This window comes from Trichosurus vulpecula, chromosome 5, assembly GCF_011100635.1.
Source record: "Trichosurus vulpecula isolate mTriVul1 chromosome 5, mTriVul1.pri, whole genome shotgun sequence".
Classification (NCBI taxonomy): Eukaryota; Metazoa; Chordata; class Mammalia; order Diprotodontia; family Phalangeridae; genus Trichosurus; species Trichosurus vulpecula.
The window spans coordinates 95,541,007-95,613,095 of NC_050577.1; the positions used below are offsets into that span (position 1 = coordinate 95,541,007).

General features: G+C 42.4%; 1 protein-coding gene across 1 annotated transcript; it reads left to right on the forward strand.

The window, feature by feature from the left end:
- Positions 1-21,792: 21,792 nt before the first annotated feature.
- LOC118849809 lies at positions 21,793-46,787 on the forward strand. The gene is made up of 4 exons (XM_036758820.1): positions 21,793-21,839; positions 35,698-35,822; positions 37,787-39,826; positions 45,577-46,787. The coding sequence occupies exons 2-4, from the start codon at positions 35,702-35,704 to the stop codon at positions 46,578-46,580; spliced, it is 3,165 nt and encodes a 1,054-aa protein (XP_036614715.1). The 5' UTR covers positions 21,793-21,839; positions 35,698-35,701; the 3' UTR covers positions 46,581-46,787.
- The last annotated feature ends 25,302 nt before the right edge of the window (positions 46,788-72,089 follow it).

Sequence of the window (72,089 nt, forward strand, 5' to 3'; positions counted from 1 at the left end):
GAGAATATGTATAATAAATAGCAGGAGAGAGACAGAAAATGAAAGTTGTCTGACCTAGGGACTGAGCTGAAAATGGGGAGATTCAGAGAAAAAATGTTGTGAGAGATGGGTAAAAGTTATGGGAAGTTAGGTTTCCACAGAAGAGTTAATTGAGTTCCACAGAATGGTTAATGAACTGTCAGCTTGAACAAAGAAGGGAATAAAAATGAACTAGGATGGGGGTCCCCAGCCACAAAAACTTTGTGGTTTTGAAGAAACCACAGATTCAGGATGTTAGGAAAATTTGTCTACACCCCCCTCCCCACAAGATGGTCAGGGTTGAAGAGAAAACTGGGTCAGATGGCTACCATGCATGCTTAATTGGCTAATTGAATATTACCTAACACACCCACAAGGAGGAGTTTTCCTCCATTTAAAAAATGGGATATATGACATTTTTGAACATGGTACATATGGGGGGAACATACCAAGGAGTTGCATGTTGGGGGCATATAGGGAAGATTGTAAACCAGAAGGGAGTGGACCAATCCATTCTCTAAAGAGAGGTACTAAGTTGAGTTGTGATGAAAAAGAAAATAAAGCAATTTTTGTGTAAAAGAGAAGACTTAAATATGGTATTAATACTTAAACCAGAAAGAGTCAAAACAGAGAAAGAAAATTATAGACCAATATCCCTTATGAATATTGATGCAAAAATTTTAAATAAAATATTAGCGAAAAGATTGCAACAACTTATCATAAGAATAATACCCTATGACCAGGTAGGATTTATTCCAGGAATGCCGGGCTTGTTCAATGTTAGGAAAACTATCAGCATAATTGATCATATCCACAACAAAACTAGCAGAAACAATATGATTATCTCAATAGATGAAGAAAAAGCTTTTGACAAAATAAAACTCCCATTCCTACTAAAAAATAGAAAGCATAGGAATAAATGGAATCTTCCTTAAATTTAGAAGTAGCATTTACCTAAAACTATCAGCAAGCATTATATGTAATGAGGATAAGCTAAATGCATTGCCTATAAGATCAGGGGTGAAAAAAGGATGTCCATTATCACCCCTATTATTCAACTCAATACCATAAATGTTAGCTTTAGCAATAAGAGAAGAAAAAGAAATTAAAGGAATTAGAATAGGCAAAGAAGAAACTAAGTTATCACTTTTTGCCGATGATATCATGATTTACTTAGAGCTTCCTAGACATTCAAGTAAAAAACTACTTGAAATAATAAATAACTTTGGCTAAGTCGCAGGACATAAAATAAACCCACATAAATCCTCAGCATTCCTATACATTACTAACAAAGCCCAACAGCAAGAGATAGAAAGAGAAATTCCATTCAAAGTTATTGTAGACACTATAAAATATTTGAGAGTCTACCTGCCAAGACAAACCTAGGGCCTATATGAACACAATTACAAAACACTTCTCACACAAATAAAGTCAGATTTAAATAAATTAAAAACATAAGTTGCTTGTGGTTAGGCTGTGCTAATATAATAAAAATGACAATTTTATCAAAATTAATTTACTTATTCAGTGCCATACCAATCAAATTACCAAAAAATTATTTTACAGAGCTGGAAAAAATAATTACAAAATTCATCTGGAAGAACGCAAGGTCCAGAATATCAAGGGAATAATGAAAAGTAATGTTAGTGAAGGTGGCCTTGCCATACCAGTTATTGAACTGTATTAGAAAGCAGCAGCCATCAAAACTACTTGGTAGTGGCTAAGAAACTGAGTGGTGGATCAGTGGAATAGGTTAGGTACACAAGACACAGTAGTCAAAAACTATAGTAATCTACTCTTTGATAAACCCAAAGAGTCCAGGTTCTGGGATAAGAATTCACTATTTCACAAAAACTGTTGGGAAAACTGGAAAATAGTATGGCAGAAACTAGGCATAGACCAATATCTTATACCATATACCAAAATAAAGTCAAAATGCATTCATGATTTAGGAATAAAGGCTAATACTATAAGCAATTTGGGAGAACAAGGAATAATTTACCTATCAGAGATTTTTGAATCTTAAAGGGACAACTGCATTATTGTTTTCTTTTGGGTCTCTGTATTTGTATTTATAAAGGGGACTGTCCCTTTCAATTTCTCAATGTGTAGATCAACCTTTTCCCCTTCCCATATTTACTTAAAGGAGTGATGATTAAGGTGAAGAATTCATATGAGAAAGAGAGTAAGGAAGTATTAAAGATGTGGAAACAAAAATTTGAATAAAAGAAAAGAGAGGGAAATTGTGAGAAATGGTGGGAGGAGTTTGTTTCCACAGGATTAAAAGCACTCACCCTCCCTCCTAGTTTAAGCAGAATGTAAGTCAGGTGGCTGGTTCTAATCTGTGATCTTGCCTAAACCAGGCTTCTGATTGGGTGAAGGGTTAGAGCCTTGTACACTTGCTTAACAAGCTGTTTGAGGAGAGCATGACATAGGAAGTCAGGGGCTTGCATCTGGCCAATGAAGAACCAGGCAGGAGATTCGAACTGGGAGTCAGTAAAAGAACTGGCATTCGTCTGCATCCTGGTACTATCCTGTACTCCATTCAGGGGGACATACCCACTTCTTCAGAATGAATAAATGTAAAATATAATCAAAAGCTTCCTGGCTTTCCAATGAGTATTGTTTATTGCTAGACTAAGTCTGTTTCTAACACTTGGTAACTTGAAAAAGGATTTAGAGAGTTTATAGGTTAACATTTTCTTTAAATCTTCTTTTAATCTCATGTGCTTTTCCTCTTTTTAAAAAAACACCTGTATTTTTCACAAGTTCTTTTTTTTTTAAAGAAATGCTATTACAAACATTGTATTTTTAAGAAAATGTACTTGAAAAAAAAGAAAAAAGAAAATGTACTTGAATGTGATTGGCTTTAGGCCTTTAATAATGGATTGGCTCTACTTTATAAACCAAAATAGAAAAGAGAATTTAGAAGAGATCTTAGCCATCCCTAAATCACTGTTGTTAATTTGCTTTAAAGGGAACTTCATTGTTTAGTGCCTTAAAGATCTAAATGTTCAGGAGTAGACATTCAAAGAATGTTAAAAGAAAAAGAAAAGTTAAGGCTCATAAACAATGATATCCCTTGAGGAAAACTACTATTTTTTCAAAAATGCAAAAACTAATGGAGAATGAGTGGATGACTCACTTAAATAAAGTGTTTCAGATTACTTTGTGAAGGACTTGTTTTGACAAAACAAATGAGTTCATGGCATTATTGCTTTTATTTTCCCTGTTTTAATAGTTAAGTGACATTTAATCACAAACCCAATAATTTATTGTCTTGTAATAAAATGTTAGTGATTTTACAAAGTAAAGATTTAAAGCAAGTGATTATAAAGTACAACATGCACCCATGCTTATTGTCAGAATAGCTTTAAAATAGCCTTCTATTTGAATCACTTATCTTACTGTTATAACATTTGTGAAATCTGGAAGCTTTTTTGTATTTTACTTGTGATTAGCAATTTGTTAGGTGTCAGTCACTACTTTTTGATTGGATATTTATTATTTTTGATGTTTGGACTTAAATAGTGATTAGTTATAAATGTTGACTAATATAGTATGAGAAATGTTACTTGTCGGGGAGTGGTTTAATGAAAATTAAACATTAATGTTTTAAGAAATTAAAAGAAACCTTGATTCAGTGTTGGTAAAAAAAAAAAAAGAATATTTAAATTTATCTTTACAGATAATTGGAAAAAAAATACTATTTAAAACTAAATAAATATATGCACTTCTCAAGGCAAGGAAGTGCTGGGGAGGGTAGGGAACATGTTATTGAATGCCAAAGGAGAAATGGACAAGAGTCCATGTCCCATCTTGATACCAAGTGGAATGGAATGCAGTTCAGGAATTAGAAGGGTAGGATGTATTCCTGACTCCAGAGCTAATGGTGAGGGGTAGAGTTGGGGGAAGAAGTATCATAAGGGGACAAAATATAGGAACCAATGCAAGGGAGTGGCTTTAGAATAGAGGTATCCAGGTGTGGTGCTATGTTTGAACTTTACATAGGAAAAAGCAGTGTCTCATGCAACAAGGAAACTCTAAAATATGTCTCTCTGTGGCAGAGAGACACCCCAGAAGAGGTGAGAGGGGGGAAATGAACACCTTTATTACCTGCTGGATACTGCAAAGAAACAAAGGCAGAGCAAGGAGGCCAGAGAATTGCAGGAAGCAATGCTGCTGCTGCTGCTGCTGCTGCTGCTGGAAGCTGGGAAGATCTGCAGAAGTGACCCACTAGGGGAAGCACAAAGACCTCTACCTAAATCAATTTAGGAACAGCTGAAGCTTCTAGACTTGGGAAACCCACAGAACAGTAAGTGATTAAGGCTGTTCAGGGCTCTAGGGAAGGACCCACTGTCAGGGGGCAACCTCTTTGATGAGCTCTGATACAAGTTCTGTTTGCTCTCTTTTTTTATACATATAATTTTTATTTTTTTTAACTTTTAGTTTACAACACTCGGTTCTATATAATTTTGAATTCCAGATTTTCTTCCCTCCGTCCCCGCCTCCCTCCCCAAGATGGCAAGGAATCCCATATATCTTCCAAGTATAACTTCGCATTGAATTAATTTACACACTAGTCAAGCTATGGAGAAGAATTATGACCAATGGAATGAATCATGAGAAAGAAGAAACAGAACCAAAAAAAAAATCAAAGAACAAAAAGAGAGAAAAAAGGGGGGGAGGGGAGGTGAGCATAAAGCGTGCCTCAATCTGCCTTCATACTTCATAGTTCTTTCTCTGGATATAGATAGTATTCTCCATCATGAGTCCTTTGGAGTTGTCTTTGCACCTTGTGTTGCTGAGAAGAGCAAAGTCTGTCAGGCTTAGTCCTCACAGAGTGCATATATCTGTGGTTGTGTATAATGTTCTCCTGCCTCTGCTGTGCTCACTCAGCATTATGTCATGTAGATTTTTCCAGGTTGTTATGAAATCCATATCATCCCCATTTTTTATTGCACAATAGTATTCCATTACTTTCATATACCACAGCTTGTTCAGCCATTCCCCAATTGATGGGCATCCCTTTGATTTCCAATTCTTTGCTACCACAAAAAGAGCCGCTATAAATATTTTTGTACATGTGGGTCCTTTTCCCACTTGTGTGATCTCTTTGGATTACAACCCTAGAAGTGGTATTACTGGGTCAAAAGGTATGAACATTTTATCGCCCTTTGGGCATAGTTACAAATTGCTCTCCAGAATGGCTGGATCAGTTCACAACTCCACCAGCAATATAACAATGTTCCAATTTTCCCACATCCTCTCCAGCATTTATCATTTTCCTATTTTGTTATTTTAGCCAATCTAACAGGAGAGATGTGGTACCTAAGAGTTGTTTTGATTTGCATTTCTCTAATCAGTAGTGATTTTGAGCATTTTTTCATATGCCTGTAGATATCTTTAGTTTCTTCCTCTGAAAACTGTCTGTTCATATCCTTTGACCATTTCTCAATTGGGGAATGACTTGTTTTCCTATATATTTGGCTCTGTTCACTGTATATTTTAGAAATGAGGCCTTTATCAGAGATACTAGTAGTAAAAATTTTCTCCCAATTTTCTGCTTCCCTCCTAATCTTTGTTGCATTGGCTTTTTTTGTACAAAAGCATTTCAATTTAACATAATCAAAATTATCCATTTTGCATTTTGTAATGTTCTCTATCTCTTGTTGGCTCATGAATTCTTTACTTTTCCATAAAACTGATAGATAAACTATACCTTGCTCTCCCAAATTCCTTGTAGCTTCGGCCTTTATTCCTAAATCATGAACCCATTTTGACTTTATTTTGGTATATGGTGTAAGATATTGGCCTATGCCCAGTTTCTGCCCTACCATTTTCCAATTTTCCCAGCAGTTTTTGTGAAATAGTGAATTCTTAGCCCAGAAGCTGGCCTCTTTGGGTTTATCAAAGAGTAGATTGCTATAGTCATTGACTTCTCCATCTTGTGTACCTATCCTATTCCACTGATCCGCAACTCTGTTTCTTAGCCAGTACCAGGTAATTTTGATGACTGCTGCTCTACAGTACAGTTTAATATCTGGTATGACTAGGCCACCTTCTGTAGCATTTCTTTTCATTAATACCCTAGATATTCTAGACCTCTTGTTCTTCCAGATAAATTTTGTTATTATTTTATCCAGCTCTATAAAACAATTTTTTGGTAGTTCAATTGGTATGCCACAGAATAGATAGATTAATTAAGGTAAAATTGTCATTTTTATTATATTAGCACAGGCTAACCATGAGCAACTGATATTTTTCCATTTCCTTAGATCTGACTTTGCGTGAAAAGTGTTTCATAATTATGTTCATATAGACCCTGGGTTTGTCTTGGCAGATAAACTCCCAAATATTTTGTAGTGTCTACAGTAACTTGAATGGAATTTCTCTTTCTATCTCTTGCTGTTGGGCTTTGTTAGTAGTGTATAGGAATGCTGAGGATTTGTGTGGGTTTATTTTATATCCTGCAACTTTGCTAAAGTTGTTTATTATTTCAAGTAGTTTTTACTTGATTCTCTAGGATTCTCTAAGTAAATCATCATATCATCTGCAAAAAGTGATAATTTAGCTGGCTTCCAAAAAGGCACTCAGAGTCCTTAAGAGTCTACCCTATGGGACTTGGGGGGGGGGGGGCGGGGCCAAGATGGTGGCTGGAAAGCAGGGACCAGCATGAGCTCCCCACTGAGTCCCTCCAAAAACCTATAAAAATGGCTCTGAACCAATTCTAGAACTGCAGAACCCACAAAACAGCAGAGGGAAGCAGGGGTCCAGCCCAGGACAGCCTGGATGGTCTCTGGGTGAGGTCTATCCCACATGGAGCTGGGAACTGGGAGCTGGGAGCTGGGAGCAGAGCAGAGCAGAACCCAGTGCAAGAGGCTCAGACCAACCAGACCAGGGGCCGGGCAGAGCAGGCCCTAGCACCCTGAATCAGTGAGCTGTGGCAGTTACCAGACTTCTCAACCCACAAACACCAAAGACAACAGAGAAGGTTAGTGGGAAAAGCTTTGGGGGTGGAAGGAGTTTGAGGTTCCAACACTGCCCCCAAGGCATCGGGGTGGGGCAGCTACAGCTGCAGCTCCAGCCCCAGGCTGACCTGGTGGGAGGAATTAAGTGGCGGATCAGAGCAGGAGTGCACAGTCTGCTGAAGATCTAAGCCCAGTCCGGGCTGGGGGTTCTTGGGGAAGGAGGAGTGCTGGTGTGGCAGAGCTGGTGCATCCCCCCCAAACATGGAACATAGAACTCTTTAGTCTACAAGCAGTCATACCCTGCTGAAAAACTCAAGGGTCAAGTTAGTTGGTTGGGAATATGGCCAGGCAGTGAAAACGTGCCCAGATTCAGTCTCAGACTTTGGATTCTTTCTTTGGTGACAAAGAAGATCAAACATACAGCCTAAAGAAGTCAACAAAGTGCAAGAGCCTACACCAAAAGCCTCCAAGAAAAACATGAACTGGTTCCAGGCCATGGAAGAGCTCAAAAAGGATTTGGAAAAGCAAGTTAGAGAAGTAGAGGAAAAATTGGGAAGAGAAATGAGAAGGATGCGAGAAAACCATGAAAAACAAGTCAATGACTTGCTAAAGGAGACACAAAAAATGCTGAAAAATACACTGAAGAAAACAACACCTTAAAAAACAGACTAACTCAAATGGCAAAAGATCTCCAAAAAGCCAATGAGGAGAAGAATGCCTTGAAAGGCAGAATTAGCCAAATGGAAAAGGAGGTCCAACGGATCACTGAAGAAAATACTACTTTAAAAATTAGATTGGAGCAAGTGGAAGCTAGTGACTTGATGAGAAATCAAGATATTATAAAACAGAACCAAAGGAATGATAAAATGGAAGACAATGTGAAATATCTCATTCCAAACCACTGACCTGGAAAATAGATCCAGGAGAGATAATTTAAAAATTATTGGACTACCTGAAAGCCATGATCAAAAAAAGAGCCTAGATATCATCTTTCAAGAAATTATCAAGAAGAACTGCCCTGATATTCTAGAGCCAGAGGGCAAAATAGAAATTGAAAGAATCCACTGATCACCTCCTCAAATAGATCCCAAAAAGAAATCTCCTAGGAATATTGTCACCAAATTCCAGAGCTCCCAGATCAAGGAGAAAATACTGCAAGCAGCCAGAAAGAAACAATTTGAGTATTGTGGAAACACAATCAGAATAACTCAAGATCTGGCAGCTGCTACATTAAGAGATTGAAGGGCTTGGAATACGATATTCCGGAGGTCAATGGAGCTAGGAATGAAACCTAGAATCACCTACCCAGCAAAACTGAGTATCATGCTCCAAGGCAAAATACGGATTTTCAATAAAACAGAGGACTTTCAAGCTTTCTCAGTGAAAAGACCAGAGCTGAATAGAAAATTTGACTTTCAAACACAAGAATCAAGAGAAGCATGAAAAGGTAATCAAGAAAAAGAACAAGAAAAAGAAATTGCAAGGGACTTACTAAAGTTGAACTGTTTTGTTTACATTCCTACATATAAAGATGATGTGTATGATTCATGAGACCTCAATATCATAGTAACTGAAAGGAATATGCATATATATATATGTTTATGTGTATATATATATATAAGTGAATGTGCATGCATGTATATATGTATGTATGTATATATATATATATATTTAGAGAGAGAGAGACAGACAGAGAGAGAGAGAGAGAAAGAGAGAGAGAGAGAGTGGACATAGGGTGAGTTGAAGATGAAGGGAAGATATATAAAAGAAATAAAATCAAATTAAGGGATGAGAGAGGAATATATTGAGAGAGGGAGATAGGGAGAGATAGAATGGGGTGGATTATCTCTCATAAAGGTGGCAAGAGGAAGCAGTTCTGTGGGAGGAGGGGAGAGGGCAGGTGAGGGGGGAATGAGTGAACCTTGCTCTCATCAAATTTGGCCTAAGGAGGGAATACCATACATACTCAATTGGGTATCTTACCCCACAGGAAAGAAGAGGGAAGAAGATAAAAAAGGGGGGGATGATGGAGGGGAGGGCAGATGGGGGTGGAGGTAATGAAAAACAAACACTTTGGAAAGGGGACAGGGTCAAGGGAGAAAATTCAATAAAGGGGGATGGGTTGGGAAGGAGCAAAATATAGTTAGTCTTTTACAACATGAGTATTGTGGAAGGATTATACATAATGATACACATGTGGTCTATGTTGAATTGCTTGACTTCTTAGGGAGGGTGGGTGGGAAGTGAAGAGGGGAGAGAATTTGGAACTCAAAGTTTTAAAAACAGATGTTCAAAAACAAAAAAAAAAATTTTTATGCAACTAGAAAATAAGATACACAGGCAATAGGGCATAGAAATTTATCTTGCCCTACAAGAAAGGAAGGGAAAAGGGGATGGGAGGGGAGTGGGGTGACAGAAGGGAAGGCTGAATGGGGAACAGGGCAACCAGAATATACATCATCTTGGAGTGGGGGGGAGGGTAGAAATGGGGAGAAAATTTGTAATTCAAACTCCTGTGAAAATCAATGCTGAAAACTAAATATGTTAAATAAATAAATTTAAAAAAAAAAGAGTCTAGCCTATGGTGTGGCTTCTTGAGGATCTGGCCAATATAGCTAATCCCTAATAAACTTTGTCTTTTTCCTTCTTTGCCTATTCTAATTCCTTCAATTTCTTTTTCTTCTCTTATTGCTACAGCTAACGTCTCTAGTACCAAATTGAATAGTAGGGGTGAAAACGGACATCCTTGTTTCACCCCTGATCTTATTGGGAATGCATCTAGCTTATCCCCATTACATATAATGCTTGTTACTTATAATAATAAGTAGTTGCTATTTATAACTTTAAGGAAGGCTCCATTTATTCGTATGCTTTCTAGTGTTTTTAATAGGAATGGGTGTTGTATTTTGTCAAAAGCTTTTTCTGCATCTATTGAGATGATCTTATGGTTTCTGCTAGTTTTGTGGTTGATATGGTCAATTATGCTAATACTTTTCCTAATATTGAACCAGCCTTGCATTCCTAGAATAAATCCTACCTGGTCATAGTGTATTATTCTCGTGATAAGTTGCTGAAATCTTTTTGCTAATATTTTATTTAAAATTGTTGCATCAATATTCATTAGGGACATTGGTCTATAACTTTCTTTCCCTGTTATGACTCTACCTGGTTTGGGTATTAGTAACACATTTGTGTCATAAAACGAATTTGGTAGAACTCCTTCTTCACCTATTTTCCCAAATAATATACAAAGTATAGGAATTAATTGTTCTTTAAATGTTTGATAGAATTCACATGTAAAACCATCTGGCCCTGGAGATTTTTTCCTAGGTAGTTCATTGATGGCTTGCTCAATTTCTTTTTCTGAGATTGGGTTATTTAGAAATTTTACTTCCTCTTCTGTTAACCTGAGCAATTTATGTTTTTGTAGATATTCATCGATATCTCTAAGGTTGTCAAATTTATGGGCATACAATTGGGCAAAATAATTCTGAATTATTGTTTTGATTTCCTCTTCATTAGAGGTGAATTCACCCTTTTCATTTTTGATACCGGTTTTTTGATTTTCTTCTTTCTTTTTTTAAATCAAATTGAGCAAAGATTTATCAATTTTATTGGTTTTTTCATAAAACCAGCTCTTTGTTTTATTTATTAATTCAATACTTTTCCTGGTTTCAATTTTATTAACCTCTCCTTTTATTTTCAGTATTTCTAATTTGGTATTTATTTGGGGATTTTCAATTTGTTCTTTTTCTAGCTTTTTCAGTTGTATGCCCAAATCATTGATCTCCTTTTTCCCTATTTTATTCATGTAAGCATTTAGAGATATAAAACTTCCCCTAAGAACTGCTTTTGCTGCATCCCATAAGTTTTGGTATGTTGTCTCGTCATTGTCATTCTCTTGAATGAAGTTATTAATTGTTTCTCTGGTTTGTTCTTTGGCCCACTCATTCTTTACAATTAGATTATTTAGTCTCCATTTAATTTTTAGCTTATTTTTCCATGGTTCTTTGTTACAAATAATTCTTATTGCATCATGATCTGAAAAGGATGCTTTGACTACTTCTGCCTTTCTGCCCTGGATTGTGAGGTTTTTATGCCCTAATACATGGTCAGTTTTTGAGTATGTGCCATGTACTTTTGAGAAGAAAGTATATTCCTTTTTATCTCCATTCAGTTTTCTCCAGAGGTCTATCATATGTGCCTTTTCTAAAATTCTGTTCACCTCCTTAACTTCTTTCTTATTTATTTTGAGGTTAGATTTATCAAGTTCAGAAAGGGGGAGGTTGAGGTCTCCCAATATTATAGTTTTGCTGTCTATTTCTTCCTGTAACTCCCTTAACCTCTCCTCTAAGAATCTGTGTGCCGTACCACTTGGTGCATGTATGTTGAACAATGATATTGCTTCATTGTTTATGGTGCCTTTTAGCAGGATGTAGTGTCCTTCCTTATCTCTTTTAATTAAATCTATCTTTACTTTTGCTTTGTCTGAGATTAGGATTGCTACACCTGCATTTTTTACTTTAGCTGAGGCACAATATATTTTACTCCAGCCTTTTACCTTTACCCTGTGTGTATCCCCCTGTTTCAAATGTGTTTCTTGTAAATAGCATATTGTAGGATTATGGTTTTTAATCCATTCTGCTATCTGCTTCTGTTTTGTGGGGGAATTCATCCCATTCACATTCACAGTTATGATTTCTATCTGTGTCTTTTTCTCCATCCTATTTCCCTCTGTTTATGCTTTTATTTCTCCCTTTCCCCTTCCACTCCTCAACAAAATTTTGCTTTTTACTGCCGCCTTCCTCAGTTTACCCTCCCTCTTTATTCCCCTCCCTTATCTTACCATTTCCTTTTTCCCCCTTTCCCCTCCTACTTCCTGTAGGACAAGTTAGATTTCTGTACTTATCAGTGTATGTTATTCCCTTCTTGAACCAGATCAGATTACAGTAAAAATCAAATACTGCTCTTCTCTCTCCCTTCTTTCCCTCTACTAAAATGTGTTTTTGTGCCTCTTCATTTGGTGTAATTTACCCTTTTCTACTACCACCTTACCTCTTCTCTCATAGCCCTCCCTTTACGTCTCTTAATTATGTTTTTTATCCTTTATCAGTTATTTTGTACAGACATTCACAGTCTATGTGTATCCCTTTCAATTGTCATAATAGCTGTACTATTCTCAAGACTGACATATATATGAAACATACACAAGATGATATAATCCTATATAAAGATGTAAATAATTTACCCTTATTGATTAATAAGATTTGTCGGGTTTTTCCCCCTGTTTACCTTTTTATGTCTCTCTTGAGTTTTGTATTTGGAGATCCAATTTTCCATTGAGCTCTGGCCTTTTCATCAGGAAGGTCTGGAATTCCCTTATTTCATTGAATGTCCATCTCTTTGCCTGAAAAAGTACGCTAAGTTTTGCTGGGTAGTTGATCCTTGGCTGTAGTCCCAGCTCCTTTGCCCTTTGGAATATCATATTCCAATTTCTCCTGTCTTTTAAAGTGGAACCTGAGAGATCCTGCATGATCCTGACTGTAGTTCCATGATATTTGAATTGTTTCTTTTTGGCTGCTTGCAGTATTTTCTCCTTGACGTTGTAAATCTGAAATTTGGCTATAATATTTCTTGGTGTTTTCAGGTTGGGATCTCTTTCAGGGGGTGATCAGTGAATTCTTTCAATGACTATTTTTCCCTCTGGTTCTAGGACTTCTGGGCAGTTATCTTGGATAATTTCTTCGAAGATACTGTCAAAGCTTTTTTTCATTGTGAATTTCCGGTAGACCAATAACTCTTAAATTGTCTCTCCTGGATCTATTTTCCAGGTCAGTTGTTTTCCCAATCAGATATTTCACATTTTTTTCTATTTTTTCATTTTTCACATTTTGTTTTATTACTTCTTGATGCCTCATAGGTTCATTAGCTTCCACTTACTCAACTTTAATTTTTAATGAGTTACTGTCTTCATTTTGCTTTTGAGTCTCCTTTTCCAGTTGGTTGATTTTACCTCTCATGGCGTCTTTTTCTCTATTTAGATTCTGAATCTCCGTAGCCATTTCGCCAATCTTATTCTTTAGGGACTTGATTTCGTCAGTGGATTTTTTTTTCCATTTTTTCCATTTTTTCTTTTACCTCCCTAATTTGGTTTATCCTCCTTTAGGTCTTCCAGTAATGCTTTTAGGGCCTGACAGCAGTTCACATTACCTTTTGAGGTATCAGATGTGGGTATAGTGTCATTGCTATCCTCTTCCAAATTGGTATTTTGATCATGCCTCTCTCCATAAAAAGAATTAATGGTCCTCAGGTTTTTTGTGTTCTTTTTCATGTTGGTTAGCCTTTTCCTGGCTTTACAATAAATTTCTTCTTTTGGGGCTCAGGGCTCTCTGTCCCAGCTTTCTTATTCTGGGGATTGTGAGTCTAGTTATTGGCTGTCTGAAGTCTCTTCCCCTAGGGTTGCTCTCCAGCACTGTTGCTCCTCAGCAACGGTCTCAGCTCTTTGTTGTTCAAGCTGGTGTCTGGCACTTCCCCTGGGGGAGCAAGAGTATGTCTGGGTTCTCGGTGTTGACCCCTGCTTTCTCTGCCCCCTGGGACTCAGGAAATCCTACTGCTCAGCCACTGAAGCTCCATTTCTGTCTCCTCTATTCCAGCATCTTTTTCCGAGGAATTCTCCGGGTGGGGAGGGGAGAGATTAGACTCGTTTACTTGGCCATTATGTCTCCTGGAAGTTCAAGAAAACGGGTTTCATATGTTTGGGCTGCAAGCCTCAGGAGTTGATATCTCATAGCCAGTGCCATTGTGCTGCCTCTTGTCGCTTCCACAGACTGTCATCCTGTGTTGGGAGGCCTGGGGAGCTCTGCTGGTTTCGGGTGCCCAGCTTTCTTCCAGCCTGTCTCCCATGTGGGTTTCCTGGCCGGCCACTTCCGCTTTGGTGCTGTCTGGAGCAGCTCCTTATGCCAAGTGCTCTCTAAGCCTACAGATGAATTCCTTCAGCCTTTCAGACTCTTCTGGCTTGGAAATTTGCCCCACTCAGACGGTTCGCAGTTTCTAACTCTCTCAAATCTGCTCAAGTTCACTTTTTAATAGGAATCTGACAGAACTTGTGAGAGAGCTCCAGTAAGACGCTGTTTTCATGTGGCCATCTTGGCTCCTGTTTGTTCTCTTTTGACTTGTAAATGTTTCCTTCTTTGAGTTTTACATGTGTTTGCGGAAAGGTATCTGATGGTACAGTGTCCAGGTTTTCTGAGACACAGGAGAAATCCCCCAAAGTGAACCCAGACCCTGCTATGGCTGCAGCTGCTCACAAGTTTTATCCAGTCAGAAGTCTGGAATAATAATACTTGCCTGACACAAGGTTAACACAGGTCAGAATAGTGGAGAAGTACAACCTCATCTGACTTCCACTATAGGTTTTAAGGGACTTAGGACCACTGAGCCCAAGTGACTCCATATTGGAATTCTAGCATTATAACCATAACATCAAACAATATACAAATTACAATTTTCACACTCCTCATTGTCTCTAGGGGAAAATTCAAATTCTTTACCCCAGAGATTAAAGTCCTTCATAATCTAGCTCTATTCTACCTTTACATGTGTATTTCATGTTCCTCCCCTCCATTTACGCCACATTGCATCCCAATGGCCTTCTTAGTGTCCTCTGAAGTTGGCATTCCATTTCCTCACCAAAGCTCTTCTTTGCACAGGTCATCCCCTAGGCCTGGATTACACTTCTTCCTCACCTCTGCCTAGTAGAATCCTCACCTTCCTTCAGTGCTCAGCTCAGGTGACACTTTCTCCGTGTGGCCTTCCTTGTTCCCCCAAAGTTGTCAGTGTTTTCTCCTTCCCCAAGGACAGCAAAATGGACTGAATCTGTGATTTCACAGTACAGAGATCTCTGAGCAATAAACTCTCTCTACCAAGACAGGCTGGCAACTTTTCTGCAACTTATATGCCTCAAGAATTGGAAAATGTGGAATGGCTGAATAAGTTGTGATATATGGTGGTGATGGAATAATATTGTGCAGTTAGAAATGAGGAAGGGTGTTACAAATGAAAATCAAGAAAAGCTAGACTGAGGCACTATCTCTCTGAGAAATATAACAGTTCATTATCAGGGGTGCTACCTCTTAATAAAGTAGTGCAGTGTTGATGTGATTAAAGATAGTTCCCATCCATTTAATAGGCCTCGCATGGAGCTAGTTAAGGGAAGCTTGATTAGGGGAGACTTGTTTGTAGGAAGGCCCACACTCTTTTGCTGATTAGGTGTGACACCCCAGGTCCATACCCTTTTGCTGATTAGGTATAAAGCCCTTGGGCACTAAGAATGGTGTGTGTGTGTGTGTGTGTGTGTGTGTGTGTGTGTGTGTGTATATATATACATATACATATATTATATATGTATGTGTATGTGTATATGTATGTATATATATATATATATATGTTCTTAGGATAGCCATTAAGGTGACAATTGAAAATTCACAGAATCGAGAAATCAGAATTCAGAAGGAAAATTCAGCCCAAGGAGAAGGAGAGAGAGATGGAGAAATGAAAAGAGAGAGAGAGACAGAGAGAACTGCAATGGCTTTCAGAACCACAAGCTTTCAGAACTGTGGGAAGAGAGGAAGAGGCAAGCAGAGAGTTAAGATTTGTGAGTGAGTATTTAGGGGAAGGCCCTAGCAGAGGGGAAGGTTGCAGGATGACTTGGTTCTTTGTTGCAATATTGTGTTTTAATTTCCTTGCTGTTACATTGAAGTGGACTTACTGGTTTGGGGATACAGTTGTTGCTATGTCAAATTGGAATTATTGGTTGGGGGATCTGATCCTCTAGTGTCTGAATAAATGTTTTACTTCTTTGGCCTTCTACATAGAGAGTCTCTTATATTTTGAGATTCTGAACCATTTAGGCATATTCATGATCACCTTTGATATTGTGAATCTTGCCTTACTGATACAAACAGGTCTAATGTCTTGCCTCAGTTTCTAGCTAAAGGCAAAGAATTGAAGATTCAACTCCTTTTTATGGGCAAAGAACAATGAACAGAACAGATTAGGTAAGGACATCATACAGTTGGTTATGGGGTTGGCAACACCACCAGGGTGAGGAATCCTGATTGGTTACACTGAGGGAAGGCATTTAAACACACACACACACACACACACACACACACACACACACGAGAATAGGGCCAACATTCTCTATTTTAAAAGAATAGGTTAGCTGCATCCCAAGACCACTGATGGTGGACCAGGGTTACCAGATTCAGTGGCACCTGGAGATGGGGTATAATCATTTTTATCTTTGCAATGATAAGACTAAGAAGGGACAAGGTCAGGTTATCCACTCTCAAGGACAGCACACAGATGTTATGGAATTTCTCAGAAGCTGAAATTATCAGAGATAACAAGCTTCCTTAACACAAAACAATTTGCAGGTGGTGCTAGGAAAACTATTCCCTTAGAGAGAAAGTGTTTTATGAGAGTACTGAATTTAGCTCAGACTTTTTCTTTAATTAAAAATAATTAATGGGGAGAATAGACTTTGACACCTAACTGTGAGAGAAGATGACTGAACTCTTGAAGTCATGTTTCTTCACTTCAGGACAAAGAACAGGCAGAGGTTTGTTATAAAGAATGCAGAATATGATTGCAGAATGGAATCAATCACAAAGTGGAAATAAAATATAAAATATTGGATTAAGAATTATCACAACGGGATGGTTTAAGAAAAACCTGAGAAGAAGTCTATGAACTGATGCAAAGTGAAGTGAGCAGAACCAGGAGAATCTTGTACACAGCCTCAGCAATATTATAACACAAATCAAGTGTAAAAGACTTAGCTACTCGGATCAATACAATAATCCATGACAATCACAAAGGACTCATGATGAAAAATGCCGTCAAAGCACAGAGAGAGACCTGATGAACTCTGAGTTAAGATTGAAGCTTTTTGTTTTCACTCTATTTTTCTTGCCCTTTTGAAATTCACCAGCAGCTTCAGGTGCTCCGTGGAGAAATGACAGGAGTTGGGCACAGTCTGAATCAGAACTCAACTCTATTCAAGCAAGCAACAGACTTTTATACTGTTTCTTAACCATTACCTAATGCATTGCTTTGTTACTTTACTGAGACATCCTGCCACGGGTCTCACATAGCCCATGTAGCATAGATACACCATGCTCACTATATTGCAACACTCCTGATCATTCCCCTGCAGATACCCATACTGAAACATTTCTGTTCTTTCTCATGAGGATCACAGCAGCGAGGGTGGTTCCAGACCCACGCCCTCTTACCTTACATAGTCTTGCCTTGCACAGGCCTAGGAGGTTTACCAAAATATAGCTGGATCTCCACATGCTGCTCTGCACATCCTCAAGGGTAGCTAAAGCAGGCTCAGGCTGAAAGGAAAACGTCATTTACCTCTCTCACCAAGGACCATCTCAGAGCTAGCCCCCTACACCTTTTTTTTTCTACAGGGCTAATATGGGGATGTTTTACATGGCTTTGCACGTACAATGGGTATTCTATTGCTTGCCCTCTCAATGGGTGGGGTATGGAATGGAGGAAAGAAGAGAATTTATAATTCAAAATTTTAAAAGTTAGTGTTAAACATTTTTTAAATATGTAAAAAAAAAAAGAATGGAAAAAAGAGCATCCTAGGGCAGTCACTGAGAGGGTAACTTCCCCAAAGTCAGCCAGTATCAGAAGTAGGACTGGAATCCAGGTGTCCCTGGCTGAGCCTTGATCTCTATTATACCACACCCCATCTCTTCCTCCAATTACCTTTTATTTAATTATTTATGCCCATAGTATAGACTCAAGTAGAGAGTGAGCCTTTTGAGGACTGGGCATGGTTTGGCCTCTCTTTGTGACCTCAGGGCTTAGTGCAGTAGCTGGCACATAGTAGACACTTAGCAAGTGCTTGTGGCCTTGTTGATTTGGCCAGAAGGAAACAGTTCTGAGTAATTGCAAAACATAGTAATGGTCCCCAGGGAACAGATACATTCCCCACCCTTGCCAGAGAGACACCAAGGGCAAAAAGATGCACTGGTTAGACAAGGTCACTGTTTCAAATTATTTCCTTTCACTCTTTGTTGCAAGGGAGTGCTCCCTGGTGGGGGAGGGGATAAGATCCAGAAACCATGGTGATGGAAAAAAACAAAAGGTATCAGTAAAATTATTTGTGTCCAGATTTATTGAACATTCATAGCATCCATTGAAGTACAAATCACTGATCTCTACTGAGCACGAGACAGCTGGGATGGGGCACAGGTGATCAAAGCTCTGTCTGAACACACTCTTCCAACTCTCTCTGCTCCTGACCTCTGCCTAGAGTTGCTGAGGAGGAGAAGGGAGGATAGGGCCTGCACCTGGGACAGGGACAAGAAAGAGGCAGGTTCGTCCCTTTGGGGCCAGATGTGTAGCAGTGGGAACCTGCTGCCACACCAGCCACTGCTACTGCTGTTCCCACCACTAGCTGCAGTGTTAAGCCTCAGTTCCAGCTCCCAGGATGTTTCCCTTCTCCTCAGCCCACACCAGAAAATTGGGGAGGAAGGAGGGGCTAGGAGAGCAAAGTTAAATAGGGGTTAGGAAACTACCAGCAAACACTTGGATTTTTTCACCAATCTTAGATCACTAAACAAAAGGGGAGGTGAATGCAGGTAATTCATCCTCAAAACAAACCTAGACCCAGGAGCCAAGGGCAGGGAGTCTGAGAGGGAGGGATGCTCATACTGAGAATCCAATAGTCAGCTCTCCTGAGCATGCTTGAGCTGCCTCTAGCACACCAGGGTTAGGGGGGTCAGGTTGTGCGGTCCAACCCCCTCAATTCATAGGTCAGGCAACTAAGACCCAGAGAAATAAAGTGATTTGGGGATTTTACGCCAGACATGAGGAGAAGATGAGGCCACTGCAGGCCAGTGGGGAAGACATTTGGAGGCCACATCACACCTTGTCATAATAATAGCAGCTGGTATTTACAAAGGCTTTACAAGTTTACAAGTCACTTTCATAGACATTATGTTATTTGGTGTGAAACTCAGAGAGAAGAATTGTGGAGGAAACAGAAAACCCATGTGAGATTGACTAACTGTGTGAGTGTGGGCAAGTAATCTAACTTGTCTGGGTCTCAGTTTCCTTAAAAGTTACATAAAGTTGGACCATGTGACCTCCAAGATCCCTCTGGATATATGAGCCTCTGACTCTATCTGACTGTCTGTCTCTTTCTCTTTATGTTTACATACCCCAAAAGCTTAAAAGTTTGGTTAAACAATGAGGAAATAAGCATTTTCTTATGGAGATAATGTCTTCCAGCCTCCTGGAAGTTTCTGGAAATCTCAAGGGAGATGTAATTTGAGGAGGGAACAGACAGTTTCAGAGAGGGCAGTTTGGGAACTCAGTGAGTGACCACTGACCCCCCACAGGAAACACAGGTCCATACTGGATTCTGGGTAAGAGAGAAGAGTTAGCCTTACACATGACACATGAAGTCTAAGTATTCCTGAACATTTTTATTGCAGAAAACAAGTACTCACCAGGAACGACACACTGAGGAAAGAAGGTCTATGCCTGAGGACCAGCAGGATAGACCTGAACCCAGTCCCTCAGAGACCAAGCTTGCCAGAACCATTGCCTAGAATGCAAATTATATCCAACAAATGTATGTATCTCTCAGATTCCCTGAACTGAAGGCTGTCCACTCCTCATGAGGTTTCCCTCCTCTGACTATTCCAATCCTGGCCTATTTTCTTGTGAGGAGGAGGGTGGTGGTTACCCATCCCCTCAAAATCCCAGCTGCCCCACTCCCTCTCTGCCATCCCAGAAAATACTGAACTAAGAGTTTTCAGTATCTGAGAAGACTTCCAGTGACTATGGGCCAGTTGGGAGTTCCTGTTGTATTTTACCAACTCATCCATCTGAGGAGGGCCTTTGGCAGGACTGTAGCTAAAATCATGTCAATACCCACAATCATCTGTAGTGGAGAAGTGACATTTGGTGGGAGTTGTATCATTCATATGAGTTGGGTTGACAGGACCTTCCAAGTGTGGGGTGCTCCTGACCTCATCCCATATCCTAGAGTGGATTTAGCTGTCTAGGAAGGCCAGGTATAAACTCAGTCTGGGATGACCTTACACTGGAAGCATTTTGGACATGGGTGTCCTCTGAATGGGCTGCTTGATTCAGGGTTACAGAATCAGGCCAGGAGGATCACTAAGAAGCTCTTTTCTTGCCTGAAGAAAATGTTCAGCTTTGGGGGGAAGGAGGAGATGGTATCAGGGAGTTCCCTATTTCTCTCCTGAAGAATACCATCAGAGAGAAAGGAAAGAGCCCAGATTGTCTGAGTCTGGGAAAAGGGTGAAGAGCCAGCTCTGTGCAGGCTATTCCAACTGGGGATGATGGATGACTGCTGTCAAGGTCCCCTCATTCAAGTCAATACCCACATTGAGTATGAGGCTTAGAGGGTCCTTCAGATCCTATCAGGGTGACTAATGGTAGACTTCACATCTAACTTGCAGTATTCAAAAAAGGATAATGATGATATGTGATGAGATCTCAAAAGCTCTGATCTGCTTGCAGGGAGAAAATACCCTGACCAGAGGCTGGGCCTTAGCAGTCCATTTTCAGAAACTGGTTTGAATTATTTCAGCTGGGTGTAATCCAAGTTTCATGGCCTGGTCAATATTAACCAGGCTCACAAGAGCCTTCATGTTATCAACTACAAGGTCAATTAATGAATAAGTAATTAGAGATCTTACTGCAGAGATGACAAGGACACTCCATGGTGTTATAAAAAGAGTTCTTTAAATGAAGTCAATGCAAATTTACGCAAAGTGAGAACTGTCTGTACTCCTAAAAATAGCAGTATAGAATGGGCATTCACAATTCCAGATCCAAGGGTCTCTTTTGTTTTGCTGCATATATTGAAATGCTCTACTTTTTAGTACTTGAGTTCAAGATAAAAAAAAATTTACATGCTAAAAGAGAACAGAATAGGAAAAAAGGAAGGGGAGACACTGATTGGAGCCAACTCTTTCAAGAATTTCAGCCACCAGGTAGAAGAGAGCTAGTTGGGATGGCAGGATCCAGTGAGACTTTGGAGAACTTTACATGGATACCACAGTAAACTTTCTACCTGAAACTGCTCAAATTCCATGTGAAAGCAATTCCTTTACACATGCATTCTACAAGAGTTTTTATTAAATAAAACAAAGTTCTTTTCCTATTCCTTTTGGGCATCCAAAGTTTCATCTGTTAACACTGGCAATATCTTACCTCCCTTAACAGTTAAGTCTTCTCTTTTACACACAAATTCCCTTACTTTCTTTTCATCACCAAACTGCTCCATGTGAAAGGGGCCTTAAAGGGACAGTGTAGCTTACAGGGTGAAAGAAAGAGGAAGGCTTATTTATGAGAAGGTTTTAGTGGAAGGGGAAGGAGGAGCTTGAATATAATGGTCAGGGGAGCAAGGAGGAAAATGGTGCAAAGGGAGGTAAGTACCAAGGGAGGCAGAGAGAGATAGAGTGAGCAAAGGTCCAGTTAATCCAAAGATCCAGTAATTAAGAGCTGGTTACATGTTAGTCCACAGGAGTGATTTGTGCCCACCCAGTCAGTTGATAAGTCAGGTGACCTTGGACATCTGTTTCTTTAAATCTTCCCATTTCCAGGAAATGGGTGGTTTCATTTTCTAGCAGCCAGCCATTTTGTTTTTCAATGTGCCTTCTGCTGCTCACACAGAGCCAGACTCCAGGCACACCCCACACCAACACTGACTCCAGAGCTCAGCTGTGCAAGGAAGAGGGAGAAGGCTGTACATTTTGAAGAAGCCACAGTGCCTTATTTGGGCAGGTGAGTTTGGTGGCGCCTCTTTGGGTGGGTGGGCTCCCTGCTTTGTCTACTGGCCTGACCTGTCCATCTTACACAGCCTGCTTTGGGGAAAGTCATGACCCCAAAATGGGAAGGCAGCATCACCCTTAGTCAGAAAAGGAGGTGTCCTGAGTATTATAGGTGAAAGGCAAGCCTCAGTTTCCCAAAAAGGTCCCTTTTTGCCTTTTCCTGTCCCCAAATACTTGTTCGAAATCCCTATCTCACCATTAGACATTTATTTCTTTGTGGTAAGCACTGCTTTCTCCAGGTATCTTCCAGCTACATTCTCATCCTAAAAGAAGATTTACTTAGCCTTCCCCAAAGAAAGAGCAGAAAGCCAGCTCAGACTGCCCTTCCTTACTCTGACCTTCCTGGTGGGTGATCTGGCCATTGCTCTCCATCCCCCCTCCCCCCATACACACAAATATTGTACTTTTTAAAATCTCCTCATGTTGTGCCGGAAAAAAATGAGCGAGACCCGGATATAAATTTGGATGTCGATTTATTCAAGATATAAATTTGGATGTGGATTTATTCAGGAGCGTGACTGTTTGGAGTAATTACTCAAATCAAGCAACTGCAAGTAAGGGTAGGGATAGAGTATTTAAAGGGAAAGAACACAATTGGATTTCCATGGAGATGGGGCCACAAACAGTGGGACAAGCTGAGGGAGGATTATTTCCATGGAGAAGGGAACACAACCAGTGGGGTCCGTGGAGATGGGAGTACAAACAGTGGGGTCCGTGGAAATGGGAGTACAAGCAGTGGGGTGAGCTGGGGCAAGATGGAGAAACTGAAAGGGAGGCAGGGCATAACATTCCCCACTTTTTTTTTCAAGGCATGTCAGTCTTTGACACATTCCCAGGGGATCTGTCACAAGAATCAGGGGGACTGGGATTTGCAAATCGATAGAGGAGATCCCTAATCAATAGCAGTTTAACAGAGTTTATGCAGGACTTAACAAATTGCAGAAAACAAGTAATGCGGCAGGTGCCTATAACCAGAGCTTTAATGAAGAGGAGGAGGGGGCCAGCCAGGGTCGTCACCAGGGTAGTAAGCCAAGGGGATGTACAGAACAGGGACTGGTACCAGTTCTCAGAGTTTTCCATCTCCTTTTGTCTATTGGCAATATTTTGGCATACCAACCACAGGCTTTCCCGCACCACCCCAGAGTTGTTAGCATAGAAACAACAAGCCTCTCCCAGGGCCACACATAGGCCACCCTGCTTGAGAAAAAGAAGGTCAAGGCCTCTGCGGTTCTGGAGGGCCACCTCCACCAATGAGTCTACTTGTTTTTCTAGGACTGAGATGGGCTGCTCTATGTGGGAGAGGTCAGTGTTTACCTGTGCACTTAAGGCCTTATAGTTGAGATCCCCTTTAACTAGAGCCACTGTCCCAGTGGCGGCAGAGCCCACAAGCCTCAGGCCCACTAAGATGGGGATGAGGAGTGGTATTGCTCGCCATTGACGGTAACTTGGTTGCCCTTCGGGAGAAAAATAGTGCCAGCCTTCCTCACCCGAGAGGAGGGAACCTGGGGAATTATGGCCACCAAGATGCACAGGGATGTTGTCAGTGTCTGAGGAACACAGTAGCAGAGACACACTGGGCAAGGTCGTCCTGACACGCCCACCAGGCTCCTGGAGGGGCCGGGAAGTAGTCTGAGCTGGAGGCCTGAATCTCCTGAGTTTGTTTGCAAATAGAGCCATACTGAGACCTGGATAAAGTGGTGTTAGATGATGTAAGGCAAAGTCCTGTTCCCTGCACATCCCCAAGGGTGAGCGGTGATTGGTTTCATTTGCAGTTCTCTGTGTTGGAGATAGGGGTGATGGAGGCATTTAGTGCCACCACTACATAGTAGGGAGGCTGGGGCTTAACACAGATCCAACAATTTTTGCCCAGTATGTGGTTAGAACTGTTAAGTGTCTTATGAACAGCCGATAAAAGAGCAAGCAAGGAAACCTAATAGGTGTGGGGTTCCTGAGTAATAGGTGTTGGGGCAGAGATGGTTAGGTTCCCTAATGGGGCAGGGATGGCCAGGTCCCCTATTGGGCCAATGGGATGGGGACCTGGTAATGGCTTCTTGGTCACAGTCAGGGTCACCGTCTCTCCCACGTGTGGCAACCCCATGGTCTCCCAAGGGATAATAATGAGTCCCAGTACCCGAGAGACCAGGCTTCTCCAGGCAGGGTCAAAAGGATTTAGGACAATAAGATCGAATTTGGGGTGCCAGGGGTCAGACCTGATTGTACGGATACGGAGTAACAGGTTCGAGCCCCCAATGCTGCCTGCTGGGACACACAGGGAGTCACTAGGGTCAGTTGAGGGGAGGTTGTAGGCCGTGACACAAGGGCAGGCACATGTGGTTGGGCATCCTGAAGTAGAACAGAGCAAGTAGCCTGCGTCTGCTGGTGGGCCCTCAAAAAGGGTATTGAGGGGGAGATATATGTCTTCGTGACTTTGGAAAGTCCAGGACTGTTTGTTCCCTGTAGTGATTACCCAAGTAGAGCTTAGCTTGGGGGCATGGGGATTGCCAGGGACCATGGAAGGGGTTAAAGGAACATTAAGAAGGGGATCAGAACAGTCCTAGCTTTAGGGAGTCCTCGAGGGGCTCTGCCTTCCATTGTGCAGATGTAGCTGTTTTCACATGGCTGTGGTGGAGCCAGACAGGAATGGAGTTAACATTGAATGCAGATGGGGTGGTCAGGATGACAGTGTAAGGGCCCTTCCACTTAGGCTCAAGACCAGAGGCCGTATGTTTTTGGACTAGGACGGAGTCCCCGGGCTGGAAGCGGTGGAGGTGGTCAGAAGTTGGAGTAGGCGGGGCTTCCCAGACAGATTTATGAAGCTGAGACTGGGTATGTTACAGACCCTGTAGGAACTTAATGAGGGAAGTGTTAATAGGAGGGGGCCACCCAAAAAGAATTTCAGAGGGGTCAAACCTAGTTTATTAGGAGTGCATTGGCTGCGGAGCAGGACGGGAGGGAGCAGAGTGACCCAGTTCTCCTGAAACTCTTTAAGGGTGCAGTTTGCTTGTTCAACCTGACCAGAGCTCTGGCTCTAGCCACACCCTGAGAAGTTTTGACAACAAAGCTAGGGCCATTATCTGAGACAATGCTAAGGGGAAGGCCAAAACAGGGGATCAATTCATTCAAGAGTTTCTTTACAAAAGTTTGGCCATCTCCCAAAACCCACCACCTGGACTCCTTCTTCCCCCCTCTTTTTATTCTTTTGGCCAGGAAGGAATCGTCCGAGGGTGAATGGGAGGGAGGAAGGGTGGCAGAGGGGAGGGGGTCTGAAACAAGAAGAAGGGGGGTGGCTTCCAAAAGGGATGCTGCCCAGTCAGCAGCATTGGCTGGGCAGTTGCCAATTGCTTCAGGGGAGTCGCTGAGTTGATGGCCCAGGCAGTGGACAAGAGAAACTTGAAAGGGGAGCCAAACAGAGTTCAGGAGGGCAAGGATCTCCCTCTTGCCTCCCACTGTCCTACTGGAAGATGTGAGGGGGCCCGGTTCTTTGTAAATAGACAGAAAAATCGTTGGAGTCAGGAAGGAGCGTGGCAGGGTTAAGGGCAGAGGACTTAGCCACAAAACGAAGAAAGGGCTTAGTGATGCCAGGGAGAGCAAACACAGGGGTAGAGGCGAGGGCCTTTTTTAGGGAGTCAAGGGAGTTTTTGTTCCACCAGGGTCCAAACTAGAGGGCCATACCCAGCAGAAGAGTAAAGGGGTTTAGCAAGGTCAGCAAACCCAAAGATCCAGCAGTTCACAGACCTGCTTCTTGGTAGTAGGAACAGGAATGTTTAGGACGGCCTGGATATGAGCTTAAGAGAGAGAGAGATTTCTGGCCTCAAGGCAGTACCCAAGGTAGTAAACAGAGGTGCAACAGATCTGCACAGTAGCCGAGGGAATTTAAAAGAGACAGGAGAGAGTGAGTAGCTTGAAAGCAACCACCCTCAGTGGATGTAGCTAACAAGAGATTATCAACATACTGAATGAGGGAGCAAGAAGGTTTTGATTTCCGGAAAGGCAAGAGATTCCAGTGGAGGGCTTCATCAAAGAGGGTGGGGGAATTTCTGAAACCCTAAGGCAACCTTGTTCAGGTCAGCTGGCCAGAGAGGCCCGAAGAAGGGTCGACCCAGGTCTGGATCCACAAAAGTACGAATAGAGGGCAGGTCGGCATCAGTGGGGTGGGTTAGTTCTCCTCCCCCTCGAGCTCCAGGGGCTCTGGGACATCTGGCCTAAAAAGCCAATTATTAACATCTCAGAGGCTGGCTCCCCTAGAGATTGGGACGAGGAGACACTACCTGGCCCAGGTCTGGGGGGGGGGGTGCCACAGGCCACCCCCAAATTTTGCTGGGACCTCCAGAAATGTTGTGCCGAAAAAAAGCAAGCGAGACCTGGATATTAAATTTGGATGTGGATTTATTCAAGCGCATGACTGGTCGGAGTAATTACTCAAATCGAACAGCTCCGAGCAAGAGAAGAGAAAGAGCATTTAAAGGAAAGAACACAATTAGATTTCTGTGGAGATGGGGACACAAACAGTGGGACAAAGTGAGGTAGGATTATTTCCATGGAGAAGGGAACACAAACAGTGGGGTCCGTGGAGATGGGAGTACAAACAGTGGGGTCTGTGGAGATGGGAATAAAAACAGTGGGGTGAGCTGGGGCAAGATGGAGAAACTGAAAGGGGGGGCAGGGCATAACACTCAAGCAAAAAGTTTCCTCCAAAGGAAGGCTAAGCAAGTCTTCCTCTAGGATGAGAATTACTCTCCAGGAAACTGTTCCCAAGTCATTCACTCTTTAGTGTGAACTAGTTTATCAGACACTGACTTACGGAGATAAAACTTTTATTAAGAGTTTACCTTGTGCCTGGCAGAGATACATCCTAGAGCCAGCTCTCGCTAGCTACCCAGAACCAGCTGTTAATTTTTCAAGAAAGCCCTAAAAATCTGGGTTTGGTTTATTATTTTGTGGTTTGTATAGACTTTTAAAAGTCATGGAGAAAACATTGATAATGTAGATTGAACTTGAAAGTCTGTCAAAGGTACATTTTTTCCTGGAAAGCTGGTTGTGAAACATTTACCAGCATAGGCCTGATGCCTAGGGACTTGAAAGTAGGGCCTGAGGGAATTCTCTGACTATACAGTGTCATCTTCCCAGCAGGGTCAGTCCAAAACCTGAGTAGGGGTCCCTTTAGGGGAAGGAGCCAGAGGGAGGCACCTCAACAAGACCCTTGGCTAGGACCTCAGCAGGCGGTGCGGGGGGGGGGGGGGGGGGGGGCGCTATGGGAGGAGATGCAGGGTAGGAGACTTGGACCATGAAGGAGGCAGGAAAAGAGGGGGGTTGCACTTCAGGAATCCAAGGGAAAGAGTGGGTGGTCAAGTAAGGGGGAATACAAGAAACAAGGGTGCCCCAGGGAGGTTGGGGAGCAGGAAGGGCTGGGGCTGAAGCCCTGGGGGCCATAAGGAGGGGCTTATCCAAAATGTACCGTTGACTCCCATTGTCCCTTTGTAGAGCGACTCTAGCTATGAGCATCTTACAATCTTTTCTGAGAACGGAGTTCTGAGAGAGCTTCAACGAAGGCCATTAGGTAGGAAATTTCTCTCCATTTTCCTTCTCACCGGCAGTACCACTCTAGCTGCAAAAGAGTATTATATTGTAAAGTCCCCCCAATGGACCACAATTCCTGGCTTTCTAGGTGATACTGAGGCCAAACAGTGTTACAAAAGAACACTAGCTTTTTCTTTTTAAGTTGCTTAGAGAAACTAAATTTTTTCCAATTTTGTAAAGATAACCCAAAGGCGAATTTTTGAGGATTGAAGAGGGTTGACCCATTAAGGGCTTGGGGGGCTGGAAGTCCTTTCCTCCTCAAGGAGGATCTGGGAGTAAGCCTCAAAAAGGAACAAAACAAGACAGAAAAAAACAAACACAAAAAGGAACCTGGGGTTTTCCCATTCCCTAGTGCTGAGAGATTTGAGAAATTGGGCATGCACTTCTAGATAGGGTACCCATCCTTGTCCTCTATGCTTCAGAAGCTGAGCCCAGGTCCATGGCCTTGAACATAACCACTGGACCGAGAACCTGAGAGTGTCAGGCTGAGTCCAAAACAGCCTCGCAGCTGTCTGACCTACTGGGACCTGGGAAGTCTGGCCCAAAAAGCACCTCCAAAACGCTTGGAGGGTGATAAGGGGATTGGGAGAGGGGGAGGCTTACATACCATCCAGTCTTGGCTTTAGAAGAACTTGAGATTAGCAGTATTCCCGAATTTCAGGGAACCAAAATGATGAGGTTAAAGAAAAATGATGATGGTAAGGAACCATAGGTTTCTAGGGGTGCTCAAGACCCCAAACCACTGACACACTGGGTCCTGCTGAATGAATTCCACCCAAGCCTTCTCAACCAAGGAAAAAAGACAAAGTTTATTAAAGATTCTCCATAATGGATTGTCTTAAGAAATCCCATCCTTTGTGACTCAAGCGGGCCAGATTCAATCTGAGCTAGATTCAGCCTGAGCTCCTTCATGGAGGCAAGATGAAACTTATATACACAAAGATTGTAGGAGGGATCTAGGATGGTCCTGGGGCGATGAGAGGAGGGGTTTAGGGAGGGTCTTAAGGAGGAGCGTAAATAGGAGCTTGATAGGACTGGGATGAGGTCAGACTCCAAGGTGGGAAATAGCTGAAGGATACCTGGAGATGACAGACAATAAGAGAGCTAAGGGTAACAGAACTAGGGTATAGATATTTTGATCAGGATCAAGGGTGGGAAACAGCCAGAAGGCAATCCAGAGGTAACCAAACAATGGAAGGCTAGGCTAGGCTATTTGGGCATGAAAAGCTCATGGCCTTAGGGAAAGGCCAGACCTAGTGGGAAGGTTCAAGGAGAGTTCAAGGGGGCTCCCAGAGACTGTACCCTCATCATTCCCCCCTCAAACAAATGGGACCCAAATTCTTTTGGGGTCTAAGGGGGTTCCCACAGTCTAAACCACATCATTCTCCTCTCAAACAAATGGGACCCAAATTCTTTTGGAGTAAAGAGTGTAGGTCTCAGCTTCTGAAATTGCTTCCTGCTGTTAAGGGGCATAGAGCTGTTCCTGCCATGGTGGGTGCCATTCAAGGGGTACATAGTCTGAGTAGTCATCTGGAAGTTGATGGCTTGGAGCCTGGAAGAGATAAACCTGGCAAGGAGGCTTAAGCAAACAAGCACCAAACAGGCAGTATAGGAGTATAGAAAAAGGACAATTTCCCTGGTGTAAAAGACAATTTCCCTGGAGGAAATTAAAGATGACTATTTCGTACCTAGCTCCCCTAATCACTTGTTCTGTGTACCACACTGCTCGGGGGTTCAGGACTGTGTGGCACACCTGAAGAATTAAGTCAGGGGTATCCAAGAGCAAGGTTTGATATTTGGTGAGCCTGTGATTAGCCAGCCACTGGTGGCTCTCCGCTTCTAGGATGCTCTGAACTTCATGGGGATTCAGAACTTCTAAAGGCTGGTCAACTAGAGGTTTAGAAGCTTCCTCAATTGGAATGGCTGTAGCAGCCAGGGAATCTAATTGCTTTGAAAAACAGGCAATGGCCTGGGTTCAGGTCCTAGGGACTGCATTAGGACTCCCAAGGCCTGTCTTCTCCCTTCATCAACATACTGAGTGAAAGGTTTTTCTAGATTAGGTAAAGCTAATGCTGGAGTGGTGGTCAATTTAGTTTTCAAAGTCTCAAAAGCTTGTGCTGGGTAGGGGCCCCACTCTAGAAGGAGTGAGTCAGGGCTTTGAGAGGCAATTAATGGTTGCAGTCCCTCCCAAGCCTTGGGCTTAATTGGATATTGAAGGCTATGGAAGAGAACTATGTCTGGGGCAGCAGAAGTAGCTTGCCCAGGAATTCCCTAGTCCCAAACAATTGGCTCAACCCTCTCCCACACCTCTGAGGGAACATGGGGAGGTCTAGTAAACACAGGGAAAAGGGAGTTATGAGCTTTAACTAGAGAAAATTGGCTTCCCAATTTCACCATCAGGTCCCTTCCCAACAAGGGGACAGGGCAAGAGGAAAGCGTAAGGAAGGAGGGTTCAAAAAACAGATCCTCTACTAGACAGGGAAGAAGGTATGTCTGGAGACATCCTTTAGTTTCCCCTTTGATGTCTATGAGGGTCAAGGGGCAAGGGCATGTAGAGCCAGAGTAATTAGTCAACACAAGAGAATATAGCCATGATAAAGTGGGTAACCTCACCTTCTGCCTCGATTTTGCCCAGGGCTTGGTGAGAGAGGTGGAGAAAGTAGGAGCACTGCCAAGCCCCAGGCTTTCCCCTCCTTCTGAGCCTTGAGAAGACTGGAGGACAGGGTGCTGGGAGGAGGCTCTACCACTTTTCCAACCTTGGGGACAATCCTTCCTCCAATGTCCCTCCTGGTCACATGCTGGGCATAGTCCTGGAGGCTTGGATCCTGGGAGCTTCCTCTGGGGCAGCACCCTAGAGGGGCACTCCTTGTGTTATACCAAACCACGCAGTGAGCAAGATGCGTCACAGAGTATAAGTTTTAATTCGAGAATTTATTAGCCAGCAGCCATCTGGGGCACAAGCAACCCAAATCAGAGCAACCCCAAATAGAGCTCAAGGGGAGGCTTTATACTGAACTATTAATGATTAAGCAAGCAAAAAGGGTACAGAAGCCAAGGTTCAGTGGTTAATTATTTCCTTAAATTTATGGGTCAAGTTGCAAGGTCCAGGGAATGGGAACAAAGACCCTGACAGGTGTCTTTAGTTGGTATAATTTCTATTTTATTGACATTACCTGGAACAGTCACAGGACCCCAGGGACATTTGTCAAACATTTACTGGTAAGGTCCAAGTTCATTCTGCCTTGTGCAATCTGGGGGGGTTTTATCAGGAGCCGAGGGGCATGGGTTTTCCTGGAACCTGTGTCTACTGACAAGGGCTGGCTATCAGTATTCAGCAATAACTGATTTCTCAAGTATCACACTTGGACCAGTGACCCTCCTTGTGGCATCGAAAGCAGGTTTCCCCACTGCCCAAGCCAACAGGATTCCTCCAAGTGGGTGCCCTGGAGGGGCACTCCTTGAGTCTTTTCCTGGCCATGGCAGCAGCCAAGAATTGAGCATGTCCTCTGTCTCTAGCCCTTTCCCTGAGTTCTCTTTCCTCTGCTGCAACCGGTAGTAAAACCATAATTTCTGCTTCTCAATATTTTAAGTACTTTTGGATATATAAGAGAATTTTAGTTATATTATAAAAAATTATTTGAAAATCCTTGTGTCAGTCAGGAGACATACCCGGTCCTTCCAGTGTTAAACAGACAAGACTGCCAACAGTGGAGTCAGCAAGAGCCAGGTTTGTCTGATGTCACTTCTTGGAGTATGATCCTTGAAGGGAGAAAAGATTAACCTCTACAGCTCACAGCCCCTCTCTCCTCTGCCCCACCCCTGGCCAAGTTTGACCAAGTTATGCCTTGTAGAGCAGCAGACACTCCATCCAACAGCTGGAGAGTTAATTCAGGGGAATTCCAGAGATATTTGAGGAAGCAGACACAGACTCTCCAGGGGACATAGGTAACAGATAAGACGTGGAACCAGAGCACAAACATCTTCAAGGAGCAGGATCTCTGCCAACAGAAACAAGAACCAGCTACCAGTGTCCAGAGTGGGATGGTGAGGAAGTGGAGACTCTGTGAGGCCAGGGCAGTAATCAGACCAGCAGAGAGGCTGAACCCAGGGGAAAGCTTTTGGAGTACTTTATAGAGAGGCACAGGCAGCTGTGTGGTATAGTGGGTACAGTGCCAGGCCTGGAAGCAGGAACACTCATTTTCTTGAGTTCAAATCTGGCCTCAGACACTTACTGACTGGACAAGTTACTTCACCCTGTTGGCCTCAGTTTCCTCATCTGTAAAATTAGCTGAAAAAGGAAATGGCAAACCATTCCAGTATCCGCCAAGAAAACCCAAATGAGGTCATGAAGACTCAGACACCCTTGAACAACAACAACATACAGAGAGGAGAGGAAGGACATTCCAGGAGCAGTTGCCCTGTTTAGGCTTGTTCCAGTCTCACCTTCTGACACCACTCACTCAGTGATTCCTGGCCGAACATCCAACATTCCTATCTCCCTAGAAGCCCCAGCAGGGCAATGATACCACATTTTGGCCCCAGTATAGAAAGCTTTACTGAGGGGCTGCCCCCTTCTTCCCTGGGGCCTTGATAAAAGCTCCCTCTTACCTGCACCCAGGGATGCAGCATTGCCACCATTTTAGCTAAGGGAGCCCCTTTATTTCAGGTAAATTAACTTTGCCTGTAATTGAAAAAAAGAGTTTCCCATCTCCCATAAAAATAAAAAGCGAAACATTTCCTAACATGTCTACACCTTGGTTCCCCAAAACCTTTCTAAGATGCAGCTGGATGAATTATCCACTGGGAAAGGAATCCTAACATTTAAGAGGGACCTGATCCACTTTCTTGGGTTGTATAGACCCTTCTGAGGGTACAGAAACCTCAAAGTCCAGGAGACTGCCTCCAGGGTGTGGAATAAGGGAGGGCTGCCAAAGGTCAACTAGGCCTAACTGTAAACATTGTCCACCTGTCTACAGCAGGGAAATATTCATGGAGGCCAGATAAAAGATGGTGCTGCAATGGAGAGCCAGCCCCCCACTTAGGGCAGTGCTCATTTATCAAAGATACAGCTTCTCTAAGGTGGGACACATAATGCTGATTGTCATGGGGATGATGATGGAAATGATGCTTTATAAGGCCATTCCAGCATTCAACAGCACCAGCTGCTCAAGAGGAGGACAAGAAAGGGAGATCTCAGAGGACATGATGAGAGGGGTCCCAGCCTCCAACCTGCTTTGCAATCAAATGAATGGCCAGCTCAGAAGCAATGGTCCAACAGGACCCATAAGGAAGAAGACCCTGCTGTCAGGGCATGGATGGTGGCTGCCCCAGGGGGGTCATCAGTGACACCACAAAGCCAAACCCAGAAAGAAGAATCCTTTGCTGCTAGTGCAAATCTCTTGCTTTGCGGTAGGGGAGGAAGGCCAAGATTATCAGTTTGCTAGTCAGAGGCAGATTGACCATCACTTGAAATCATGTCATACTGACTTTTCAAAGGCAACTGCTCCAGTTCAGATGCCAAGCAGACCCTCATCTACTAATGCCTCCATCCTCCTCCATTCTCCTTCATTCCCCTCCATTCCCCTTCATTCCCCTCCATGCCTATCTATTCCCCTCAATAAACTACCATGCCTTGTGGAGATGGACCCTCAGGGCAATAGAACAGCCTGAGCCTACAGGGAATCCTGGCTCTCAGCCTAGAGCAAATCATCCCAGAATTCCATAGCTCCAGAATACAAATGTAACAATTGGGTGGTTTGGAACAACCAAAGCTTCGGGGTCTATTTTCCTTTTACTTATGCTGATTATTAACTTTTCATAAAGTTAGTAAGAGCCAAGGAACACCTGATCAGACAATACTAGGCCTCTCTCTGCTACCTCCCCATAGACTGGGGTCTTGGTGCCTCAGGCACTAAGCCAAGGCCAGGGTTCAAGGCTGACTCCACCAAACAGCCTCCTTGCCTTCTTAAAGTGAACCCAACTCAGCCTTTGGATCTCCCCTCACACTAGAAGCAGTTGGGTGGTGCAGTGGCTAGAGGCTTGAGCCTAGAGTCAGGAAGACCTGAGTTGAAATTCAAATGCAGACACTACCTAGCTGTGTGAGCCTAGCCAAGTCATTTACCCTCTGTTTGCCTCAGGTCCCTCAACTGTCAAATGGGGATTGTAAGAAATGGGAGGGGGAGTTTTGTTTCCACAGAACTAAAGGTGTGCTTCCCTGCCCTCCCCCACCCCAGCTTTAGCAGAGACCAGGCCTCAAGGTCGGTCAGGTGAGAGGTTAGAGGCTTGTGCGAATGTGCATACTTTCTGAGAAGGCAGTCTAGGGAATTAGAGAGGTCAAACCCACTTGAACCAGTTCAAGCTTATCTAGGGTCTGGTCTTGGTCAAGAATCTAGGCCTACTGACTTGTATAATTTGCATATGTTAAAAAGGGAAAGTAGGGGAAGTAAAAGAATATAGTTTAATCCTAAACTAAGACAAGGAAAATCTAATTAACTTCACTTTTGCTTCTGTATCATTATTATCCTATTTATATAAGCTGTATAACCTAGGAAAACTATGTAAAAAACAAAGATTGTAAACTAACCATGACTCTAGCAGGAGTGAAGGGAACGGTTACCCCTGCTCCTGCAGCTGTATCAGTGTGAGTGTTCCCACGAGCACTACACCCGCTCTCCCGGTAATAAAATGCCTTCCTCTTCCCACTCTGGTCCTGAATTCTTTGGGTGTGAATGGGCAAATCACATGGATTTTCCTAAGGTCAAGTGAAGGGAAGCAACAGGCAGTGGAAGCTCGCCAGGCTTACTCCTGGATCTTGTCTTGGGGTGTCCTGTGATCCCCACTGCGGTGTTAAGAGGGCTACCACTCTGGATTCCCTTGGGGAACCCTGTGGTCTGCACGGCCTTCTTAAGGGGACATCACATGGGACTTCCGGCCCTGTCTCGGGAGCCTTGTGATCTTACTGCCATCCTAAGGGGCCATCACTTGGGTCTTCCTTAGAGTCTGACCCCTAGGAGGCCCTGTGATCCCCACAGATTAAGGGATGGCTACCACTTGGTCTTCCTCTGGGAGTCCTGTGGTCTGTACAGCTTTCCCTAGGGATTATCACAGGGTTCTTCTTCAGGACTTTGGCCCTGCCTAGGAAGTCCAGTGATCGCCAAAACCACGTTTCTCTCAGGGATGATAACAGCATCTACCTCCCAGGGTGGTTGTGAGAACCAACTGACATAACATATATAAAGTACTCTGTATACCTTCTAGTGGTCCATACATACTTCTTCCCCTCCACCAAACTGGTCCTTCTGGTTCCTCTCTAGTTCTGCCTCTGCCCTCTGACCTTACTCATTCCTAAGATTCCCTCTAAACTGAGCACCTCACTCTATGGTGTCTGGCTCCTTTGTGTCCTTCATTTTAACAGCAATGTGGCTAGCAGCTACTGTGGCTGTGCAAATCCAATAAAACCAGCATACAGAAGGGCTGCTAACACTGATTCTTTGAGCTGCTTTTCTAAGGAAAACAACTTTAAGGGGTTAACAATCTTAGTTTAATTAAACATACATACATCAATCACTTAGTTCAGGGGGAAAAGATCAGCCCCCTGAACTTCAAGGCAAATGCAAACAGAAATTACAAAACATTATCAGACAGACCTTGTCTGATCAAATCACAATTCATAGTTACCAGAGAATCACCAACATCTTATCTGTCTGGGTTACAAAGCTGGGGGGAGGGGCAGGTTCAATGGCTTGCCCAGAGTCTTGTCACCCCCATTCTTTCAGTGAGCATACCCCCAAAAATCAAACTCCAACTTCGGATCTTATATACCTGTCTCAGGGCCCTGGGCCACTTGAAGCTCACCATTTAGCACGTGAGAAATCAGTGTGGGAACAGTCCAACCACCAGCAGCACATCATATACAATTCAATGACTTTTGATTATCGTAATGCTGACAAACATTCCAAGACAAAAGATACCACAGGACCTGCCCCATTCAAACAAAGACCAGAATCATTAAAGACACTTAAGAGAAGAACAACAAAAAGCCCCACCCTGATTACCATTACATTCACACAAGAATGATCCCTTTCCACCCCTGGACAGCAACTACCTTCTGCAGGATTCCAGGCTATCAGAGATTGGGGGAGCTTGGTCCCTAAGCAATGGAGCATTTATGGTTGGAGTCTGCTGAAAAGTGAGTTCCCTGATAACTGCCCTATGCTTCAATTTTCTTTCCTCAGGGAAATGGCAGGGAAAGAACTTCCAAGCAGCTTGACCTTGAAGACCCCAATGGAGATCCCGGCTCTTGGTCGACCCTTACATCTGGGAACACTGTATGACTGTGGCTCAGATACCTTCATCCCTGGTAATTACTCTTTTGAATGCAAGGCCTTGTTCCAGATGTCAGGAGAGGGCAGTGTTAGAAAAGACTTCTTTCTAGGTGAAAAATGATCAGTGTAAGAAAGTCAGATTCAGACAAAGTCTCAGGGATTAGAGGGTCTCACCTTTTTTCTCCAAGTTAGAACCCACCTGGATGACTTTGCTGTGATGGGAGGTGCTATGTGATGGCACATCCTAGCCAGGAGTGATGAGGGATGTCTGAAGAGATCAGGGTTAGGAGGGGCTCATTCAACCAAGAAGGGTGGAGGTCAGAAAGGAAGTCTTCCAAAGACCTAACAAAAAGACTGAGCTTTTAAAAAAAAAAAACACCTTTAGCGAGGGAGGGGTTCAGAGTCTTAATTATATCAGAAACAGTATTGGGAGATATGGAGGCCAAATCCTCTCTCTCTCTCTCTCACACACATACACACACACACAGGCACACACACACTCACACACATCTGAGGTATTTGTGCATGTTAACCAATCTGATGAAAATTAAGTTGAAATGCAGACTTGAGGTAGAATGGCAGACCTAGGATAAGGGGGAAGGGGGAAGGGCATGCAGTCTTATCACTTTCCCTTGAGAAGGATGAGGGTTACAAGTCGTCTGAATATACATTGAATTTTGATCTTTACCAGCACCTAGAAGAGAGGCAGCTGGTGTTTCAGTGGATAGAGCACTGGACCTGGAGTCAGGAAGACCTGAGTTCAAAATCAGCCTCAGACACTTCCTAGCTGTCTGACCCTGGGCAACTCATTTAAGCTCTGATTGCCTGACAAAAGGATCCACTGGATCCACCGGAAAGGGAAGTGGCGAGCACTCCAGCATGTTTGCCAAGAAAACCCCATGCATTTATTGTCCATGGGTCAGGAAGAGTCAGAACCTACGGAACAGCAACAAAGATCTAGAAGAGCCACTTAATTCTCTCCCACTTACTGCCTTCCTGTGTCACCTCCCAGGAGCCAGCTAGTAGTTTGCAGCTGTGTGGTGAAATGGATGGAACCAAATGGACTAGATCTGAAGTCAGGAAGACTTGAGTACAAATGAGGCTTAGGCACATCTAAGCTGTACATAGGTCCCTGGGCAAGTCACTTAACCCTGCCTGCCTTAGTTTCCTCACCCAAAAAATGGGAATGATACTAATAGCACCTACCTATCAGGATTATTCTGAGGATCAAATGAGATAATATTGCAAAATATTTTGAAAATATTTATTACTTTTATTTTTTTCAATCACATGTAAAATATCCATTTTAAAACATTTAACATTCATTTTTTTAAAAAAAAAATGTGTTCCAAGTTTTCTTCCTCTTTCCCCTCTCTCCTTACGGAAAAATAAGAAATTTTACCTAGATTATGTATATGCAGTCATGGAAAACATATGTGTGCATTACTCATGTTGTGAAAGAAAATAGACAAGAATAAAACAAAAATAGTTAAAAAATAAAAGATTTCTTTGCTTTCATATTTTGTCAGTTATTTCTCTAGAACTGGATAGTATTTTCCACCAAAAGTCCTTCAGAATTGTCTTAGATCATCGTATTGCTTGGAATAGCTAAGTTATTCACAATCCATTATTGTACAATACTGCTGTTACTGTGTACAGTGGTCTCTTGGTTCTGCTCACTTCACTTTGTCTCAGCTCATGTAAGACTTTCTGGGCTTTTCTGAAAGCATCATGCTCCTCATCTTATAGCACAATAGTATACCATCACAATCATGTAATACAGCTTGCTCAGTGACTCCCCAATACTCTGCAAATATTAAAGTGCTATATTAATGCTACAGAGTAGTGTTATTAGCTAGCCCCATGAAATGTCTCAAAACAAGGGGCCTGGCCAAGACAATCCAGAAGGAGCTATACTTCTTCAGAGGCATAACTTCTCCTATTCTCTGGTCCCTCTGCAATCTGCCATTTACTCCTTAATGTCTCTGTCCCATTCTAGGCATCACTTTATGGGACAGGGAGACCCTCGAGAGAAATGTGACCACAGAAGAACAGTGCAAGACTGACATCGCCATCATCACCTCTGACTCTATTGATGAGAAGACCAAGGCCATGAATATCCCTGCAGAGCTGAAAGCAAGTGTCCTGCTGGGGCTGGTTGAATTAGGAGGCTCTGCCAAGTATTTATATGACACCAAGACATCCCAACAGCAAGCTCGGGTCACTCTCAAGTACAGTATGACTACACAGTATTCCCACCTAATGATGAATCACCTGGGATATCAGAATATTGCTTACCATGACGTGTTTGATAATGGAACAGCCACCCATGTGGTCACTGCAGTGCTCTATGGGGCCCAGGCTTTCTTTGTGTTTGATCAGAAAGTTTCCAACAATGAAAATGTCAAGGATATAGAAGGAAGGTTGAAGGCTAAAGTAAAGAAGATTCCCCAAATACCAGGAAAAGTAGGGGGAGAGGTGAATATAGAGGACAGGGAGAAAAAATCAACCGAGGAATTCAGGTGTAAGTTTTATGGGGATTTTGCCCTTCAGACCAGTCCAGTGACTTATGAAGATGCAGTAAAAGTCTATGCCACCCTTCCTAAGCTCCTTAGGGGCCATGGGGTGCCCCTCAAAGTCTGGTTGCACCCTCTGGAGAATCTGAGCTCCAAGGCTGCCAAGATGGCTCGAGGGATCAGCATTAGCTTGGTGTGGGATGCCCAGGACACTCTGGAGAAGTTATCTGAGTGTGACAAGAGGTGTAATGACATGCTGGAGGCACCAGGACTCTCAGTCTTTCCTACAATCAGGGAAAAGGTCAGGCTATTCCAGGAGCTAAATAGGCAGCACAGACAGCTTTTACAGAAGGAAATAGCCAAGGCCTTACCTGAGATCCGGGCAGGCAGAGCAGAGGAAGATGAGCTAACCAGGATTTTAATCAGGGAAAGCCAATCCCCATTCAGCACTAGGAGGCTCTCAGAGTTCCTGGGTCAGAAGATCAAGGAGATGAAGGTGGTCAATTTCTACCTCACCCTTCTGAAGGAGGTGCCAGTCATAACTGACCAGAATGATGTAGACAATGTGGTACTAGGCTCTCCCCACAGATTTGTCCTGGTGTTTGCATTCACCTCCTTGCAGGAGGAACCCTACTTAGCAGATTGGAAACAGTGGCTACGGAATCCAGAATCATTCAGTCCTGACTGTGAGCAAATGACATATTCCTCATGGCTAGAGGACAGAGAGACAAGGAGAAAGGCAATACAATTGGCAGAATCCTTTTCAACATTTGCCAAGGCCAATCATTCCTCTAAGAAGACTCAATTCATTGTGGCATCTGTTCCAGCTGTGGAGAGCAAGGGGGTCTCCATCTACCTCTATGAAAAGGGACTGCTGGTCAGCACCAACTTTGAGCTACCAGTCAAACCTCCCCCTCCCCAGATTGGTGAGGTCACACATGACTGTGTAGAGCTCACAGTGATCCCAGCATCTGGGAAGAAAGAGAAGATCACTGGCTATCAGGTAGAGTACCAGGTTGTAGGGGAAGAGGACTGGACCACCATCCCTGTGTCTGGAAAGCCAGAGGTATTCAAAGTGAGTGGCCTTGAGCCTCGCACAGAGTATGTGTTCAGGTTTGCTGAGGTGTGGGAGCTAGGGCTCAGTGAGAGCAGTGATGTGAGCCTTGCTGTGAGGACACTTCCCCCAAGCTGCCCTCCTGGGAAGCCAGAAGCTGTTGTGGTAGGACCACAGTCTGTGACCTTGCACTGGCAGGGTCCAAGTGTTGTTGGAGCAGGAGTCAAGATCAAAGAGTATAGAATAGAGTGCAGAGAGGAGACTGAGGCTGAGGAGAAGGAGGAAGGAGAATGGCATGAACACAGCACAGGAAATAAGAAGACATCCTGTGACATTGATGGACTGACACCCCAGACTGTGTACAGGTTCCGAGTTTCTGCTGTGTATGATGGAGGCTGGAGCAGTGAGAGCAGTAAGAGGAGTGGCCCAGTGAGGACCCTCTCTACCACAGAGGAAGCTACGACCTCTGGTAAGGGACTCTTAGTAACTAAAATCCATGACAGTGTGTCTCATTACTGGAATACTTGAAGTGTTTCAGGGGTTGATCAGGGGACTCTCCTTGATTTCACAATCCACTCAAATGGGTGCCTCACTCAAAGTGAGAACTCTGGAAAGACCTGAGCTTAAAAAGGCCAAGGTCTCCCTCTGCATCCTGGGCCATCTCTAGTCATCCTGATTTATGTATCTGATTACTGGACCCAGGTGGCTCTGGAGGAGAAAGTCAGGCTGGTGACTTTGCCCAGCTCTCCCTCACTCAAATCAGTCAACTGCAAGTCATGTCTCCATGATGTCATGGTCCTCTTCTCCAACCAATGACAAGACACACAATGAAATTACAGGGGGTCAGACTCTGAGAGGCTGTAAGGGTCCATTTATTGTAGGAGGGGGTTGATCCAGACACCTCTGGTCAATGAAATTATTTCCTCACCCTTCCAATAGAATGTCGGGTAGATAAGAAATCCACTAATTCAGATTATTCAATTAAGTGCCTGAAATTATTAGCATTGAAAATGATACCCACTTGACAGTATTTTCCCACATTTTTCTGAGCTATGGTTTTTATTCCAAGTATATGAAAAGTGATCTTTGACATATATTTTTATAATGAAAGGCAGCTTAAGTTGTTTTACTTGAGAATTTGAAGTATAACGTGAATATTCTAGAGTTGAAAAGAGTCATAGAGCCTCACCTCTTCTGACCTCTGGCTGCATCAAAACTCATCTCTACAACATTTCCTTGGGGGGCCTGAGACATCTTTCTCTTCTCCATATACAGGATTAGCTCCTTGGAGGCAATGGGAAATACTCCTTTAAAATATTCCTTTCTCCTGTGCACAGGGCTCTAGGCTCCCACACAGATTTTTCCCAGAGGCAACTGGGTCTTGTAGTGAACAGAGAGCTTTACCTGGAGATGAAAAGGCTTATTATGAAATTTAGCTTCAGACCCTTACTATCTGTGTGCTCCTGGGCAAGTCTCAACCTCAGTCTGCCTCAGTTTTTCATCTGTAAAATGGAGCTCATAATAGTACCTATCTTCCAGAACTGCTGTGAGGATCCATAGAGATAATAGTTGTAAATCACTTTGCGAAACTTAAAGCAGTACATATTCCCCATCATCTTTTTCTCTCATAAAATGTGTAGTCAGGCTTCCTCCTGTTAGGAAAGCAGCAATTTCTAAAGGTATAGCTGATATAAGTAACATGCTAAGTTGAGCCCTTCATGGAATCTTGGGAGTTGGAAGCCACTTTAGAGTCCAACATCCTACCAGAAAAACAAATTGCCCTTATTATATGGCTAACAATTGTGCTACTTGCAGTGATGGTGAGCTCCCTCCCTCCCAGCCCATTCCTTGGTGGGGAGGAGCTCAAATTGTTAGGACATTCTTCATTTTTAAAGGAGCAGAAATCTTTCTCCTTATAACCTACACTTTGGTACCAGCTTTGCTCTCTAGTGCCAAGCAAGATGACTAATCCCTTTTCTTTGTGGCCTCCTTCCAGATACCTGAGGGCATTGACCATTTCATATCCAAGGCTTCTCTCCTCTAGTCTAAACACCCCCTATTCCTTGAATTCTTCCTTCTGAACCATGCTCTCCACACCTTCCACCTTCCTCACTATCTTCCTCAGCATAAGCTCCAGCTGGTCCTGTAGGAGGAGAGAGGATAGAAACCAGAGGACCTCAGAGTCAAATCTTGTCTCTCTCTTTGGGCCTTCATGACTTTGGGCAAGTCATTTAACCACCATGGGACTTTGTTTCCTCATTTGTCAAATGAAGGGGTTGGACTAACACAACCTTACAGTTTCCTCCTAAATCTAGAAGGCAATCCGAAATCTAGGAGGCAAACTTCTGCAAATGTGGTGCCCAAATTTGAACATGGGACCTGACTAGTTTGAGGTACAGTAGGGCTGTCACTTCCCAGAATAAAATCTCTGTACTCCTTCTGCTTTTGTCTAAGATTGTGGTAGCTTTTTTGACAGCTGACCTCATTTTAAGGTTTTTTCTTCAACCAGGAACTGTAATATCTTCACAGTTTCATGGAAAAATCCTACGATGGAAACTCCTTCTGTGCAGAGCAGGAGCTCATAGTATTTTATGGCTTCAGAGTTTGGATCCCTTAGCAATATTATGAAGGTTCCCTAGATGCCCTCTGTAGAATAATGTTTTTAAAAGAATAAAATAAAATAGGGGAGCACAAAAGAAACCACTTCTATTCAAATGCAATTATCAAAATATGTATATTTGAAAACAATTCTACAGGTTCATGGATCCAAGGTAAAGACATCTACAATTGAGAGATTTGTTGGAAGTACACCGAGGTTTAAGGGACTTTACCCATCCTCAAATGGACCTGAACTCAGATCTTCCAGATTCCAAGGCAGGCCTGCCACCCATTATCCCAAACTATCCCACATTATCCCTCCAGTTCCTAGACAGTTTGTAAGCACCAGGTCTTACTTAATACCTCATATCACTAAAGACCCTGTATAGCACAGAATTAATGTCTTGGGTAAGAAACCTAGGCCTCTATGATTCTATTTAAGTAACCTAACATTCCATGAAGGTTTCAGCTGCTATGTTCCCTTGATGGCTCATTCAGGTCCAAAGTGGGCAGCCCACTAAAACTTCTGAGCTGTGGACAGTTCTCTAGTCTTAACTGTCATTTCTCTGTTTGCATCTGGTAGAATTCTCCCTGAGGACAGAGACTAATTTTTGTCTTTGTTTCTCCTTTAAGCCTGATGATCGATCAAATTTCAGGAATTAAATTTGTCCAGATGTTCTTTGTCTGTTCTTTTCTGTTGACTGGAGCCCTATTTCCCTCCTTCCTCCCACTCTATGCTCCCAATACTCAACCACCACCCTGGACGCTCTGACTGGGCCCAACCCTTAAAACTGCACTAGGATTTTTGGGACCCTCAGCATGTATTCTATCTGCTGGAGCCCTGTTCCTTAGCCCCACCTCCGACTTCTCCAGCAACACTCTGGGCCCTCTGACTTGGCCCAAGGCTCTTTCTGTCTAGTGGCCCCACATTTTAACAGAAGAGAGAGAACTGTGTTCTGGAAAGAGGATACCATGAATCTAGAAGAATGGCCTCTCCTGCCGCCTGAATCCCATTATTTTCCCAGAAACATACACACCCCTGTTCTTCCATGTCCATGGCTCTACTCTGACCCCCAACAACCCCTGGGTGATGCTCTTGCCCTAACCTGCCCTTGCCATGGACCTGAATTCAGGCCACTCACTGCAGAAGCCCAAGTGAAGACTCTCTGTCTGAGTTCAGGTGGGTTAGAAGTGAAGACGCTTGGTCAGTTCCTCAAACCTATTTCAGTGATTACACCAGGAAGAAAAGGCCTTTCTGGATAAGTGATTGTGTGATAATGTATCATCCATACTAGGAAGAGAAAGGAAGAAAAAGCTATGGGAGACTCAGGTGTCCAAAACAGATCTATTAAGTAATATTCTTTACAGTTGGCTAGAGATGGGAAGGAGAGTTGCAGTTAATTAACCCAATAAAATGAGAAATATTTACTAAGTGCTTCTAAGTGTCTAACACTGTGCTTGGTGCTGGGTGATAGAAATACAAAGAAAGAAGCAATTCCTGCTTTCAATGAGCTTATATTCTACTGGGGAAATCTTACATTCTAATGAAGACCTTGGCTTCCAAATTGGTAGTTGTAGTAGTGGCAGTTCCTCCTAAGATAGCTTCCCATTTTTCCCCTTCTGTACAAGAAAATCCCTTTTCTGTTGGATGTAAGGGATGTGCTCTCCTTTTGAGATGGGGGAAGGGGAGAAAGTTATAGGGTGGTGATTGATGGGAGAAAAGGTGCTATCTGCTACTTTTGTTTCCAGATCTTTATGTTGGAATCTTTGGTCACTGTCATAGGTGAAAAAGACCTGCATTGTAGGACTGGAATGTTGCCCTCACTTGCTTGAGGTCAGCTAAGAAAAGGCATGTGGAATTTAACATTTATGAATCCAAGGTACTAGACAGTTGTTTGGGCTTCTGGGGATACTCATCCATAAAATCCTAATTGGGGAGACAGAGGGAGACCTAAACTAGGGCTCCTCAGTGGCAACAATTAGAACAAGGGATTCCTGTGTTTGAAGAAGTGTTTTGTTGTTTTCTTTCAAGTGAGGAGATTAATTCAAGGTACCCTACTTCTTTCCTTCATTTGGTTTTAAACGGCCCTCCCAATCTGTGATTATATGGTAACTCAAGTGTCTACACTAGGAAAGACAGTCCAACCATAAAATTTATATGTCCAAAAATGATTTATTAAAAATTACTCCTATATAGCTTCCCAAGGTCCAGGAAGGCTATGCATTGTAAAGGGAAGCTGTGCATCTGAATTGGAGTAGTGTGGAGGCTCCAAAATAGACTTTTCATTTTCCCTTTATTGTATATGAAAAGTCCCTGCTCTGATCTCAGCTAGAGTAGTCTAATTTGGATGGGTGAAGAGGAAGGTGGAGATTACAAGATGAGGATAAAGGTGTTATTTGCTACCTCAGTTTCCAAGATTGGGTCTTGGAATCTAGGAGCACAGAAAGTGGTTGAGGAGAAGAGTATAGAAAACTGAAAGATTCCTGGATTTATTCAAAATTGGTCGACAAGGGAGCTATAGAGAAACTTATCTATGATGTCTGGTGATATGCACCATCCAAGTCAAGATGGGCACTGATCAATGACATTAATTGGACAAGATGGAGAGACCTTCTTGACTGGTTTTAGAGACTATAGCAAAAACTAATAGACAATCCTTAAAGGAAACTTGCCAATTATCTGTCAAGTGATAGAAGAATGGCCTTGGGTTGTTCCCATAAGTGAGGAATTAGAGATTTATAGAGGTGCTCACATTTGTTTGTATTTTTTTGGGATTCTACGTATTTACTGCTAATTCAGAGTCTAGAGGAGATGGGAAATAAACTTTCTTTTTATATTGTATGTATTTCTTAAATAATTCCTAATTATATTTGTGATTTTTATTTCTTTTTTTGTTTCGAGTTCCAAATACTTGTCCTCCATTCATCCCTTACCTAACCTATTGAAATGACAAGCAATATGACTCCCTTTTTTCATTTGCAGTCATGAAAATCATATATCCATATTAGCCATGTTACAAAAAAAAAAACAGAAAAAGCAAAAGTAAGATTAACCGAAAAAACATTTACTTCTGTCTGCCCTCAGAGTTCAGAGGTGATTTTAGCTTTTCTTTTTTGGGATTCTCACTATGAAATAGGAATTCAGATTCTTTAGGGAACAGAGGCATAAACTTAAATATCACACAAAGATCCTAACATGGGAAATGACCTCAATTACTAATATAGTTGGGTATAATATGGGTATGTATAACTGTGTACATACATGCATGTATTTTCCAACAAAGAATAATAATTCATTCATTCTATGCCCCAGAGGAAGGGTTGCATTTGCAGTTATGTAAATCTAAGAAATGTCACCTCCTAACACCCCTCAAAAAACAGTTACCTGGCAGTGGTAATCTCCCTTCTGCTGACAAATATCTGTAAATTTCCCTAGGATGATACAGAGCCATGCTCAAAACTTGTCCAGGTTATCAGTACCCTCTCAGCTAGTGATCTACTGTCATAGCCTTCAAGAACCCTAGGGCACCTCATTGTCATGCTGGGATTTCTGAGCAGGGCTTTATTTCAATCATCTACAAAACCCAGTCATTCATTCTTCTTTCTTACTGTTTCCTACAGACCCAGACAGGAGTGGAGGAGACTCAAGGGAGCCAGAACTCAGAATTGTCCTTGTGGGGAAAACAGGAGCTGGGAAAAGTGCAACAGGAAACACCCTCCTGGGCAGAAGAGAGTTTGAGTCCAAGGCTTCAGGAGGGTCAGTCACCAAGGTCTGCAGGAAAGCCAGGACCAGATGGAATGGGAGGGACATTGCTGTTGTTGATACTCCAGGCATTTTTGACACTGAGACTGAGGAGAAAGACAATTTGAAAGAAATAGCTCGCTTCATGACACTATCCTCTCCAGGCCCACATGCTCTACTCCTGGTGTTGCAACTGGGTCGTTTCACCCAGGAGGAGAAGGCAGCCATTGAACGGCTTTATCTTATTCTTGGAGCAGAAGCAGTGAAGTTTCTCATCATTTTATTCACTCGGAAAGAAGACCTGGGAGAAGCAAGTGTAGGGGAGTATGTAAGAAACATTGATGACTCTTATTTCAAGGAGCTGTTGGAGAAGTGTGAAAACCGATGCTGTGCATTTAACAATAAAGCTAGTGGAGTCCAGAGAGATGCCCAGGTTTCAGAGCTTATGGCCATGATTGGGGTGATGGTGCAAGCTAACGGAGGTACCCACTACACCAACAATACATATAAATCTGTGGAAGATCTCCTCCGGAAGGACACAGAGGCTCGTCAACAATGCTACAAGGAGCAGTTTGAGAGGGAAGAATTGGAACGGAAATATAAGAAGGTGTTTGAAGAATTGAAGAAGGAAAAAGAAGAGTTCGAAAAGAAAAAAGAACAAGAAAAAAAGATAAGAGAAGAATGGAAGAAGAAGAAGAAGTTCTTTGAGGATAAGAAGAAAAAAGACCAAGAAGACTCATGGAAGAACTATGAGGAAAATTGGGAACGTGCCCGAAGTGAGGCTGAGAATGATGAGAGTACACTTTGGAAAGTTGTAAAGTTTCTATCATTTCTACTAGGTATGTTGGCTTCTGGGTCTCTATTTCGCAAGAAGTTCTCTTGACAACCAAAATCATTTCATATCTAGTTTCCTCTATGTGAGCTGGTGATACAAAGAGAGATGAAGTGAGAGAAATCACATGGTTAATAAAGGATTCAGATATTAGCTGAACCCAAATCTCTTGTCTACAAGTATGATATTCTTTCTGGTCCATCACACTGCTTGCTAAAGAGCAATGCCCTTCAGAAGAATGTATCCTGGTATTTTACAATAGCAGATATAACTTCCTAACTTCTTATGTTCAGCTATGGGAACAGGCAGCTAGGAAGAGCCAGGAGAAGGCAAGAAGTGAAAACTCATTTTGAACAATTAGGAACTAATAGCTCCATTCTGTGTTGAGTTTTGTTTTTTTTTACCCCATGAAGCATTTGCCCTTTTCTTAGCCATCACTCCCATGATACTCATCCTTTAAGAACCAGCTACAAACATATGGCCTCTCTCCAAACCTTCCCTACCTATAATCCTTTTCCATGCTAATGATGCCTATTCTCTGCCTTCGACAACACTTCCTACATACTTTTACCAGATTGTGGGTCATAGGTTATCTTGTCACCATTACCATTTGGGCTCAGAAGTAAATATTGTTTTCATAAACATAGTGTAAGCTCTTTGGATACTGGAGGCTGAAGGTTTTCCTTGAGTTGTCAACTCTTATAAGAAACCCTCCCCACACCGCCCATGCTTTTTATTTACTGTTGTTGGGTGGTAAAAATCAGAAAGCAGAAACAATCTCAAGTTAGTGAGGAGTTTACTGATTGTCACATACGGTAGCCAGGATGCATCCATGTGTAGGCTGAATATATACCTGCAGGTAACCCAAGAGAAAGAATACAAAATTCCCCTAAATAGCCCCAGTTTTCATACTCTTGATCAAACTCTGGTTTCTTCTCTTTACCACACATAGTTCTCCATTTGATATAACATTGATGCACTTCCTTTGATTATCCTGAAGAAATTCTGTTTTCAAGAAAAACTCGAGGTCTCCTCTACAAATGATCATGCAGTTTTGTCAACATCCCTATTGCCTCCTTTTCTATTTTACAACCTTGTGGTGCAATACAAATTATTTTCCCTTATAACAGCATTCTGTTATAGTCATGCACAAAATTTAACCTGTCAAGATATTTGGAGACACCCTGTTTCACAGAGCTAAGGCCCAGCAAGCAGGCTGTGCCCTGAGCTTGGAATAACAACAATCCTTACTACTCTGGATGATCTCACCCTCTGGCAAAGTATATTGCTTTGACCAGCACCAAGTGTTCACTGCACCCTATTTCCCACGAACAGGAGAACCGACGTGGCACAGCCTAAAGCCAGCCATTACACCTCCAATCCCTGTTTCTTGTAATTGCTAAGTAAACTAAACCAAGCACTGCACTCCTGTCTCCACGACATCAACTGGTTCTGTACCCTGCTGTGAGAGTATCAACCTGGAGACTGTTCCCACAGGACCCAGGAACACCAGCACGGTCCATGCATGAGCCTGCAATGGGAACTGCTACTCGAGACCTAAGCATCATTGTGTCGTGATAGAACCCCTCCCCCACCCCAACTTGCGAACTTGCGGCCTTCATGTATGTAAGCACTGCCTTTGCCCCAACATGTGAAGCCCTCTTCCTCAGGAGGATTTCTGCTTGTAAGAGTTTCCTCACTTTGAAATTAAACTTCTATTTGGGTCCTGACTCTCCTGCCTCTGGCCTGCTTTTTGTTACTCCCACCACCCACAGGTTAGAGGCTGGTTCTGGTCTGTTTAACATTAACTGATGTCGGAAGTGAGATTGGACACAGAACTTGCACATTGGACTCTCTAATAATAGTAGAAGTGAAATAGGTGCCACCAGAGATTTCTCTAGGGTCCAACCTCCCCCTAGTCTGCTGAGTCCTCCTCCTTTAGTTCCTACTCCGATCTCCTGAACTCAGGCTTGATTGAGGTCATCTTTCTTAATAAGGGAAACTCAGGGGCCCCTCCCTTGACTCAGTTCTGGAAAGGATGTACTATGCACACCTCTGTTTTCTACTGGCCTCTATAAGTTTCGTGCTGTGTGCCTCTGCTTGTTTCAATTTTTGTTTTTGTTTGTTTTCTGCATACTTCAAAGCACTGTGCCTCCCCTAACACAGTGTTCCAGCATGCTCTGTTAAGCTCCAGCTATTCCCAGGTTAGAGGCCATCAGGAAGTGTCTTATGCAATGGAGAAAAGCTTGAAACTTTCCCAGTAAGATCAGAGGTGAACCAAGAATGCCTATTATCACCACTATTATTCAATACTGTACTAGAACTATTAGCTTCACCAAAAAGAGAAGAAAGAAAATTGAAGGAATTAGAATAGGCAATGAAGAAACAAAAGTATCACTCTCTGCAGATGATATAATGGCATATTTAGAGAATCTCACCTAAAGAATCAACTAAAAATTTTTAGCAAATTTGCAGGGTATCAAATAAGCCCGTACAAAGCATTAGCCTTTCTATATATTACCAGCAAAGTCCAGCAGCAAGACACAGAGAGAGAAATTCCATTTTAAATAACTGTAGATAATATACAATACTTGTGATTCAACCTACTTAAGTAATCCCAGAAATTAAATGAACACAATTACAAAATACTTTTTATACAAATAAAGTCAGATCTACAGAATTAGGAAAACATCAATTGCTCATGTTTAGGCTGAGACAATAGAATAAAAATGACAATTCTACCTAAATTAATTTTTTTCTTCAATGCCATACCAATCAAACTACCCAAAAAATATTTTATAAAGCTAGAAAAAAACATAACAAAATTCACCTGGAAGAACAGAAGGTCAAGGATATAAAGGGAATTGATGGGGAAAAAAAAGCAAAAGAAGGTAGCCTAGCCATACCAGATATCAAACTACATTATAAAGTGCCAATCATCAAAAGTATCTGGTACTGGCTGAGAAATAGAGTGCTGGATCAGTGGAAAAGATTAGGTGCACAAGACATAGTAGTAAATGACCATAGTAAACTACTGTTTGTTAAAAACAAAACTCCAGTCTCAGGGATAAAAACTCTCTCTTTGACAAAAACTTCTGGGAAAACTAAAAAACAGTATGGCAGAAACTAGATGTAGGCTAACATCTTACATCTTAAGAACCTTACCAATTTTGACCTTACCGATAAGGTAAGGTCAAAATAGAGACATGATTCAAACAGAAAGGGTCATACCATAAGCAAATGAGGAGAGCAAGGAATAGTTTACCTGTCAGATTGTTGGAGAATAGAAGAATTTATGACCAAATAAGATAAAGAGTATTTTGAAATATAAATGGGTGGTTTTGATTATGTTAAATTTAAAAGAGTTTACACAAACAAAACCAATGCAACCAAGATTAGAAGGAAAGCTGAAAGCTGGGAAACAATTTTTACAGCAAATGTTACAGATGAAGGCCTCATTGCTCAAATATATAGAAAATTGATTCAAATTTATAAAACAAAAACCAATTCATTACCCAATTGATAAATTGTCAATGAAATGAATAGACAGTTTTCAGATGAAGAAATTAAAGCTATCAATAGTCATTTTTTAAAAATCCTCTAAATCACTACTGATTAGAGAAATACAAATCAAAAAAGTTCTGAAGTACCACTTCACACCCATCAGATTGACTAATATGAGAAAAAAGGAAAATGATAAATGTTGGAGAGGAGGTTGGAAAATTGGCATGCTAATGCACCATTGATGGAGTTTTGAATTGATCCAAACATTCTGGAGAACAATTTGGAACTATGGCCACAGGGCTATAAAACTTTGATCCAGGATTACCACTACTAGGTGTATATCATAGAGATCAGTCATGGTGGAGGAGGAGGGGAAGAACATACATGTACCAAAATATTTATAGCAGCATTTGTTGTGGTGGCAAGGAACTGGAAATGGAAGGGAAGACCATCAACTGGGGTAAATGAATGAAGAAGTTGTGGTATATGAATGTAATAGAATACTATTGTGCTACGACAAATGATGAGTGGGATGATTTCAGAAAAACCAAGAAGGACTTACCTGAACTGATGCAAAGGAAAGTCAGCAGAACCAGGAGACCATTGTAAACAGTTACAGAAACAATGTGCAATGATCAACTGGCTGACTTAGCTCTTCTCAGCTATACAATGACCCAAGATGATTCAAAAAGAGTCATGGTGGAAATTGATATCAACATCCATAGAAGAGCTAATGGAATCTGAATGTAAATCTAAGCACACTATTTTTCTCATTCTATGTTATTTCTTTTTTCCTTTTATTCTGTTTCTTCTTTCATAACATGACTTATATGGAAATAAGTACTACAAGACTGCACACACATAAACTATATAAAGTTGCTTACCATCTTAGGGAGGTGGGAGGGGGAAGAGGGAGAAATTTGGATCTCAAGATTCTGTTTATAAATGAATGTTTAAATTTGTCTTACATATAATTGGAAAAATAAAATACTATTTAAAACCAAATAAAGAAATGACTTCAAGGCAAGGAAGTGCGGAGGTGAGTGGGGAACATGCTATTGAATGCCTAAGGGGAAATTGACAAGAGTCAGTGTCCCATCTTAATATCAAGTGGAGTGGAATGCAGTTCAGGAATTGAAAGCATAGGATGTATTCCTGACTCCAGAGTTGATGGTGAGAGGTGCGGGTGGGAGAGAAGTGTCAAAAGAGGACAGAATATAGGAAGCAATGTGAGTGGAATGGCTGAAAGTCTCTCATTTAAGGAAAAGGATGCTTAATATTTTAGCCTCCATAAACCCTGAGCTATATTATAAAGTTTAAAGTTAACTCTCCCCCTCCCCGCTTAAACTTGCACATATACCACATAAACCCACATCCTGCATCATGCCTGTAACTGCTGTCTTTTAGTTTGGGATTAAGGTGTTAGATTAAGAATCTTTCCTTGTTTCAAGAATGTGAGGCCAATTATTCCCACCAATGGGGATAGATGTCCAGACTTTGGGGTTTTTCTTTGAATTGTTTTGTAAGGGGGTTTTAGGGGTCTTTCTTAGAATTGTTTTGTAAGGGGGTTTTATGGGCATTTCTTAGAATTGTCCAGAGTGGTATATAAACTGTCTGTCTGCTCTCTATATAACTGGCCTCCCTACCCCATTCCGCCCTCGAGTAGGCGATGCCCAGTTCTCACACAAGACTTGCAAATAAAGCCTCTGTCTTTACCTTGACAGACCTTTGATTGTTATTTCATTTGGGGGGAATTATTGTCCCACACAAATGCAAGTGAGAGGCTTTAGAACAGAGGTATTAGGGTTAGTGCTATATTTCAACTGAAACATGGTGGGGGGGGGCAGGAATCAGTGCCTCGTGCTGCAAAGAAGCTCTAAAATATGCCTCTCTAGGGGCACAGAGATGCCCCCACAAGGGGTAAGAGGGGGGAAATGAATAGCTTTATCATCTGCTGGTTGCTGCAAAAAAACAAAGGTGGACAGAAAATTGCAGGAAGGGCTGATGCTGCTGCTGCTTCTGGAAGCTGGGAAGACCTGCACAGGTAACAGACAAGGGGAAGAACAAAGACCTCTGCCTAACTCCATTTAGCAGCAGCTGCAGCTTCCACACTTGGGAGCCCCACAGGACAGTAAGCGGCTGAGGCCGTTGAGGGCTCTGGGGAAGGGCCCACTGTCAGGGGGCAGCCTCTTTGGTGAGCTCTGATACAAGTTCTATTTATTCTCTTTAACTTGTAAATGTTTCCTTCTTTGAGTTTTGCCTGTGTTTGCAGAGAGGTATCAGATGGTGCAGTGCTCAAGTTTTCTGAGTGGGAGTAGTGTCAGACACAGGAGAAATCCCCCAGAATGAACCCAGACCCTCCTATGGCTGCAGCTGCTCAGAAGTTTCATCCAGTCAGAAGCCTGGAGTACTGCATGCCTGACACAAGGTTACAAGAGTTTAGAACAGTGGAGAAGTACATCTGACTTCCACTAGGGCCTTAGGACCACTTAGCCTAAGTGACTCCAAATTGGAGTTCTAGCATTATTATTATATTATAGTGTATTGTGTTGTATTGTGTTGTGTTGTATTGTATTGTGTTGTATTGCATTGCATTATATTATATTATATTATATTATATTATATTATATTATATTATATTATATTATATTATATTATATTATATTATACTACACTTTACCATACTATACTGTATTGTATTGTATTATATTATATTATATTATATTAATTATACTATATTCTATTCTATTATACTACATTCTATTCTACTACATTCTATTCTATTATACTATATTATATTATGTTATGTTGTGTTGTGTTGTGTTACATTGCGCTATGTAATGTTATGTTATGTTTGTTATGTCATATCATATTACATGTGCTACCGCACTATAGTATTATTTCATATTACATTATATATAATTAGATTAGGTTAGATTGGCTTAGATTATATCATATCATGTCATATTATAACTATAACATCAAACAATATAAACATTACAATTTTCACCCTCCCCATCGTCTCCAGGAGAAAATTCAAATTCCTCACCCTGGATAGTAAAGTCCTTCATAATCTTGCTCTAGTTTATTGTTACTTGTGTATTACATGTCACTCCCCTCCAGTTACTCCACATTCCACCCAAATGGCCTTCCTGCTCTCCTCTGAAGTTGGCGTTCCAGCTCCTCCCCCTAAACCCTTCTTTGCACAGGTCATCCCCTAGAGGTGGCATACACTTCTTCCTCACCTTTGACCTTCCTTCAATGCTCAGTTCAGGCGACACCTTCTCCATGTGGCCTTCCTCGTTCCCTCAAAACTGTCAGTGTTTTCTCCTTCCTCAAGGACAGCAAAATGGACTGAACTGGTGATTTCATGGTACGGGGAAGTGTCAACAAGTAAACTCCCTCTGCCAATGCAGGCTGGCAACTTTTCTGCAACTTACATGCCTCAAGACTTGGAAATTGGGGAATGGCTAAATAAGGTGTGGCATATTGTGCTGTTAGAAAGGAGGAAGGGTGTCATGATTGAAATTCAACAAAAGCTGGAATGATGCAAACTCTTTCTTATAAATATACTAGTTCATTCTCAGAGGTGCTACTTCTTAATAAAGCAGGTCTAATGTCTTGCCTCAGTCTCTAGCCAGAGGTAAAGAATCAAAGATGCAACTCCTTTTTATGGGCATAGAAAAAAAAAAAACAGAAAAGAACAGGTGAGAAAATCAGACAGTTGGTTGTAGGATTGTCAGCCTCAAGGATGTGAACAATCATGATTGGTTACACTGAGGGAAAGAGTTTAAACAGAGAGAGAGAGAGAGAGAGAGAGAGAGAGAGAGAGAGAGAGAAAGGACTAGGGCCACCTTTCTATCTTTTAAATGAAGGCTTCAGCTTCACCCCAAGGCCATTGATAGTGGACCAGAGTTAGTAGACTCAGTGGCACCTGGGAATGAGATATGACCACTTTTAATTGGGCAATGATAAGGCTAAGATGAGATAAGGTCAGCTTATCTATTCTCAAGGGTAGCACACAGATGTCATGGAGTTTCTAAGGTAAGCTGAAGTTATCAGGGATAACAAGCTTCCTTGGCAAAGCGAATTGCAGGCAGTGCTAGGAAAACAATTTCCTTAGACATAAAATGTTTTATGAGAGTACTGTACTTCTAAACTTAGCTCAGAGTTTTCCTTTAACTGAAAGTAATCAATAAGAAGAATAAACTTTGACATCTAACTGTGAGGGAAGAAGACTGAACTCTTGAACTCATGTTTCTTCCCTTTAAGACAAAGAAGAGTCTGAGGTTTGTTACATAGAATACAGTTGCAGAATAAAATCAATTACAGAGCAAAATAAAATATTGCATCAATAATAAATTCTCACAAGGAGATGGTTTCAGAAATACCTGGAAAGAAGCCTATGAACTGATATGAACTGATGCAAAGCGAAGTGAGCAGAACCGGAAGAACACTGGTTATTGAAATGTAACTTAAGTACTGAAGACTTAATTACTCTGATCAATGCAATAATCCATGAAAATTCCAAAGGACTCATGATGAAAAATGCTATCCAACCATGGAGAGAGAGCTGATGAACTCTGAGTAAATATCGAAGCTTTTTTTGTCACTTTCTTTTTCTTGCTTTTTTTTTTTTGCAACAGAGCTAATATGGAAACATTTTACATGACTTTGAATCCATAATGGGTATTCTATTGCTTGTTTTCTCAATGGGTGGGATATGGAATGGAGGAAAGGACAGAATTTATAACTCAAAAATTTAAAAGTTAGTGTTAAACATTTTTAAATATTTTTAAAAGAATTCAAAAAAGAATATCCTCTAGCACTTATTGAAAGAATAACTTGTGGGGTGGAGCCAAGATGGCGGCTGGAAAGCAGAGACTAGCGTGAGCTCCCCGCCGAGTCCCTCCAAAAACCTATAAAAAATGGCTCTGAACCAATTCTAGAACTGCAGAAGCCACAAAACAGCAGAGGGAAGCAGGGCTCCAGCCCAGGACAGCCTGGATGGTCTCTGGGTGAGGTCTATCCCACACGGAGCTGGGAGCTGGGAGCTGGGACCAGAGCAGAGCAGAGCGCAGCGTGAGCGGCTCGGACCAACCCGACCAGGAGCCGGGCGGAGCGGGCCCTAGCACCCTGAATCAGTGACCAGACTTCTCAACCCACAAACACCAAAGACAGTGGAGAAGGTTAGTGGGAAAAGCTGCTGGAGTGGAAGGAGTTCAAGGTTCGGCCACCGCCCCTGGGGCAGCGGAGGTGAGGCAGCTACAGCTGCTGTTGCTTCTGGCCGCAGGCCCACCTGGTAGGAGGAATTAAGTGGCGGATCAGAGCAGGAGTGCACAGCCTGCTGAAGATCTAAGCCCAGTCTGGGTTGAGGGTTCTTGGGGAAGGAGGAGTGCTGGTGTGGCAGAGCTAGCGCATCCCCCCCAAATGTGGAACATAGAACTCTTTAGTCTACAAGCAGTCATACCCTACTGAAAAACTCAAGGGTCAAATTAGGTGGTTGGGAATATGGCCAAGCAGCAAAAACACACCCAGATTCAGTCTCAGATTTTGGATTCTTTCTTTGGTGACAAAGAAAACCAAAACATACAGCCTAAAGAAGTCAATGAAGTGCAAGAGCCTACACCAAAAGCCTCCAAGAAAAACACAAACTGGTCCCAGGCCATGGAAGAGCTCAAAAAGGATTTGGAAAAGCAAGTTAGAGAAGTAGAGGAAAAATTGGGAAGAGAAATGAGAAGCATGCGAGAAAACCATGAAAAACAAGTCAATGATTAAAAAGGAGACCCCAAAAAATACTGAAAAAAATACTAAAGAAAACAACACCTTAAAGAATAGACTAACTCAAATGTCAAAAGAGCTCCGAAAAGCCAATGAGGAGAAGAATGCTTTGAAAGGCAGAATTAGCCAAATGGAAAAGGAGGTCCAACGGACCACTGAAGAAAATACTACCTTAAAAATGAGATTGGAGCAAGTGGAAGCTAGTGACTTGATGAGAAATCAAAATATTATCTAACAGAACTAAAGGAATGAAAAAATGGAACACAATATGAAATATCTCATTGGAAAAACCACTGACCTGGAAAATAGATCCAGGAGAGATAATTTAAAAATTATTGGACTACCTGAAAGCCATGATCAAAAAAAGAGTCTAGATATCATCTTTCAAGAAATTATCAAGGAGAACTGCCCTGATATTCTAGAGCCACAGGGCAAAATAGAAATTGAAAGAATCCATCGATCGCCTCCTCAAATAGATCCCAAAAAGAAATGTCCTAGGAATATTGTCGCCAAATTCCAGAGCTCTCAGATCAAGGAGAAAATACTGCAAGCAGCCAGAAAGAAACAATTTGAGTATTGTGGAAACACAAGCAGAATAACCCAAGATCTGGCAGTTTCTACATTAACAGATCAAAGGGCTTGGAATACGATATTCCAGAGGTCAATAGAGCTAGGATTAAAACCTAGAATCACCTACCCAGCAAAACTGAGTATCATGCTCCAAGGCAAAATACGGACTTTCAATAAAATAGAGGACTTTCAAGTTTTCTCAGTGAAAAGACCAGAGCTGAATAGAAAATTTGACTTTCAAACAGAAGAATCAAGAGAAATCATAAGGGACTTACTAAAGTTGAACTGTTTTGTTTACATTCCTACATAGAAAGATGATGTGTATGATTCATGAGACATCAATATCATAATAGCTGAAAGGAATATGTATATATATATATGTTTCTGTATATATATATATATATAAGTGAATGTGCATGTATGTATATATGTATGTGTATATATATATATATAGAGAGAGAGAGAGAGAGAGACAGAGAGAGAGAGAGAGACAGAGAGAGAGAGAGAGACAGAGAGAGAGAGAGAGAGAGAGAGAGAGAGAGAGAGCAGACACAGGGTGAGTTGAAGATGAAGGGAAGATATCTAAAAGAAATAAAATCAAATTAAGGGATGAGAGAGGAATATATTGAGAGAGGGAGATAGGGAGAGATAGAATGGGGTGGATTATCTCGCATAAAGGTGGCAAGAAGAAGCAGTTCTGTGGGAGGAGGGGAGAGGGCAGGTGAGGGGAGAATGAGTGAATCTTGCTCTCATCAAATTTGGCCTGAGGAGGGAATACCATACATACTCAATTGGGTATCTTACCCCACAGGAAAGAAGAGGGAAGAAGATAAAAAAAGGGGGGGATGATGGAGGAGAGGGCTGATGAGGGTGCAGGTAATAAAAAACAAACACTTTCAAAAGGGGACAGGATCAAGGGAGAAAACTCAATAAAGGGGGATGGGTTGGGAAGGAGCAAAATATAGTTAGTCTTTCACAACATGAGTATTGTGGAAGGGTTAGACATAATGATACACATGTGGCCTATGTTGAATTGCTTGGCATCTTAGAGAGGGTGGGTGGGAAGGGAAGAAGGGAGAGAATTTGGAACTCAGAATTTTAAAAACAGATGTTCAAAAAAAAAGTTTTTGCATGCAACTAGAAAATAAGATACAGAGGCAATGGGGTCTAGAAATTTATCTTGCCCTACAAAAAAGGAAGGGAAAAGGGGATGGGAGGGGAGTGGGGTGACAGAAGGGAGGACTGAATGGGGAACATGGCAACCAGAATATACGTCATCCTGGAGTGGGGGGGAGGGTAGAAATGGGGAGAAAATTTGTAATTCAAACTCCTGTGAAAATCAATGCTGAAAACTAAATATGTTAAATAAATAAATTAAAAAAGAAAAAAAAAGAAGAAAGAATAACTTGCCCAAAGTCAGCCAGTGCCAGAGGTATGACTGGAATCCAGGTCTCCCTGGCTTTGAGCTTTTATCTCTATTATACCACACTCCCTCTCTTCCTTCAATTACCTCCAATTTAATTTATTTACGTACATTACGCACTGTAGTCTCAAGTAGAAGGTTTGCCCTCTGAGGAAGGAACATGGTTTTACTTTTTTGTGTCCTCAGGGCTTAAGGCAATACCTGGCACATAGTAGGTGCTTAGCAAATGCTTGTCGACTTGTCGATTTGGCCACAAGAAAACAATTCTGGGTAATGGCAAAACATAGTCATGTTTCCCAGTGAATAGATGCAGTCCTCCCCTCGGCAGAGAGACAATGAGAGCAAAAGGATGAACACATTGGACAAAGTTATGGTTTCAACTAATTTCCTTTCACTCCTTTCTTTGTTATAAGGGAGTACTCCCTGGTGGGGAGGGGATAAGATCCAGAAACCACTGTGATGGAAAAAAAACAAGAGATATCAACAAAATGATTTGTTTCCAGATTTATTGAACATTCACAATATCCATTGCAATAAAAATCACTGATCTCTACTGAGGATTAGAGCCAGGGAGGGGCACAGGTGATCAAAGTTCTGTCTGAACACACCCTTCCAACTCTCTCTGCTCCATACTCTGTCTGCCTGCTTGTCTCCTTCTCTTTGCATTTCCCTACCCCTAAAGCTTGAAAGCTTAGTTAAATCATGAGGATACAGGCAGCATTTTTGTTGTGGAAATAAAGTCTTCCAGGCTCCTGGGAATTTTAAGGTAGATGCAACTTGAGGAGGGAACAGACAGTTTCAGAGATGGCAGTTTGGCAACTCAGTGAGTGACCACTGAGCCCCTGCAGGGGACACAGGTCCCTACTGGATTCTGCATAAGAGAGGAAAGTTTTCAGCCTTACATGTAACACATGAAGTCTAAATACTCCTGAACATTTTTTTGCAGAAAACAAGTACTGACCAGGAATGACACACTAAGAAAATAAGACCTGTGCCTGAGGCCCAGCAGGACAGACCTGAACCCATTCCCTTGGAGACCAAGCTTGCCGGAACCATTCCCATAAATGCAAATTATACCCACCAAAAGAGTGTATCACTTAGATTCCCTGAGCTGAAGGCTATCCACTCCTGATGAGGTTTCCCTTTTCTGCCTATTCCAATCCTGTCCCATTTATTTGTGGGGTCGAGGGTGCTGCGTTACCCATCCTCTCAAAATCCCAGCTGCCCATTCCATCTCTGGCATCCCAGAAAATACTAAACTAAGAGTTTTCAGTATCGGAGAAGACTCCTAGTGACTATAGGCCAGTGGGCAGCTCCTGTTGTATTTTATGTACTCATCCATCTGAGCAGGGCCTTTGACAGTACAGTAACTGACAATCATGTCAAAACACACAATCATATGTAGTGGGGATATGAGAGTTTGTGGGAGTCGTATCATTCATATGAGTTGGATTGACAGGTGTGGAGGGCTTCTGACCTCATCCCATACCCTAGAGTGGATTTAGCTGTCTAGCAAGGACAGGTGTAGACTTAGTCTGGGGTAATCCTTGCAGTGGTACCGTTGTGGACCTGGGTCCACAATGGGCTACTTGACTCAGGGTTGCAGAATCAGGTTAGAAGGATCTCTAAGAAACTCTTTTCCTTAGGCATGGGGGTAGAATGGTGATGGTATCAAGGAGTTCCCTAATTCCCTCCTGAAGAATACCATCAGAGAGAAAAGAAAGAGCCCAGAATGTATGTGTCTGAGAAAAGGGGGAAGATGCCAGCTCTGGGTGGACTATTCCAACTGGAGATGCTAGATGACTGTTATCAAGGTATCCTCATTCTAGGTCAATGAATACATTTTGTCTGAAGGTTTAGAGGGTCCTTCAGATGGTATATGGGTGACTAATGGGTGGACTTCAAGGTAAAATGTTCACATCTAACTTGCAGTATTCAGAACATGATGCTGACAATACTTTGAGGAGGTCTTGAAAGGTCTAGTTCCATTGTACAGGGAAAATACCCAGTCCAGACTCAGGGCTTTAGCGTTATACTTTCAGAAATTGGTTTGAATTATTTCAGCCAGGTGTAATCTGAGTTTCAGGGCCTATTAACCAGGCTCACAAGAGATTTGGTGTTACCAACTAGAAAATCGATTAAGTAATATGTAGGAAGATATTTTACTACAGAGGCGACCAGGACACTCCATAATGTTATAAAAATTTTAGACTCAGTTGGGCTTTTAGGCTAGTGCAGCATGAGGGGAGTCTATGGGGAAAACACAATGAAGAAGGGAGCCTGAGCTATCTTTCTCTCCTCCATATGTAACGATAACTATGTGGAGGCCAGAGGGATACTCCTGTTGGAAAATTCCTCTCTCCAGGTCAAAGGGCTTGAGGCACTCAGACAAAGTTTTCTTAGATGCAGCTAAGTGTCACATTGGGTAGAGAGATGGACCTGGAGATGAAGAGCCAAATTCAAATGCAGCTTCAGACCCTTCCTAGCTGTGTGACCCTGGGCAAGTCTCTTACCCTCTGCCTGCCTCAGTTCTTTCATCTGTAAAATTCAGATGATTAGAATAATACCTACCTCCCAGAACTGCTGTGAGGATCCACAGAGACAATATTTGTAAAGCACTTTGCAAATTTTAAAGCAGTACTACTTCCCAATTAAAATGTGTAATCAGGCTTCCTCTTAACAAAAAAGCAGCAATTTCTAATGTTATAGCATACATTGGTCACATTTTAAGTTGAGGCCTTCAGAGAATCATAGGATTTGGAAGCAACTTTAGAGTCCAACATTCTACCTCAAAAATGAATCCCCTTTATAATATCTCTAACAACTGTGGCCACTTCCTATGATGGTGAGCTCATTCTCTCCCAGTTCATTCCATGGTGGGTACAGTTCTAATTATTAGTACATTCTTCCTTTTAATTGAGCTGAAATCTTTCTCATTGTAATTGACACCATAGGCACCAACTTTGCTCTCTGGGTACAAGAAGGCACTCAGTTCCTTTCATGTATGACATCCCTCCATATATCCAATGAGAGTGACCATACCCTTCCTAAGCCTTCTCTCCTCCAGCCTAAACATCCCTTGTTCTTTGAATTCTTCCTTCCAGGCCAGCATGTCCACACCTTCCACCATCCTCATCATCCTTCTCAGTATGAGCTCTAGCTGGTCCTGCAGAAGAACAAGATGAGAATTAAAAGTGCAGGATGTAGAGTCAAAGCCTGGTTCTCTTTCTTTTGGCCTTCCTGACTTTGGGCAAGTTATTTAACCGCCATTGGGCTAATTTTCCTCTCTTATCTAATGAGGGGAGTAGACTTATATAACCTTACAAATTCTTCCTCACTCCCAAACCCAAACTTCTGAAAACAAAGGGCCTAAAACAGAACATTAGATTGTACATGGGATCTGACTAGTTTCAGGTACCATGAGAGTGTCAGTTCTCATGATAACACCATCACACTCCTACTGATGAAACCTAAGATTTTTGTTAGCTTTTTTGGACAGTTGACTTCATATTAAACTTCTTTTTGTCTGGACCAGTAATATTAACACAATTTCTTGGGCAATTCTTGTGATAGAAACTCCTCCTGTGGAGAGCAGTAACTCCTTTGTAATTAATGGTTAAGAGCAGGAGTCTTTTGTGCCCTGGACCCCTTGGCAATATGGTGAAGCCTATAGATCCCTTTGCAGAATAATGTTTTTAAATGTATAAAATAAAGTGCAGAATTACCAAAGAAACCAATTATATTGATTTGCAATTATAAAATTCTTTTTTCAAAAAGACCTTGTAAGGTCATAGATCCCAGGGTAAAGACAGCAATAATTTGAGGATTTGTTGTAAGTACAATAAAAAGGTTAAGGGTCTTTGACCATCAACACATAGGCTTGAAACCCAGATCTTTCTGACACCAAAGCTAATTCAATCACTTGATCAGTCAGGTGACCTTGGACATCTCTTTCTCTAAATCTTCCCATTTTCACGAAATGGGGGGGGGGGGTCCCTAGCTCAGATAACTTTCATTTTCCAGCAGTCATTTTGTTTCTCAATCTGTCTTCTGCTGCTCACACAGAGCCAGACTCCAGGCACACCCCACGCCAACACTGACCCTAAAGCTCAGCTCTGTGAGGAGGAGGGAGAAGGCTGGGCATTTTGAAGAAGCCACAGTGCCTTGATTGGTCAGGTAAAGAGTTTGGTGGCGCCTCTGGGAGGGTGGGCTCCCTGCACTGTCCAGGTGGCTGACCTGCCCCTCTCACACAGCCTGCTTTGTTGCTCTGCTTGCTTAAAACCTTAGCTTTGGTTCCTGTTGAGACAGAGAGAAGTATATGTGTGCTGGCTGAGTCCCCACTCCCTGTAAGAGCCCCAGGTTTGGCTCCCAGAGGACAATCCTTCCTCAGGTGAATGATTGTCCTTTCACACTTTGCCTAATTTGTGAGTGAGGGCTGTTCTTGAGGGGAGGTGGGTGAGAGAAGATGAAATGAGCGCTGGATCAGCAAATCTGAAGGAAGGAACGAACCAATCTCCTGCCCATACAGTCAGGGCAGCATCATTATTGATTGAGGTTTTGGTCACTAGTAAGGGAACAGGGACCCACAGACAAAATCGTGACCCCAAAATGGGAAGCCAGCATCACCCTTAGTCAGAAAAGGTGGTGTCCAGAATGTTTCCCAAAAATGTCCCCCTTTTCCTTTTCCTGTCCCCAAATACCTGTTCTAAATCCCTACCTCACCATTAGACATTCATTTCTTTGTGGTAAGCACTGCTTTCTCCAGGTATCTTCTGGCTACATTCTCATACTAAAGATGAATTACTTAACCCCCCAAAGGAAGAGCAGAAAGCCAGCTCAGGCTGCCCTCCCTTCCTCTCACCTTCCTGGTGGGTGATCTGGCCATTGCTCTCCATCCCCCTTTTCCCCCCACCCCCACACACAAATATTGTACTTTTTAAAATCTCCTCAAGCAAAAAGGTTTCTCCAAAGGAAGGCTAAGCAAATCCTCCCCTAGGATGAGAATTACCCTCCAGGAAACCGTTCCCAGTCATTCACTCTTTAGTGTGAGCTAGTTTCTCAGACACTGACTTAGGGACATAAAACTTTTATTAAGTGTTTACCTTGTGCCTGGCAGAGGTGCATGCTGGAACCAGCTCCCCAGAGCCAGGTGTTAATTTTTCAAGGAAGCCCTAAAATTCTGGGTTTGGTTTATTGTTTTGTTGTTTGTATAGACTTCTAAAAGTCATGGAGAAAATGTTAATAATGTAGATTAAATTTAAAAGTCTATCAAAGGTACTTTATTCCTGAAAAGCTGGTTGTGAAACATTTACCAGCATAGGTCTCATGCCTAGGGATTTGAAAGTAGGGCCCAAGGGGATTCTCTGACTATACAGTGTCATCTCCCCAGGACGGTCACTATCCCAGCGAAACTGACCCCTGAGTTGTTTACCTTTGGTGCCCCCAAGCTCCTCTTTCTGTCCTTTTCTCCATGAACTTTGGCCAGGAAAGCATCCCTTCTTCAACAGGAACATAGGGTCCTAATGCTGTCGCATTTGTACAGTCAGAAAATAAAGTCATCTAAAACACTCACCCGTAACTCCTACAGAAGTATGAGTGTTGCAGTGTATTATCATCCTGCCCATAAATCATTTGTCATGTAAAAGAGGATGTCAGGGAGAAGGCCATGCTTAACCCAAAAGAATGCTCTACCAGGAAGAGAATTTCAGGAAGATGAGACATGTGAGGAGAAAAGTTTTGCCTGATTCTTTTTCCTCCACCCTGAATAAAAGGCCTCACTTATTTACTGATCACTGGCTGGTCTGATTTTTTGTACAAGTTAACAACATGAATCTTTCCAGAACGCCATTTGCTGCAGGCTGGTTGCACACATACACGGGTGTCAAGCAACGTTTGAACATGGTCTTGCCAACCTACTCTTAAATTCCCAAAGTCTTTATAGGATTGGGATGAGTCATGGGAGAAATATTTGCTCCCTGAGTCCTGTTGTGGATAACTGCTGTCAAATACATACTTACCACAAGGCAGATGTTGTACAGGTAAAAACCTAGCTTTTAATATTAAGCTCAAGCATATGTTCAGGCCTCAAAGAATCCCTGAGCCCCTATTAGGACTCTAACAAGGCTTCTTATACACAAAATTATGTTAGACTGACAGAGGAATAATTCTGTTACATACTGTAATCTGGGACATTCCTCTTGGGGCATAAAAAGGAAAGAAGACATATTCCTAGTCCTGTACTTCCTTCAATCTTGTAAAAGTTGAACAAAATTATTTGTCACAAATCTATATGTTTTGGTCTTAGAACACTGTACTATCTATGAGCAATGAGTGCCATTTTATATGTAGCCTTACCCAAAAGAGGAAAATGAAAGGCAGTGTCGAATGGTGAGTAGAGAGCTGGCCTCACAGATAGGGAACAAGGGAACAAGGACACAAGGAATTCTGGCAGAAGGACACAAGACCCATCTCTGACATGTACTGACTGTGGGACCCTAGGTAAGTCACTTAAATTCTGAGTGCCCCAGGAAACGTGCTGAAGCTATGAATTGCAGAGCAGGTGCTGACTTTTACTGGGAGAAGGAGATTCCACATCAGAAATCTCTAACCTCAATGGAAACCACTGATTTAGTTTAAAAAATACAAGGAGGAGGTGGTTAAGTGCCAGACCATCTCAAGACACCTCATGATGCCATCGGTCCTCTGTGAGAAAAAAGAATGAACAACAACAAACCCAGATCTCTTTCCTAGGACAGAAATTGAACAAAAAGTTAAAGCACTGAGGGGCTTAAAATCTCAGTCTACTCCTTCTTCTAAGTTGGGGGAGGGGGAAGCAGAATAGGGCACTCAGGGCTGGCCAGAGGCTCAGCAGCAGTGCATGGCAGGCCAATCTTGACCCTTGGACAGGTACAGAACAGAGAAGGCAATGAGCCCAGGACATGGCCTGGAGGAAGTGGCTCAATATCAGATGGTGGGAACACTTGTACCCAGCCCCAGCTGACTGTTCAACCAGTTCTCTACCTCCCCAATTTGCCTTACCTGGTGGGGTTTTGTAGATGTAAGAGAGCAAGGCTTCCCTTCCTCCATCCTCAGTTCTGTGGAGATAATCCCTAGATAGAGTCACAGATGATTAAGTATGTGTTAAGAAGCAGTTAAGACATTATGCCCTCTGGGATTATTTCTTTAAGGAGTGTAAAAGCCTTTTTCTGCAGGAATTACAGGGAGGGAAGGAAGGACTCACTTTCCTCAATTCCGGAAAGGTATTTATTGTTTATCCCTAACGTGAATAAGACAGAGATAGGAGGGTAGACCTTTAAATTTTGCAGTAAAACCATAATTTCTGCTAGTCAATATTTTAAATCCTTTTGGACATGTAGGAGAAATTTAGGAAAACAATAAAAAATTATTTTAAAATCCCTGTGTCAATCAGGAGACATAACTGGTCCTTCCAGTATTAAATTGCTAAGACTGCCAACAGTCAAGGCAGCAGGAGCCAGGCCTGTCTGAGGTCACTTCTTGGAATATGACCCCTGAAGGGAGCAAAGATTAATGTGTACAACTCACAACCACACCCTCCTCCTCCCCACCCTGACCACCTTTTCCTTTGTAGAGCAGTAGACACTCTATCCAGCAGCTGGAGAGTCAGTTCAAGAGAATTCCAGAGACATTTGAGGGAACAGAGACACAGACTTTCCAGGGAGACATAGACAGAGAAAAGCCATAGATTCAGAGTACAAACAGCTTCAAGGAGTGGGGTCTCTGCCAGCAGAAACAAGAACCAGGTACCAACTGAAGGTGAGTGTCGAGTGAGATGGTGAGGAAGGGGAGACTGTGTGAGGCCAGGGGAGTAATCACTCCAGTAGAGATACTGAACCCAGGGGAAAACTTTTGGAGGGCTCTATAAAGAGAAGCAGTGGTGCAGTGGATACAGTGCCAGGCCTGCAGTCAGGAAGACTCATCTATCTGAGTTCAAATCTGGCCTCAGCCATTTACTAGCTGTGTAACCCTGAACAAGTCAGTTCTCTCTGTTGGCTTCGGTTTCCTCATCTGTAAAATGAGCTGGAGAAGGAAATGACAAAGCATTCCTCTATCTGCCAAGAAAACCCCAAATGGAGTCATGAAGACACAGATACCCTTGAACAACAACAGCATAAAGAGAGGAGGGGAAGGACATTCCAGTAGCAGTTGCCCTGTTTAGGCTTATTCCAATCTCACCTTCTGACACCTCTCACTCAGTGATTCCTAGCTGATCATCCAACATTCCTGTCTCCCTAGAAGCCCCAGCAGGGCAATGATACCAATTTTTGCCCCAGTATAGAGGGCTTTACTGAGTGGCTGCCCCCTTCTTCTCTGCACACTTGATGAAAGCTCCCTCTTACCTGCACCCAGGGATGTAGCATTGCCACCATTTCAACTAAGAGAGCCACTTTATTTCAGATGAATTGACTTTGCCCATAATTGAATAAAAAGGGTTTCCCTTCTGCCATAGCATTAAAAAGCAAAACATTTCCTAACATGTCTACACCTTGGTCCTTCAAATCTTTCTAAGAAACAGCTGGCTGAGTCATCCTTGGGGAAAGGAACCCTAACCTTTAAGAGGGGCCTGAACCATTTTCCTGGATTATATACACCTTTCTGAGGGAGCCGAAACCTCAAGGCCCAGGAGACCGCCTACAGGGTATGGAATAAGGGAGGGCTGCAGAAGGTTAACTGGGCCTAACAATAAACATTGTCCATGTGTCTAAAGGAGGGAGAGTTCATGGAGGCCAGATCTAAGATGGTGCTACAATGGAGAGCCCACCCCATACTTAGGGCAGTGCTGATTTATCAGAGATACAGCTTCTCAAAGCCGGGACACATAATGCTGATTGTCATGGGGATGATGATGGAAACGATGCTTTAAAAGGCCCTTCCAGCATTCAACGGTGCCAGCTGCCCAAGGGTAGGACAGGAGAGGGAGAGCCCAGGGAATATGATGACAGTGAGTCAATTATTAGAATTAGGCATTGTTGACCTTCTGCAGCCCTCCCTTATTCCATTCCCTATAGGCTGCCTCCTGGGCCTTGATAGGGTTTTGCTCCCTCAGAAGGGTCTAGGAAGTGGTTCAGGACCCTCTTAAATGTTAGGATTCCTTTCCCCCAGGATAATTGAACCAAACCCTTAGAAAGGGTCTGACCTGCTTTGCAATCAAATGAGTGGCCTGCTCAGAACTAATGGTCCAGCAGGACTCTTAAGGAGGAAGACCCTGCTGTCAGGGTTTGGAAGGTTGATGCCCCAGGTGGTCTCATCATTGACATCACAAAGCCACATAATGAAGAAGAATCCCTTGCTACTAGGGCACATGTCTTGCTTTGAGGTGGAGGAAGAAGGCCAAGGTCATTGGTTTGCTAGTCAGAGGCAGGTTGACAATCACTTGGAATCATGTCATAATGATCTTTCAGAGGTAGCAGCTCCAATTCAGATGCCTGGCAAGCCCTCATCTACTGATCCCTCCATTCCCCTCCATAAACCACCATGGCTTGTGTAGATGGACCCTCAAGGCATCAGTCAGAACAATCTGAGGCTACAGGGAATCCTAGTACCCAGCCTAGAGAATTCATCCCAGAATTCCATGGCTCCAGAGTCTGAACGCAAAGATTGGGCAGTTTGGAAGAACCAAAGGCTTTGGGGTCTATTTGCATTTTGCTTATGCTGATGATCAGCTTTTCATAAACCATTAATAAGAGCCAAGAACTGCTGGTCACACAACACTATGACTATCTCTACCAGCTCCCCATACCCTAGGGACTTGATGCCTCAGGAAGTAAGCCAAGGCCAGGATTCAAGTCTGAATCCACCAAAGATAGCCTTCTTCCCCTCTTAAAGTGAACCCAACTCAGCCTTTGTATCTCCTCTCCCACTAGAAGCAGCTGGGTGGTGCAGTAGTTAGAGGGCTGAGCCTGGAGTCAGGAAGACCTGGGTTCAAATTCAACCTCAGACACTACCTAGCTGTGTGACCCAAGTCATGTGCCCTCTGTTTGCCTCAGCTCCCTCAACGATCAAATGGGGATGATAACAGCACTCACCTCCCAGGGTTGTTGTGAGGACCCACTGAGATAATATTTGTAAAGTGCTCTGCAAACCTTCTAGTGACACATACGTATTTATTCGCCTCAACCAAACTGGTCCTTCAGGCTCCTCTCTAGCTCTGCCTCTGCCCTCTGACTTTGCTCATTCCTCAGATTCTTTCTAAGCTGAGCAGCTCACTCCATGGTGTCTGGCTCCTTTGTGGCCTCCATACAAGAGTGATGTCTTTCCATCCCAGGACAGTCACTACCTTCTGCAGGATTACAAGCTAACAGAGATTGGGGAAGCTTGGTCCCTAAACAATGGAGCATTTATGGTTGGAGCCTGCCGGAAAGTGAGTTCCCTGATAACTGCCCTATGCCTCAATTTTCTTTCCTCAGGGAAATGGCAGAGAAAGAACTTCCAAGCAGCCTGACCTTGAAGACCCCAATGGAGATCCCGGCTCTTGGTCAGCCCTTACATCTGGGGACATTGTATGATTGTCGCTCAGATACCTCCATCCCTGGTAATTACTCTCTTGAATGCAAGGCCTTGTTGCAGATGTCAGGAGAGGGCAGTGTTAGAAAAGACTTCTTTCTAGGTGTAAAATAATCAGTGTAAGAAAGTCAGATTTAGACAAAGTCTCAGGGATTAGAGGGTCTCACCTTTTTTCTCTCAGTTAGAACCTACCAGGATCACTTTGCTCTGATGGGAGATGCTATGTGATGGCACATCCTAGCCAGGAGTGATGAGAGATATCTGATGAGAGGGGCTCATTCATCCTGGAAGGGTGGAGGTCAGAAAAGAAGTAATCTTCCAAAGACCAAACAAGAAGAAGACTGAGCTTTTTTTTTAAAAAAAAAAAAAAAAAAACCACCTTTAGCCAGAAAGGGGTTGAGTCTTAATTGCATCAGATACAGTGTTGGGAGGTGGGGAATGCATATTGTCACACACACACACACACATCTGAGTTGTTTGTGCATATTAACCAATCTAGTTAAAATTAAGTTGAAAGGCAGACTTGAAGTACAATGGTAGACCTGATGGTTCAGAATGAAGGATTGGGGGAAGGTGGAAGGGCAGGCAGTCCCATTACTCTTCCTTGAGAAGGGTAAGCATTGCAGGTTGTTTGAATATACACTGGATTTTGATCTTTACCAGCATCTAGAATAGAAGAAGCTGGTCCTTCACTAGATAGAGCACAGGACCTTGGGTCAGGAAGACCTGAGTTCAAATTCAGCCTCAGATACTTCCTAGCTGTCTGACCCTGGGCAAGTCACTTAACCTCTGATTGCCTGACAAAAGGATCCACTAGAAAAGGAAGTAGCAAGCACTCCAGTATGTTTACCAAGAAAACCGCATGCACGACTATGGTCCATGGAATCAGGAAGAGTCAGAAACTACTGAACAACAACAAAGATCTAGAAGAACCACTTAATTCTATCCCACTTATTGCCTTCCTGAGTCACCTCCCAGGAGCCAGCTAGTAGTTTGCAGCTGGGTGGTGAAATGGATGGAACTGAATGGACTAGATCTGAAATCAGGAAGACTTGAGTACAAATCCAGGCTTAGGCACATCCAAGCTATATGTAAGTCCCTGGGCAAGTCACTTAACCCTGCCTGCCTTAGTTTCCTCACCCAAAAAAATGGGAATGATACTAATAGCACCTACCTATCAGGATTGTTCTGAGGATCAAATGAGATAATATTGCAAAATATTTTGAAAATATTTATTACTTTTATTTTATTTTTTTCAATCACATATAAAATATTCATTTTAAAACAAAATTTAACATTCATTTTTTAAAAAAAATTTGAGTTCCAAGATCTCTTCCTCTCTCCCCTCTCTCCTTATGGAAAAATAAGAAATTTTACCTAGATTATGTATGTGCAGTCATGGAAAACATATATCTGTATTACTCATGTTGTGAATGAAAACAGACAAAAATACAATAAAAATAGTTAAAAAAATAAAAGATTTCTTTGCTTTCATACTTTGTCAGTTATTTCTCTAGAACTGGATAGTATTTTCCACTAAAAGTCCTTCAGAATTGTCTTAGATCATCGTATTGCTTGGAATAGCTAACTCATTCACAATCCATTATTGTACAATACTGCTGTTACTGTGTACAGTGGTCTCTTGGTTCTGCTCACTTCACTTTGTCTCAGCTCATGTAAGACTTTCTGGGCTTTTCTGAAAGCATCATGCTCCTCATCTTATAGCACAATAGTATACCATCACAATCATGTAATACAGCTTGCTCAGCCACTCCCCAATACTCTGCAAAAGAGGAGGAGGAGGAAGGGTTATTGCTTGGAAGGAGATTCTTAACAGAGTGTTCTCTCTTAGCTACTTTCACTAAAAGAGAAAATAACACTACTGCCTTCACTTATATTTGTTTTTTAGAATCACTTTCATGTTTCGAGTCACTGATTTTTTTTTCTTTATATTTGCTTCTGACTAGGAATCTATCTAACGACACTTGTTTTTGACGTTTTTTCAAAATGTCATGGGAATGTGACATTGCGTTATCGTTAAAAATATTCATGGCTCTCATTGCTACAGCTTTATTTGGGTGATGTCTTTCAACAACATTTTGCACTTTTCCCCACATCTGATAAACCTCCCTAATCTCACTGGATGTGTGAGATGTTCATACTGGGAATTTTTGTTTGTCCTGCAAGACAAATTTTGCAAAAACTTTTTCCTCATCCAGTGAAGTATACGTAAATCAGGTTACTTGTAAACCGAGATTTTACTGTACACTTTCTAAAGATGTGAAGATTATTTTGCCAATTGTTATATTATTTGCTGTGATCGTACTTCTCTAGTAGCCCTTCTGACAACCAAAATCATTTCATATCTAGTTTCTTCCATGTGAGCAGGTGGTGCAAAGTGAGCTCAAGTAATGGAGGTCATGGTTAATAAAAGGATTCGGACAGTAGCTGAACCCAAGTCTCCTGACTACAAGTCTAATGTTCTTTCTGGTCCATCACACTGCTTGCTAAAGAGCAATACCTTTCAGAAGAATGTATCCTGATATTTTACAGTAGCAGATATAACTTCCTAATTTCTTATGTTTGGGCTATGGGAACAGGTAGATAGCAACAGCCAGGAGAAGGCAAGAATTCACAACTCATTGTGTACAATTAGGAACTAATTGTCTGAGCTCCATTCTGTGCTTTTTTCCCCCCAAGAAGTACTTCCCATTTTCTTGGCCATCACTCCCAATCATACGCCTGCTTTAAGAACCAGCTACAAGCACATGGTCTCTCCCCAAACCTTCCCTACCTATGATCCTTTCCCACTCTGATGATGCCTGTTATTAATTATTTTCCGTTATAGTCATGCACACAATTTAACCTGTCAAGATATTTGGGGACACCTTGTTTTACAGAGCTAAGGCTGAGCAAGAAGGCTGTGCCCTGAGCTTGGAATAACAACAATCCTTCCTACTCTGGATGATCTCACCCTCTGGCAAAGTATATTGCTTTGACCAGCACCAGGTGTTCGTTCACTGCCCCCTCTTTCCCAGGGACAGGAGAACCAATGTGCTACAGCCTAAAGCCATCCATTACACCTCGTGTTTATAATCCCTGTTTCTTGTAACTGCTAAGTAAACCAAACCAAGTACTGCACTCCTGTTCCCATCACACTAACTAGTTCTGTACCTCACTGTGAGATTATCAACCTGAAAACTGTTCCCACAAGACCCAGGAACACCTATATTGTCCAAGCAGAAGTCTTCAGTGGGAACTGCTACTTGAGACCCAAGAGTCACTGGGTTGTGATCCAACTCATCTCCTACTCCCCCCCTCAACCCCACCCCAACTTGTGGCCTTTATCTATATAATCACTGCCTTTACTCCAGCGTGTGAAGCCCTCCTCATGAGGAGGATTTCTGCTTATGAAAGTTTCCTCACTTTGAAATTAAACTTCTATATGTGTCCTGACTCTCCTGCCTCTGGCCTGCTTTCTGTGGTTCCCACTACCCACAGGTTAGAGGCTGATTCTGGTCTGGTTAACATTAATTGGTGTCAGAAATGGGATTGGACATGGAACCAGCTCATTGGACTCTGCAGTACCAGTAGAAGTGGACTAGGTGCCACCAGAGATTTCTCCACAGTCCAACCTCCTCCCAGTCTGGTGAGTCTTCTTCCCTTTATGCCTACTCCAGTTTTCTGAACTCACTCTTGATTGAGCTTATCTTTCTTTATGAGGAAAACTCAAGGGCCCC

Coding starts and splice junctions, on each gene's coding strand:
- LOC118849809 (XM_036758820.1), top strand. CDS start 35,702: ATGGCAGGGAAAGAACTTCCAAGCAGCTTGACCTTGAAGACCCCAATG. Junction 35,823..37,786: donor CTCAGATACCTTCATCCCTG/GTAATTACTCTT, acceptor GTCCCATTCTAG/GCATCACTTTATGGGACAGG. Junction 39,827..45,576: donor AGAGGAAGCTACGACCTCTG/GTAAGGGACTCT, acceptor TGTTTCCTACAG/ACCCAGACAGGAGTGGAGGA.